The sequence below is a fragment of the Lepeophtheirus salmonis genome, chromosome 8, assembly GCF_016086655.4.
Source record: "Lepeophtheirus salmonis chromosome 8, UVic_Lsal_1.4, whole genome shotgun sequence".
Lineage (NCBI taxonomy): Eukaryota > Metazoa > Arthropoda > Copepoda > Siphonostomatoida > Caligidae > Lepeophtheirus > Lepeophtheirus salmonis.
Genome location: NC_052138.2, coordinates 9126758 through 9198846, shown reverse-complemented (window position 1 = coordinate 9198846; position 72089 = coordinate 9126758). Strand labels below are relative to the sequence as shown.

The window sequence follows — 72089 nt, the reverse complement described above, 5'->3', positions numbered from 1 at the left end:
CGATTAGTTCGAAATGGAAAAATTCGTCATTGAATTACTATTGAAGTGGTGGGAAAAGTTGACTCACTCCTATCAACTGATTTAATTCTTTTTTATTTAGACATTTTCGCAAAACAGGTTGCAAAATATAATAAAAATGATGGGGTAAAGGGGAAAAGATGTAAAAAAATCGACAGCTGAGAGTAAAATATAGTGATAATTTCTTTTTTTAATTTAAAAGAACTTATCATATTTGGGCAGAGGCGTCGCTAGGCCCTTTTTTAATCTCATACAAGGTAGGGCAGCAAAACTTGAAAGTTTGGAAAATAATATAAAAGAAGATCCCAGTAAGTCGATGAATAGCATCGCTAGCGACTTGTTTGTGGCTCCTAGGACCATCAGGAGGGTTAAAAAAGCCACAATTGGGATTATTATTTTTCACAACGACCCCACACTGCCTTCAGACAGAGAGGCTCGTGGAAACCAACAGGACCTCACACCCATATGTGGAATCACTGAAGTCCTCCATAGTGGCTACATCGGTCAACTTGTCAGATGAGTTTGGCATCAACTCCTGTATGGCCTTCAGGCGAGATCTAAAGGCTGTGATTGATAATGAAGGGGCCATATTGAGTGAAAAAGTAATGCAAAAACCTTGTCTACATGTTTTGTTTACATTATTTTTTTGCCTATTATTGAAATTATAAAATTATTAATGTATTTCTAAATTCCCTTCTGGAGGGCACGTTTTACTGCCATACCCTGTATATCCATAAATGATCAACCTATTTCTATAAATAATTTTATCAAAGTGTTAATAATTTTTGGGCTAAGCCTCCCATTCTTGAATGATGAAAGCTACAAATGGCCATATATTTGCCTTGCTCAAGGTTCATATGTAATAAAAATCACTTGGAACACTTATTCATATTGACATATCAAGCAATACTTTTTTGACCAATGGAGGTTGCGTTGATTGATACGACACTTTTTGTTGTCAACATGAAATAATTGTATTTTGCTGTTAGAAATGGATGCTTCTGCTTCTTCTCTCCTAATTCGTGTTCGGATGTTTGATTGGTTGAATTATAATGAACATTGTTGATGTAAACAAACACTGAAAGGTTGCGTGATATAATAAAAGTAAGGAGGTGATATACATACAGGGCATTTGATATCCTCTCTCTTTTTTACTGTATGTATTATTCTTTTGTATTGCTTACTAGCTGGACTCTCATTCCAGCAGCCCTTCATCATCCTCATCCCTGGTCATGACATGTTCCATTTATTGAAACCAACTTTGTTGAGGTTATTTAGAGTGTATATCCACAATCATAAAAGAAAGGAGAGAAGAGTACGACAATAAAAGAGAAAGAGAGGAGAGAGAGGGGGAATAAGTTGTTCCCTCCTTTCCTGTTCCCACTCTCTCTCTCTCTCTTTCCTATTCTATGAACATTTCCTTTGATACGATTAAGTCTGCTGCCTTTATAAATAATTCATAGAATAATAAAAGATCAAAACTCTATGAAAAGGAAAGAGAAAGGCAGAGAGAGAGAGAAAGGAAGGGAAAATCGTTTGGACATAAAAAATTTATATGAATGTATAAATAGGGTTCGATTAAGTGCTTTCAGAGAATTGACTATACATATATATATATATATGTACAATCTAACAAAGACATTATACATGTTCAGAAAATCAAACCTTTTCTAGGATAAGGGGAATACGTATAGTGTTCTCCTCCTCCTAGTGTTGTATGGATCCTTAATGGGGACAAATACCATTCAATCAAAGTGACTAGATACATTAGTTTACCAATGGGACATGAGTGTTGTTATCTTATATTACCTAGTAAACAAAACCACACCTATTGCCACCACCTTGCGGTAAAAAGATACAACTCCCTTAATGATAATCCTCATATGATTAATCAATTCCACCTAATAGCTTTTTGATTTATATAATATATAAAATACATCTTGAACCCGATCATTGTTTGAAAAATAGTATTAATCATAAAATAAAAATCATCATGACATCAAAAATTTTCTATTTATAAGAGTATATTTATCTCAATTTTTTAGATGTTCTGGAAGAAAAGGTTACAGGAGATTTTTGAAGAACCCACACGTCTAAGCACTTACTTAAAGCAAGCAATTGTTCTTTTACTTGAAATCATTTGCTTCTCCTTTAAAAAATGGTTATTAACTTATTATAACTTATTTTATCAAAAATAACTTTAAAGATGGGAAAGCTTTGGGGCCTGATGGTGTTAATGGCGGAATTTTCACTCGGTGCATTGACGATGTTGTTCCTTATCTGGTTAAGATAGGGAAGTCCATGGAAATGTATGGGCATCTTCCAAAGTCATTGACGAATGGCAGGACAGCCTTGATTCCCAAGAAAGGTTCGCCTACGGATGTCAATAACTGGTGACCAATTACTGTTCATAATGAAGGCTATAGAATCCTTTCTGGTATTCTTACAGACAAAATGGAGCCAATTTTAAATTATAAGCTTGGTCTGGAGCAGAAAGGATTCCTGAAGGGGAGGAGGATTTCCGACATACATATCAAGAAATATTCAAACTAGAATTGAGAGTGTACAAAATAAGGGAGATTTGGTATAATAAATGCAATTTACTTTTGTAAGCCATTTGATACAATTTTACATGGACATATTTTTAGAGCAATAAGTAAACTCCTTCCTAGAAGAAGATTTTTGAACCCAATTAGAGCTCTTCGATTGAATGATACGTCAACTATTGCATTAAGAGATTTGGAAAGTGATCCAATAGTTTTGAAGAAAAGTTGTCACCAGGGGTGTTCTTCAGCTCCTCTACTTTTCTCTCCAAAGTTTAAAGATCTTGGGGATTCATAAGAAATAAGTTTGGAAGTCTCGGAGTTGATTTTGGAAAGTCAAAACATATAATTGATATGTATGCTGATAATATCACTTTTATATTGGAGGCAAAGCAAGAAAAAAGTTTTAATGAACTACTTTAAGAAATATGAAAAGAGGTCTGGTAATAAGATTAACAAGAAAAATACAGTTATTCTCCACCTAAGTAAATGGGATCCCTTTCTAGGACTTAAAATAGCTGATTACTCTATCAAAAAGAGTGTCAATATTTTAAGAATTAAGTAGGAAAGTAAACAAACTGGACTGATCTAAACTTTTTTATTAATTCTTCGATTCACAAATGGAAGAAATTTAATCTCCAAAAAAAGAATTGACCTCTTTAATTTACCAAATTGTTCCTCCACTTTTTATAAAGAAACGTCTATTCCATGGTTAGCCGAAAAGGTCATTGACGAAGAAAATTGCTGGCTTAATAAACTTTTTCATTGAAGCTACATAAAACGACACATAAATCATTTAGGAGGAGGGTTGTCTTTGCTCTCTAGAATTATTCAGAAAATTTATCAAAAGATTATAATATATAATTATACTTTCTCTTCTGGGCAGTGCTTTTTTAGGATGTCCACCAAATTAAACATGGATCCATAAACAGAATATGGCTGGTTTAAGTGTGCCTCGATTTCTTATCTTTTCCGTCCCTAGTGTTTAAATAAAGAATTTTTTTAATGCCCATATTCGATTTAAAATAATTGGATAATTGCTCCAAATAAAAATCCGTGATTCTGCTCTGTTTTCGATTAAAAGAATATAAAGGCTCCAGATCTTTATTCATCATGATAAATTTAGAAATAAAACTTTGTTTGACTTGTGTTTGAGGGCATTATCTTATTTCAAATACAAGTAACAAAAGATGATAAACATACACAGATTTAATTTTGCTTTAGTACTCTTTTAATTCAATGCTTCATTTTAAAAATATAAAATGGGATAAAAGACAATAGGAGCGTTCTACCATCAACCAAGAAGCACCAGACTCAGAGCTCTTTGACTGTGTCTTCTCTCTTACAGGGGAAAGATCTGTATCCGGTTTACTTCTTTAACCCACAGAGGAAGCACGAATACGACGGTCCAGAATTGTATGGACGTCCAAATGAGACTTCAATTGTTTTTTGTTTTTTTTGGCTTTTTACCTTCTCCATCATTCTTCTTATCTCTTTTTAAAAGAAAACATTCGTTTCCTCTATCTAAATACTTGGTCTGTACTAGTTCTACATTGTCATTCCCCGGTTCATTGTTTAATCCAGAAGACTTGACTTCATCCTTTTCTTTCACAGTTTGGTTTGAGTGCTCTTTGATATTCCAATGTTTCAAGCCGTTTTTCCATTCTATAATGTTTCATATGTCCAAAATTAAAACATCTTTGAAATTAAAGTTTCACTCCAGAAAACTTCAGCTTCATTAAACTTCCTTGAACTGGTAAAATTTGCAGTATAGACGAAGGATCAGCCACAATTTCTACAATGTCTTGCCAAATTTCCTTATGACTCTTATATTTTCCCTCCGCTTTATCATTCATTGGTTGTTGTTGTTTTTTTTTTTTTTTTGGGGGAGGGGTTAGTGGTCTATAATTTCACCAAATTGCTTCAACCATTTAACCATATATCCCTGATTTACTCATTCGACAGTATTGATAAGCGGCACAATCAATTGTCTTCTTTGTATTAATATCAGCTTTGTCAATTCCATTCACTTTAAAAGTGACCTCCTCTAATGAACCGTCTCTATTATTTATTTTCATCTCCTTGTGTTTTTTCAAGTCATCAATTCCATCCCTAACGTCTATAGGGAATCTAGTGTAAAAACCAGCATGACTTAGGCTAAACCTAGGATCAGCTTCTGCAATTTCATGTTCATTTAAACCCTATTTTATTACATCCATCAATTAAGGGGTTTACAAACTACAATCCGCAGGATTACAGTTTGTACAATTTTTACAATAAAAAAGCAAAAATTTTTTTTGTAGATATCAATAAGCCGTCAAGTAGCCGTCAATAAATAAAGATCCCAATATTGTTTTTAAATTTTACACACGTTTCTGGAGATTAAATAGAGAGGTAGGAATATTACCCCGACTCGTATGTAATGGTACTTACTCGCATATAAATACTAGGTATGTTCTATGTTTCCCCTCAAGGTTAGATTGTTGATTATGATAAACAATTAAGTTGCGATGAAATTTGCGGGAGTCTGCGTTGTTGACTCTTCTCCTCTTTTCTACCTCCATGATATAATACATGTATTTACTATTTACCTTCAATGATGTAGTTTTATTGAGACCTGACAAAGTAGCTCGGTTAAAGCGTAGCAATGAGAGAGAGAAACAGGCTTCAACTACCTGGAATCACCGTCCTACCTAACTACATATGTGTACATATACAGTATTATAATACAGATTTGTGTACCCGTTAGAAATGTACACTTTTATAGGCTCAAATATATATAAAAAGATGGATTTGTAATATATTTGGCGTAAAAACTTAAATATATTATTTCACTTCACTTCGCTTCTCTACCTATTCACATAGTTACTTTATTATATTGAATTTTGCTGTTTATATATTGTATATGTACATTTGTATACATATATCTCTCATCACTCTGTAGGCTAAGAACATTAAATGAAATGTCTCTCAATGTTTAAAGACATAAATAAATAAAAAATATGATGAGTCAAGGTCTGTAAAGTTATCCTAGATTCCGAGGCTCCATTTCTCTCTTCTCGTGAGTTGCGAGCATATTGTTAAAATAGTAGTTTCAACACCAATTGCGTGAGACTCACACGCCCCACAATATCACAATCTGAATCCACAAATGGTGAGTCTCACGTATTTGCACTCTATCCTCAATCATTATAATATATGTAGCTGATTTTGAACCACAATAACTTAAAAGGGAGCCACCCAACCTCATCATAACAACCTCAAATAAGCCACAAGTAAGTTTAATGTTGGAGTAAATAAAACTTTATGTATTATTATATTATATTTGTCGGAACTTATATGAAAACTAGATATCCCAGTTATTTGACGTCATAACAATTATAAGGTCACATAAAAATATCAGGCTTAATTAATTTTAAACCTCGTGACTGCCTTGAGTAATAATTATCAATCATTTATGAAAAAATCTAAATACACATCCATTTTCTTTAATTCCCGTAAAAAAATATGTTTTTCTATACTAGAATCACATTTTAATCTTAAAGGGGTGTTGTTTCTTCGTTACTGTATTTTAATATTTTATGAGAGGTACAGAACCTGCTGTATTCTTCCAAAAGGCTTCATGTTCAGTTTAGAGCGGCCTAGTAAAACAAGATCTTCTTACTATTGTTAATATAATATTAGTTACTATTCACATCTATATAATCAATATAAAAGGTTTCTTCTAATAGGAAGGATTTTATTAAAGTGGAGCGAATTACTGCATGCAGTACATCTATTTATTCGCTAATATTTGTTTTAAAAGTACATGCTTTTATGATATTTTTTAAAGTTTCTCCGACCTTTGGATGAAATGAGTACGATATGATGTTTCGGATTACTTATAATGTCTACAGTCTCTTGGTAGACTTTGAATTATTTCCTTAATTGGTTTTTGTAAATTGAAGGTCAACTGTTCTGTATTCAACATAATTTTTAAGCCACTATTAGGAATGTATCGATCCTTAATATAAAATCCGTTTCACGCCTACCCCTGTCTAGCCCCGTCCCTGTTATCGACTTTTAACAAGGCTCAAACTCTAGAATACATTATTTTCATATATTTTTTGAGTAGTAAACGCCTCCCTCCTCTTTCAAGCTAGAGTCCTGGTCCAAAATGCTAAAGATGGGTTGATGATGACGTCACTGGCTGATATCCATGAAGACACCATTAAGCAAAAATCTCATTCCCAGCTATTACCAGCTACAACCTTGAACTCTACCTTTCTTTCTTTTTCCACTTCTCTATATATATTCTAGAGCAGGTCTCATTTAATTCAAACCCATAGATAGCAAAATTATGGTTTTATTAGTTCGGCTCCCGTGTGGTCCACTCACATCCAAACACAAGCACACACACTCAATTCCTTTTCCTTGAACCTCCGAAAAGATTTGGATCTATTTAAAAAATTGTTTGTCTTCCGTCTTCTCCTTTTTGAAGTAAGTGTACTAAAAAAGGACTACAACATGACTTTTTATAATGTAGCTGAGTTGACACTCATGATCCTTTTATGAACTCCTTTTCTCCCCAAAGATTCATTCAATGATAGATCAAAACAAGATAAACAAATAAAGTTTCTTCATGATATATTATTCTTCTTCAGTAAATCGTATTCAGTCCCATGCAGCCATAAAATAATAATAAAATGAAGAAGAAGAAGAAGACGAGTGGGAATGAAAAACAAACAGGAAGCCCTGTAAATTACGCACAATACATTAATATAATATACATACACATTTTGTTATACCATATATGTACAATGTATATTTAAAAAGTAAGAAAAACAAACAGTTCAACCTCAGGACAATAACCCCTACTGAGGCATGGATACTCTTGAATTTTACAACAACAACAAAAACAAAAAAATATCAGCATTAAAAAAATAAAAAACATTGCGTGTGGTCTTATTATTAGTACACGTATTTATATCATACGAGCAGAAGCTGTTGAGGAAAGAGAGTAGAAAGGAGAACTCTTTCTTTTAATAGCTATATAGTTAAAAATGTGATAGAAAGGTTGTATGGCATATTTATAGTTACATCTTTTAAAGGTTTGAAGACAGAAATCCTCAATATAAACAAAAATCTTTTTTTTTTTTTTTTTTGGTTAAAATAGTGTATTTATATTCAACAATACAAACAGTGTAAATAATGAATACACATAAAGATAAAACTAGGTAGATCATATAAATAAAAAGCCACAGGACAATTACGTTTAAAAAAAAAAAACATAAATGAACATTATAGTTCATATTTAATGTTCTGAAGTAAAATATCCTTATATAATATTGCAAAAAAAATTATAAACATCAGCTAAGATTAATAAAAACGACAATGTCTTCTTATTATTGACTTGATGAGATTAAAATATTGCACAGATCTCGAAGGAACTAATTTGATTATATTTCCGGCCCATGCACACGACGTAGATGATGACAGAGGGATTTTGATAGGAAGTGCTGCATATCGAGCAATTTCGCTTATCATTATAGCTCTTAATTCTTCCACATGGAATGGAGAGTTAATAGTTAATTTTTTAGCAATCAATGATTTAATATTTTAATAAAGCAAACTCCACGGCTTTGTGAACAGGAGAAGTATTTTTATTTCTCTTAAAAGCTCAAAATAATATATTTGCCTTTATTAACTTGAAAGAAATATCTTCTGTCACACAAACGTTGAATTGAATAAAATATTTGACTACTCTCAAAACCGGGCAATCAGCAAAAGCGTGTAGGTTAGAGTTGAACATAAAAACGCAGTCTTTGCACGGATAATAAAATTAGATATTGTCAGTGGAAATTTGAAATTGTGCCGTAAATTTGTTCCCGTCTGAAATTCCAAAAATTGATCGGAGAATTCTTCGTTCCCATGAAGGAGGAAGATCGAGTAGAACCATATAGTTATCTGACACAGACTTCACTTCCACCAATGAGTTTTGACAAAAGCTTATTTTTTAAAACCATGGTTTTGAAGGAGTAAAATATTTAAGAGTCCTCTCAAGAGGAAGACGGAATCTCCCACCCCAAAAGATAGATTCCTGTTTTAAGTCATGATAACTTAATTTTTTATGATGGAGAACAGTCTTCTCTAATAAAAACAGATTCCCAAACTTATTAACAAAAGGGATTTTAGTCCTATTTTATTGAATTATATCAATTGTTGAATCTGAATTATACTTAGGCCTTCTTTTCCATAAAATTCTCTGAATAGATGCTAGAAGTGGTGAAAAACTTTCAAACTTCGATTAGTTAATGGTGTTGCGATTTGGTAAATACTTCAACCTTTGAGGGTCTCTTTTTCTTCCAGAAATTGAGTCTCTCTCCGCCTAAAATCTCCGAGAACCTTTTATGGAAATATTGCAATACGTCAGAACGCTTATCAATTGTTCTATTGTTAACAATAATTTTTTGTATTGTAGTGGCTGTATAATTATGTTTGTAAGGTAAGTATTTGGTTCTAAGAATAGAATCGGTTCCGCAATCTACTTTTCTTCTCATTTCAGTTTCAGCAATGTCAAAGATTCTGTATGAATTCACCAAATCTGTGGTGGATTTAAAAAAAAAAAAAGAAGAGCTATTTAAAACTTTTTGAAGACTCATTTGGAACCTATTTGCTTTATTTTTGTGTTATTTAATAAATTTTTGCACTGTTTTAACAGCAATATGAGACAATAATTTATAAGCACACCGAGAAGGCAAAAAACTAAGACCTTTTAAAAGATTGGATTTTAAAAACTTTTCGAAATTACATTCCCTTAATATCCATTTTGGCACTTTAAATTGATGACTGCGGGAATAAAACGAAGAGTTATTTCAATAATTTTGTGATCGGTCGACGGATCTGGTCAATATGAAGCATTTTTAATCTGCTTAACAAAAATAGACGATATTAAGGCTAAATCAATTCTTGAAGATCTATCCCCACTACTCCAGGAAATATTATCCTCTGGACTGAACTTTTTCGTCAAATCCACTAAATTAAACTTTTTTATAAGTTCCCACAATATTGCAGCATTTGGATAAGAGCTCGCTGGCTTATCCAGATCTACATTGAAATCTCCAATCAAAAGTATTGGAGAATTGTCAGTAGTTTGAGAATCAATAATAGACTGAAAAAAGTCAACGACTTGGAATTTGGCCCATACGCATTGATGACTGAAAAGTACAGCCAGACACGGTAACAATAATTTGATGCCAATGACTGTCGATTATATATTCTTTTGCAAATATTAGCTTTGGAACTCTTTTGGAAACAAAAATTAGCACTCCTCTCTTATCTGAACCAGAAAATAAATTATGAAGTAAAGATGGTAGACACAGGGGACAATTTCTCGAGCAGGATGAGGACACCTGAGTCCCAACATCTTGCAGACATAGGATATTGGGTTTGAAATTCAATAGATGTTTCATAAGACCATGTCTAACTCGTCTATCTACTCCTCCCCTTATATTCAACGACAAAATAGTAGAGAGTCCCATATTGGCTATAGATCATTAGAGATTTTCGGAGGGAAAAAGTCAGTTATTTTGTGGTGGAGTTTATTAGTCAGATACATTTTGGGTTTCTTCATCCCGTTCGACGTTTGGCAATTAGAGTGCAATTTCTTTCTGTTGCGTTTGGTAAGTGATTGGGACCTAGTACGACTGAGTTCGACAACTTTATCGCTCAGACCAGGAAGACCAATTTGTGGTCAATTTTTACAAAAATAATATATATATAAATTAGGTCAGTTGCCCAATATTTCACTTTTTTTGAAAAAGTAAAAATATGGAGATTTAAATCATTTTTGATACAAAAAAAAATACAGTTCACAAAGTGTGAACCATTTCTATGAATGTTTAGAGGAAATTGGACGGCCTTAAAGTTTTACATATTTTGAAGCAACAAACGTCATTTTGTTTTTATATCCTCTATATACTACACATAACAGCTTTTGAGGGGAATTAACAAATTTAGTAAAATTAAATTCCAAGCAAATATTTTTATCTAAATTCTTATCATAAATCACTATTTAACTGTTTAAAAGAACTATAATTGTTTTTGAACGATATATGGATTTCTGATTGTCTGCCTGTTCGTTAAAGTATCACAGATTGCTAATTTATATTTGTTAAAGTTTTCTTCTCTGAGTTAGGATACAATCGTCGATCATCTTCAGCAACTTGGGATTCGTCATTCGTTATTAAACCACTATATTCTTGCATGGGCGCAACTCCCTTTTGGCAACATCAATTTGAGTAAATAATGGCCAAAAATGAGTCACTTGGTCAAACTGACAAAAATTTAAACACATTATGTGGATCAAATAATAGGAAAGTGAAGTTTCTAGGTCTAGGAAAGGAAGAATAACTTATGTATTTAAAAAAAAATTAAACTTAGGAATGTTCATTTCTTCTTTTTGTTTTTCATGGTTTCAAATCTAGAATGATATAGGTGAGTAACGGATGCTAACTCTCTTGTCTCGTCTCTCCCCGATCTCCAAACAATGTAGGTATACATATAATTATGTAATGTATATACCACTAATTAGATAGAGGGGCATGAAAAAGCCTATTATTTTAGGCTGTTGAGTGTAGAAAGAGACGATAATTACATAGTTTGGAGCCTTTTTTCATTTTATTAGTATAACAATATTACCAAGAACGTAAAAATAATTTCATTTCTTTGTCAAAAGTGAGGAACTATGCATTATACATAGCTCTAAAACGCAATTATTTGTAGATATATATACGAAATTGGCAAAAAAAAAGCAAAGCTAAAAACCAGAGGGTTTATTTCAACCCCATTTATTAAGCGTCAATCAATAAAGCAACGTACATGGGAATTAAATAAAGATAAACTAATAAAACTAATTAATTATACCAATATGTATACGTAATTTGATTGTTATTGTTATATAACTTATAAAAAAATTTACGTTGTACATCACGTGATGTGTTTTGTATCTCTCACCCATTCTTTTTTATAAAAAAAATAAAAAATTGGTAATTAGTTGCGTTGAAACTCGGTCAAAGAATGATTGTTTTTTTGTTTTTTTTTCAGTTTGATCTTAATTTTCGATACATAATATGCTGTTAACAATTCATCTATAGAATCGGTCTAGATCGAATTTTAAAGGTGATCTATCCAGACCGAATTTTTCATTGAGATCGGTTCCGACCGAATTTCTTTAAAGGACCAAATTTGTTCGTTCGGCTGATATCAGGCCGGTATAGGATTTTCAGACCCAACCCCAACACTTGTATTGAGTCAATACCTTCCAGCTGTAAAACGATTATTCAATAATAGTTGCAATTGTTCAAAAATTTACAAAATTTCATTCGAGTTCAATCAACCAGCAACGTTTAATACACTAACGATAAAGAAGAAGAGGCAGACAAAAATCGACAGCTTACTTTTAAAAAAAATATTATAATTTTTTATGTCAGAAGAATAAGGCAAAAAACAAAACAATTACAATTATCCTTGAAATATGGTGATGGTCTTATCTAGACAATAGAAGTGAAATTTTAGTGAAATTTTATACGTTCAATATTTTTATCTTTCTTGATTTATTCTTCTTAGAAATAGGAGTCTCTGAATAAAAACACAACCTTTTCAACTTTAAACAGAGATAACATCGAGAAAATATATTTTAAAAATGGTTTTGAAATCTTTTATCATCATTTTATTATTTACATTTTAAAGCGCTTGAAAAGTATTAAATCTTCAAAACTCAATAGTCCTTTTCTTAAGAATAAGATGTTGATATAGAGCAGCTAAGATCATATTTGGAATCAGGGCATTGTATTCCACAAAAATCAGTATAGATTTTGTTCTTAGTATAATAGTGTAATTCATTATATTTTAATTATTCAATTTTATGGTCTATTATAAATCATTCGATTAAAGAATGAAAAATCTCATAATTTGCCAATTTGATTTTCCAAATATCCTGATTATCAAATTATTTCCAGTATTGTGAAGATTTAGTGTAAAAGGGTAATTACTAACTAATTTAACCATCAATATTATTTCACATTATATAGATATATAGTAAAATTGAATTCATTTAAAAATCATTCATTTTCGATTTAGTATCTCTATTTATAATAGTAAATGCATATTATGGACACGTCTATTTAATATTCGTCTTTACATTTTTTTTTCTATACAATATAGATTATAAAAGCATTTTAGCTCTAAATTGTCATAGATTCATATAAAAATCAATCTTTATTGTATCTCAAAACACATTTTCAAAAGTCTTGGTATCAATACCAAGTATAGTTACCCATATAACTATACTAGAATTTTCATTTCCTCAGATAAACAAAATCATTTTTCCCTTTTGTTCTCAATCCCTCAAAGTTTTGATTTAGGTTTCCCCAATGATTGATCTTGGGTGGTCTGGAACACTATGGTTGTAGTTATTAAAATTTTATAAAAGTGCTATACTGTTATGTATTGTCTTTTATTTATATTTAAATCATGACGTAGGGATTTGTTTTAAATAGATAGGTAGGTACCTTGTGTTTTACGAGTTTGTATATTTTAATAGTCAAATGTATGTACATCCTTTTAAATGTAATCCCTTACAGAATATATGTTTTAGTGTATGATTGTACCCCCAACCCAAAGGTGTTCTTATTGACTTTACTCCGGTCTGTTGCTTCCGTCTGTACATTACATATACAATGTATATGAGGTAAAAGGTTTCTAGGTTTCTGATGTAGAAGACTGTTGCTTGAAATTATATGCATGTTATTGACTTATTTTCTATACTTTGTAGCATATAAAATTTTTAAGATTTACGAACGTGTGTATAATTATCATAAAAGAGTTTAAACGTTCCCCTTTGAATCAACAAATGTTATACGAATTATAATTTCTATATATTAAAAGATAGTATTCATTTTTTCGTTCCTTACATGATTGTCTGTGTCGTTTATACTCACTCAGGATCGTCACTAAAGTTTTACAAGTAGGGCTAAGAAAGTCCAAAAAATTGTTAAAAACCTATTTAGAACCATTAATGAAATTATATGGATGTAAGTATATGTAGACAGACAACCCATCAATGGTGTTACCTAACTAAATTTAAAAAATACAGTGGATGTTTTTGTCTGCTGTCAATTGTGATTCAAACGTTGATTATTGGTTTAATTCAAATTAGCTTTTGTTAATATTATATTAAATATTTTTATTTAAACACCCTTTATTTTAACCATGTACATTCGTAGTAATATTTATTGGTTTTAATCACCAAGGAAAAAATCATTTTTAGAAAAGATCATTTTGATTTTCGAACAAGAGGCCCGGTTGCACAAACTAGACTTAGGCTAAAACTAGGAACTTTTGACGTTATTATACATTGTAAATGTAACTTTATGAACTTTATAACTTGATGGAAAATATACATTTATGAATTATTTAAAAAAATTATATAACGAAATAAGTACTTAAATTAAATTGTTTATATTTATTATTCAGTTTATTAAAAGTTTTCAATGACACCTGAATAATTTATACAACTCCTTGGACATAACCCAAACGGATTTTCTCACGGTCTTTATACGTCCAAATAGTACTCCTTATTGACCCTTTGTCCTTTCGGAACGAATTCATGACGCACTTGACTGAAGATATTAAAGAAAACAATGAGCATCACTTTGACTTTTGAGTAACTTTGGTATGGGTTTTTCGACAATCTCACGGCCTTCCCTCTCATATGCACTGGTTTTTGATAAAACTGATTCACAAAAAGCTTTTTCTAATATTTTCTACGCGTTAGCACATGAAATTTGTTCAAAGCACAAAATTTAAGGCAATCTCTTGATTCAATAATTTTGTTCATTTTAAAAATCGTGAAGCACTCGTGAGGTAGACTAACTTGTTCAGCTGTAGACAAGCAAACTCGTCTACAGATCACGCTCAAACTTGCCATCAATGAGGTAAAGTCCTGCCCACCTAGAAAAAAATATTTAATTTCTCCAGTGCAGGTAATTTAAATTAAAAATTCCCCCTACTTTTTTTGAAAAAATGTATGAGCAATCAAGAGATATTTGCCTGAAATCTTTAGTAGAGACTCTAAAAACAATTTTCGATCATAGATAATTCTTCCTCCCTTTAATTGCTTTGCTTTGAGTTGGAGTTAAGTAACCTTAAATAATTGAATGAAGCAGGAATCTTAAGGAAACGAAGAGGAATAAATATTACTATTTTTTAAATTGTTTTCCAAATGATTAAATCCTTTTAGAATATCTGGACAAAAGAAAAAGAAGATTTTAATTGTAAATTATGTCGATTCATGATTTCATTCATTTGATAACATAATAAAATTATCCATTAGGCTCTTGAATTGTGGTGGACATAGTAAATATTTATTTGTTCAGTTTATGGAGGAGGAGGAGGAGGAGGGAGGTGGTGTTTCACTGGGAGTGGGCGTCCAGCTGATTTGTAGACACTTCAAATTGCTCCGTGGGATGAGGTTTTTCCTCATTTTTTTTATTTGGGGTTTTTGTTGTTATTGTCGTAGTTATTTTTTTGTAAGTTTGGAATGTTAATAACAAGTTCCTTCCTCAGAGAGAGAAAAAAGTAATGTAATATAATGAAAGTGGGTCCAGGTAGCAGGTGTCCGAATAGTATGGAACTACGATAGTCTTTTTTAAATTTATATATTATGTTTTGAAAGTATTTTCTATAAATTTATGTCCATTTTTAATTTAAAAAAAGGAAAATGAAAAAATTTATTATCTTTATTTCTACAAAACTGGGTTTTCATGAAAAGAAAGGAATTTTTTTAAATTAAATTAATGCTTTATTATAATTGTTGATCAAAGCAAGCTCTAGAATTCATTTTAACGCTTTCACACATAATACTTATTAATAGAATTATAAATTGTATATAATATTATATACAATTTTTAAAAACAAAAACAAAAATAGAGCAGAAAGGAGTGAGAGAAGAATATGTTTATTTTAGAAGAAGCGTCGCGCGGCGACGACGCATTTACCACTCCTCAGTAAGAAAGAAAGAAAGGCACCGCGAAAGTAGCGCGCCCGCTTCCCTAATAAAATGCTCGCCCGCTCATAGCTCTAACGACTTATTACCTACCATCAGTTCTGTCCATTCATAAGCGAAGTACTGCAACTCGCACTCTTTCCTTAGTTCTGACATCCTGGTTTTCTTCTTTGAATAAATTTCTAAATATTAAAAATATGTTGTCAAATAAATATTTATGTTTGTGTTGTATGTCGCAATAATAATAAGAATAAAATAATTCTGTTGCCTTTTTTGTGTGTATTATAAATAAAATGTAGAGGGGGTGGGCGATGAGGGGAAAAAAATTAGGAGATTAAATAGAGAATATAAATTGATTCCTTTAGTTGGTAGTTTAAGTAGGAAAGAAAGAGAGCGCTCATTCCGCTTGGAATATTTTATACTTGATGTTGCTCTGGTGTGATGAGTGAACGATAATAAGAAGAGCGTTCCTTCTATTTCTTTCCTCTTGTTATTATTGGATATACTGAGACTGACAGTCTGTTGTAGACGGAGAGGAAGAGCTCTGCTTTTGTTCAGACATCCGAATTTATAGTTTTTTATTTTCTCGAATATTTAACAAAATATTTTTATAAATACTCTGTGTCTAGTTATGTTTGCCTGTTGGTTAGGCTTTATTTAAATCGCTACTAAATAATAATTGTAAGATCACTTCAGGGTTGGAAGGCTCAATCAAGCACTGTTTAAACTTTTTTCGTACTTTTATATATTGTTTATATTGCGTAAAACAAGGAGTGCGCGTTTGATATTTCTGTTGAATTAAAAACAAAATAATGTAAAAAGAGCGCGCTCTTTTTATATTATTTTTTTAAAAGTAAAGGAAAAAACAAAATTACTTATTTTCTTTCTTCTTCTTTTTCCCCCTTTCTACAACAACTACAATGAAAAAATAAAAGAGATTTAAAAAATGTTAAATCCTCCCCTTTCTTCTCCCCCCTGTCACTTCACTACTGGCAACACGATACATTTTTAAATATTCTTTCCTTCTATCTACAATGCTTACAATATAATAATTTAAACTATTAATTATTCCCAGATACATAGAGACGCTATTTTCGTAAAAACTTCATTAATAAACACGCACAAATCTATCACGTAATATATCAATCTTAGAAGGATTTATAGATTAATCCTCTATAGTATTTCTGCGTGGCAAAGGTCACTCAATGATTTCATCAAATTATCCCTTATAGGTAGAAGTTTAATTAATTTGTATTTTAAACTACTATATTTTATCCTTGAAACATCAGGGTGTATTTGCGCAGTAGATGAATTGAGTTATTATATCATTTTATGTCATGGTTTTTATTCTAAAAAGGTGTGTGGTACAAAAATATTCACCTAATAGGTCAATCAAGGCCTTGATGCTTTGGACGAAAAAAATATAACCCTATGATGTGTCAAACAATAGATTAAACAGTTTTTCTTAAAGATAGAACTAGTTGATTTAGTCAAGTTTAGTCCTAGACCGGTCCTATTAGTTATTGGAACTGGTCTTTTAGACTGTTAGTAATAGAACTGATTTAAAAAAGAAGAAATAAAGTTGAGTGACGGTTTTCAAGGATCGAACTTTATCATTTTTAGGACTGGGCTGAACTGAGCTGAGTCTGAACTGAAAGGTACTTCAGTTTTCATTTCTAATTAAGGATTAACACAATAATACGTAGAACCACTCTGTTTTGCCAATAATCTTTGTCTAAAAAGGCAAAAGTTTATAGTCTCATTTGTTAGCTAGACATTTCAAATTTTAAGCAAGGGTTTAATGCTTCCTTACCAACATTTTAGTGGAAAAAGTATGTTTACAAAAATACTTAAGTTGAAATTTTGTTTATTTAAAGACACTTGGAGCAGAAAAAATGTAATTTTTCTCCAATCCGGTGTTCTAAAGGACTCGCATGACGACAGTCAACTTAATCCAACCATCTGTTTTTGAATGAATGATGGAATTCAAAACGGAGGATTTCTAGGGGAGTTATTCTGGTTGAACTTTGAGAAAAATCAACATTGAAGTATGTACTGGCTTGATACTAAGTGTGTATGGCAACTACAAAAAATATTTGTTCCCAGTCTACTTTTCTATATCTCACCTCCTTATGAACATGGATTGGTTGAATTGGCTATTGTTAAGATCCTGTGAGGAATTCCCAAAAGTTATAATTGAATAATGATTCCATCGTTAGGAAGAATTTGTAACTTCTACCAACTTATTTTAATATACATTTTTCTTTTAGAATAAGAGGTTGCGAGCTACAATAAGGGTAACGACGTGTGTAATTTGAATTGATTGCCCTCCGTTTGATGTTTTATCAGATAACTTGGTTTTCTCCTCAAATAATGCATTTAAAAGTCAAGATAAATGTAAGAATGAATTATTATAGTTAATTCATTGATAATACAACACTTTTATAGCGTCTAATGTAACGTCATGAAAACAAGGCTGTTCCTTTGCAAAATGTTCTTCAAAAGATTACCATGATCTCTTTTCTTTACATTGTGAAATAGAATTTAAAATTATAAATACATAATTGGTCAATTTTAGGTGGAGCTCCGGGCAAAGTAGAATGATGCACCCTTCCCAATTGCCAGTATCGGTTGTCGTTGAGGATTTTAATATGTAAAATCATCTTAATAACTAGTTGTTCATGCAAGATTGATAGTTTATTATTTATGGGGACACTTATCTCATGATACGTCATAGGACAGGACTTTTAAACTATTATGGCTTATGAGCTAGACATGGGTAAAAAAAATTAATCATCGGTCTGTAAATCTATCACCAAACCGTCAGTTGAGTAACTTTGTAATAGGTAATTATTAAGGGATAAGATCTACGTATATATGAGATACAAACCATTCTAGGATTCATTATTCGTACATGGGCTTGATGTGCAACACCAAAAACAAAACTATGAAGCACTTTCTTTGTTGTAAATTTACCAGAGATCGGGACTTTGAGTTGATCTAACAATTAAAAGTTCTTAACTTGATTTCGACTCTAAATCTATAACTTTATTGGATTTTCTACCATATTTTAACAATTTTGTCTCACAATCGTTCCGATAATTTTTTAAGAAGTATATGAGATTACTGAAGTTGAAATATGTTAAAGTATCTTTTATAGGGTTTTTAATTGTTAAGAACTCCTACTGGAGAGCAAGGATTTGAGACGTAACTTGATCTCACAGTATCATAAGGACTTTTCCACCTCAGAGATTTACTAGCCTTTGATGATAGGGACAAATTAAATGACTAATTACAGCATGATATTCCCAGGTAAATTCATTTTTGGAGTGCCTGAATGAGTCAAAATATATACAAATCACTTCGTACATCATTTTCGTAGTCTATATAAATAAAAATTGAATATGAGTACTCCTAATCTAGTAACCAGGACTGCATCCAATGATGGGCACTCTAAATTCTAGAGATGACAGCTGGCCTTTTTATTCTCTTCTTCAGATTTTTGTTCATAATATTTTTTAGAAATAGAATTTTAATTATATTTATACTTCAGTTTGAAAGGGTAGGGCCTCCTTGTGCTTCATTCCCTATAATAACGGTGCTGAGCATCCAATCAAATCTACTCATGAGTCCTTTTTTTTTTTGTATATAATTTGAAGTTTAATGAGACTTCGGTGTGACTCCCTTGGATTGCTCCAAGTGACTAGTCCATAATCAAATGTCTCAACCAATTTTATTCATGAATAAGTACGTACTAGGGATTAGAGGCCACTTCAATGTATGAAAAGTAGCTTTTGGGATATTTTTTTAACCTTCCCTCCTTAGAAAAAAACTTGTGTTCATAATTATAAAAAACTTTTCCCTTTGTGTACGCAATTAAGATATAGTAAGGCATGTTGTAAATCCTGAATATTTTTTAGTGCGCGAGTTATTTTGTAGTTGTTGGGAACCTGAACAGTGTTTTTTGATTATTTTAAATCTGTTATCATTATTCTTTAATTCTCGAGGAGAGAACATCTAAGTATAAAGTGTAGCCATAAGGGTGTGTTCTCATGAATGACGGAGGGTTACCCTGAGGACCTTTTGGGAGTTATAAGTACGGATGAAAATTGGCTGTATTTGTAAGGTAGCCTTTTTTGGAATTGGTAATTTGACAAATGAATTTTCTTCAGGAGATGTTGTCATTATTATTTAACTCTTAACGAATGAACTTCCTTTCCTAATACATTCAGTTATATTCAAAACCTTATGGAACTTTTGTGTGTGCTCATAAAAGACAGAGAATAACCTTGAGAATTTGTTTTAGAATTAGGATAAACAGTCCTAGACATAGTAGAGGTTGCGTTATTTCTAAGGGGATGATATTATTTTCTTGAAAGTGGGGCCAAGTTCATTTCATTTATAATAATATGTAGAGCAAAAGTTATTAATTAATTGATTGTGATCTCATTAAAAGAAGGAAAGATGATATCAATTAGGGTGCGTGAGAGGAGGGGAGAGGGGCATTGTCGCCTGCAGTGTCAAGTTTTTCTTCTTCTTATGATTATTTTCTTTAATATGTCTCAAGAGTGTTTTTTCCCTCTCTCTCTCTCTCTTTCTTCCTGCTCTTTTTTTCATTTTCTTATTCATTCTCCCCTTCCCCAACATAAGAAAAGAAACACTTACGGACGACTGACGACTGATGTATGTATAAAAAGCGTTGTCTTCTGACTCCTTGCGTTTAGTGTTGTATCAACTTAAGTTCCTTTGCCCATCTATTAATTTCCATCTTACCTGATATGGGAGATTGTACAAATCTCGGACTCTGATATCAAAATAACCACATTAGAGATGGTGATTGATTAGAAAATCACAAAGTAACTGTTCAAGTTGACACAACACTATTTTCTTTATCATTCATACAATAGAAAAATTAAAAAAATTCAACTTTGCTCAACTGATGTGTAACTTTTTTATCCTCTTGGGACTTGGTAAACTTTTTTTTTCAACCCAATATTCTTCTAAGATATGTAAAGTGAAAATAAAATAAAGTTAGCCTAATTTCCTCTCTGAATCTCCAAACAAAGTCGGGGACTCCCAATTATTCTACCAACACCTTAAGCAGGGAGGGGGGATTTGAAGAAAACACACATCCCAGTAGCAAGAACATATGTAGGCAATGTCGATCCTCAATTCTACTAATAGCACTCCAGTATCACAATAGTTCCATTATACCGAACAGCACTATCTGGAAATAATCACCAATCAAAACACTAACAAGAGGGAAACGTTTTTTCAACAATTGCAGTAGGCGATGATTCAGGATCCCAAATGTGGATAAATGAATTGTTTCATTTTATTTCTAGAGGTATACTTCAAAGATTGGGTGATTCCAAGAACCCCCTTTCGTCCTCTTTCCTCTGTCATTCCAATAAATAAATATACGAGAGCACCGGGCCGGAATTTATTTTCCAGGGGGGAGGGGGCAGGATATGCAAAAGTGACGTCATCAGGGGTGCCCACAGAATTTTGTGGAGGGACTTACAAAATGTTTTTTTATTTATTTTCTCAGCCTGTCATCATTATTCTTTCATTCTTGAGGATATAAAAAAGTGGAACCCCGAGTTTGTGTGTGCTCATAAATGACGGAGAGTAATACGGAAGAAATGTTGATGAATTCCAAGTGTAATTCCTGCCTAACGGCTTCCTTGATACGGAGTGGGGCTTTTGTTTTTATTTCCTTCCTCTCATAAATAATTGCGATTGATCTATTGTAACGTCATCACAGCTAATCATATTTCAAATTGTCAGGATTACCAATTCATTTTCGGTTTCCTTTATTTTACATATCGACAGGACATGTTGCAACCTGAAGAGGATTTCTTATTTTCAAAAGTATTTTTCATTAGTATTTAATTCTTGAAGAGAAAACATCTATTTATAAAGTGCGTGAGATCAGGGATTATAGGAAGTAACACGTAGGATGGGTTGTAAGTCTTTGTTGACTCAGAGAAGAATTGAAGATTGACATCGAGTGAGACTTGAGTTTACTTTCTTCATCCCACAGCTACTCACAGTTAAGCTAAGCTGCTCTCCCATATTCTTCAAATTATTTTTTACATGCCAAAAAAGCATGCGATTTACAACACTAACCATTAACTATATTTTGTTTTGCCTTTGACGTTTTTTTTCTTTTGATATTATATGTATTTGTAAAGATAGTTTTCAAGGAGGGAGTTAAAAGTTTTTTTTTTCTTTGAAGGGTCTCATCTGTATACTTGTAGAAATGAGGACCAACACCGGCTGTTACCCCTTACTCCCCCCTAATTCCTTTCTAATCCTTTTATAGGATATATATTAAACAGAAATACTTTTAATATATCTTCCTTCTAATGAGACAACTCTACACTTTTCAGAAAAAGACAACTCTCCCTGTCTCATTTCGAATGCATTAAACTCATTTCTTGAATTAGTAACAGAAAAGAAAAACAAGTCTGTGAGTTGAAATCTCAAATAAAGCAATTCAACGTCGACATACATTGTATATATATAGGTATGTATAGAAGAAATATACACAAGAAAATTGGATTATCATTTTGTTCTAAGAGTTTTTCTGATGTTATAGACTCACAAATAGAATAAGAAGTGGGGAAACAAAACATCAAAAAAATAAATAAATGAATTTACTCATATACGTAATACTTCGAGCAGAGTATCATTGAGCATATTAGATCTTTATAAATGTTGTTTGTCTGTGTATTAGAGCGAGAAATTAAGCCTCCATGATGTGGATGGTTAAATGATAAAGAGTTCTCTTGTGACAAATTTCCATATCTATCTAGGGTTGTAGTAATTTATGATATGGGACTTAAAATTGCCCACATATCCCTGTTATTCGCCCTTGAAAAGCATCCCAATTTTTAAAGTGCCCTCTAGAATGTTTTATTTGCACTAATATTATAGTTAAGTACCTCCGTTTACCGTTGTTTACTTATGATTAGTTTGTTCACATGGACAGAGATAGTGACGTCACCTTGTGTTTATTAATAGTTTGTTTATTAATTGCCATCTGGTGGAAATTGATATTCCTTTAGTTTTAATTCATTCAGGACACTATAATTACAATCCTTAAATAAAAGTATTCATTTATCTTATGTGTAAACATTATAAATTAAATAATGTTTGGCGAAAAATTCTGGATTAGCTTTTATTTTACAAAAGGCTTATTTTTTGTGTGATTTTTTTAAAAGATTTGGTTCTTATTTAAAATTCATTTCCTTTTAAAAATGTATTTCTAATTTTGTCATCAAAATTTTAGGTACACTTCCAAGACTCAATGAATTGTAATTAATCCCTATTCCGGAAAAAAGTTACAAAGTTCTGAATTTTATTTGATGTTCCTGTCATTTCACTGATAGAACCATTGAATCTCGTAAAACCTGGGGTTCGACGGTAGAACTTGATGAACTCCATAATTAAGTAGAGGTGTCTGTACTTATTATGAAATAAGTCATATTTAAAAAAGTATGTTCTCTCTATACATATCACTTGAGAGGAAGCCTTTAGGAGATAAATAAATAGGTTAAGAAAACTCGAAGTTTGCATAAAATTACATTCAAGAAGCCCTCCAGATCCCCTTTTAATCCTATTAAAAATAAAACATAACAATATATTCATGAAATGAATACAATGAATCTAATATTCAATTTATAGGATCGATCTAACTACGAAGATTGAAGAAACTTATTTATATAGATAGAGGATTTTATAGACTTATTAAGAATATATGATTCATTCCTGGAGGCAAAGTATCTCATTACACAGAAAATGGTGAAGGTAGCGTCATTCCAGTAAGCTAATGCTTAAATTCCGGGATCCCACAAAATTCCAGACTCAGATATTAAATAATAAATACTGTAAAATTCAAGAAATTTATTTTATATTTTAAAAAGAAAACATATATTTTGATCCAAGTTAATTTATGTTAAATTCTGTGGCGTAGGAACCTCTAGGACTAAAAGAGTGGAAATGAAAATAAAGATATACTTCCATACTCAATGCATTGTATCTTGCAACCTTTCCTTCTCCAAAGAAGGGAAATAAATTGCCTCTAACCTATTTACTATTAGTTTATTCTCTCCAACTATGAGACAACTTTCTGAATCCGACCATACACATAACTGCGAGGTGTACCACTTTTCCAATCAAGAAAATTGTCACATAATTGGTACTCAAGTGGTTTTAAATAACACTTTTTTAAAGGTTCAAAGAATACATATTGTTCAATATTTTAATAGAAAACATGTTTGAACATATCAAGACGACTGATAAAAAGATTCGAACAATAAGAAATAAATACATGGAGACGACAAAGAGATTTCGATTGACAGTTCAGCATAGTAAGGCTATAGTAGATTCAAAACTTCACTCTGTAGAAATTAAGGTCAGTTATGGTAAAGGGTAAAAACAAAGCCCTTGAGATAAATTTGTGCTACGACATACAAATTCATAAGAGATACGAGCTGCTCAAGAGTTGGAAACGGAGCTCGAGATCATTTGTTTTGGAATCAATAGCTTCAACTTACAAACAATGGTCTGGAAACGAATTAAGCTTGTAGTCAAGGTATAACTGTATATATTTGTATCTCTTGTATCATAGTTTCAATATTAGCTAATAGAAATAACTTGATTGGTTACCTTTTTGTTATACCAAACAGTATAGTCAGTCAGAGTTAAGCCGAAAAGGACAACGCACTCGGGAAAAATTATTCTCTAAAAACTAAATATGCATATGTTTGAACCCAGGTGATTCCTAGAGAATGAAATATACTATTTATATATACTTCCAACAGCTGATTATATTTACATGATCGATCATTTCTCTAGTGGAATCATGAAAGAAATGCTACCAAATGTGACGCCATATGTCACCTGATACCCTTGCTCAATCATTTGTCCATCTTATCCCATATATGTATTTCTTTCTCATTGGGCTCGAGTTATACACTAAGTGAATCAATTTGACCGAAATTAAAAAGCAATCAAATTAGATTCGAAGTTACAAGCATTTTAAGATATTTCTTTAACTGAAATTTGTCACCTCCTGTTCTAGTCATGCAGGTTATTTCAACATTAATCTACAAAGTCTAGGGCCAATTTTTTTTGCATAATCTCGGACTACAGAAGATCGAGGATATGGTAATGACCAGGAAATAAAGAAAACATGTTTCATCCTGATTGGTTCTCACACAGGTTGAGAAGAGAAATAAAATGACCTCAAGAATAAGAATAATAAGAAAGACTCCCCTATTCCTTCAGAAAATTCTGAAAGTAACAAGTTTAATTATAGTGTAAATATATATTTTTTTGAAGGGAAAGGATGATGGAATATAAAACAAGGTCTCCTCTCCTCATTCCTGCAACTCTCTCTCTCTCTCTCCAGTAAAGGAAATATCCAATATCCTTTATACATTACATAATATAAATTATAATGCATAAAAGTAATGATGGAGCGAAATACGTAGTACAATGTACATGGAGAAAGAATTCTCTGGGGTGACAACCAAGGAGGAAAAATTCCCCCTTTTTTCTTGTCCTAAGTAAAAGAGAGGAAGGAAGGAATATTACAAAAGGAGAAAGAAGAAGAATTGTCTTTAGGCTTTTTCTTCCTTCCTTCCCCTCTCTTTCTCTCTCTCTCTTTTCTATCCCTTTCATATTATTATTACTTCTTATATATACTGGGTGCGATGGGGAAAATACATTAACCAAAAAATGAATGAGGAAAAAAAGTTCAATCAAATTAAATATTAGTGTTGTTCGATAAATTGATACATTCGTGGCACTGGTATTATAGGCAAACTTCATTAATTTAAGGCCAAAATAACATTCAAACTTGATTATCTGCCCCCCTTTTGGAGGTTGGTGAGACCTAGTGATCAAAAAAATATGAAGAAGGGCTGAATCAAAAGAAAAGTGGAATCGGTAAAAAAATCTTTTGATTTACTGGCTATTGACCCCATTCGAGTTACTATTTGAATGTGTTGACCACCAATGTATATCTTCGAAGTAACCTAGTTACACATTTAGCAAGATTCAAGCCTTCCTTCAGAACAACATTGACTTGTGAGATAAGGAGATGTAAACCCCGTAGAGCCTTAATGCTAACACATTAGAATGTGTCATAGACTGCACAACTATTCCTGTTGTTTACATCAATGACCTACAAAAACTATGTCAGCAAATTCTCGAATCAATTGTTTTCTCTCTAAATAGTGTAAACGTGTTCCACTTTCAGCTTTAAATAATAAATATAATTTCTGAGACGTCCTCAGGATGATATTTTTGGACACCCCTGAATCTCTACTAATATCCTTTGTAAATTATTTTTAGATTTGTAAAAAAATGCGATGGTTCGAATCTGTGAAGTTTTATATTGTGTCAAGAGTAGAAAATATTTTCCCTCTGCACCCCGTAAATATACATCTATTATAAAAAGGGAATGAGGATGTTTATAAAAAAAGACACTTTTTTCAAGATAATTATTGAATTAATGTTTGTTGATTTTTGAGGTAATGCTTCACCTCATAATGTGCGCGTTGATGGTAGAATTGACTAATGGATAGATTTAAGGGGGAAGAAAGGCTGATCTTTAGCCATATGGGGGGATGAAGGTGATTTAGGAGGGGATCAAAGGTAGGCGGGGTTGATTGTGTGTGTGTATGGTTAGAATAATATCAATGGATTGTATATTGCATAAATTAGTGATGTATCGAATCAAAGTTATATTCACGGATTAGCATCTACATTTCAGGTAATATATATCATTCACATCTTTAAATGTCTAGATTTTGATTTATTCTTTTATGCATGTTGTAACTTTTCAAACTTTTCAAAGAAAATGTTACAAGAACGTATTTGAAATATTGTGAGATATTATTATTCCATTGATATGTCAGGTACCTATAGTTTTTTATTCGTATTTACAGGTAGCCGGACTTTATGGAGATAGTGGACTATATGGAGACAACCAATCAAATTACACTGCCTCAGGTGTCCACAAGGTTTCCCAAAATTTCCCTGTGAGATTAAATTCCCAAAGTTTCATCGTCGAAGTGACTTCAGACTATGATATTTCTAATTAGTTTATAGTCTGTTTTTTTGTTAAAATTGATTTACCTTTTTATTATTACGAATTATGTATATATATTAAATCAAATAGTAACACAATATAAATTCTAAAGTAAATAAATATATATATTTCATACGTTCATGGATCCTTTCTTCCCAGTCGTGAACTCTATAGGCGTAGTATTATCATGAAGATCAGGAGCTGTAGGTGCTTCTAGGAGAGGAGAGTCACGAAATTGTGGTTTTAATATGAGTTTTATATATTATATACGAGTGTTTTTCGTACTTATAATTAAAGAATTATTTCAACAGCTAAAGTAGTTGTTGTTATTGTATCCATAAAATTATTCCATGTAGGAGAATTTGCCATGAACATTTTTGTTAATATAGATGATAAATACAACTTCTTTTAAAAGAGAAGTTAATCTTAAATATGCCATAATTTATTATATTATACAAAGGAAAAAAGGTTGTATATTCATTGTGAGTCTTAGATTGACTTCAACTTTTTTCCAAGGGATTTCTGCATTATATACATAAAAAAACTGAAGGATTCTTCACAATAAAATATTTTTCTCAGAATAACTGACAAAAAAAAAAGTTGACATTGGAAGGAACAGGATTCAAGAGTTTCAACGAAGGGGCTGTGGATGAGAAATGAAAATCTTTCTTCCTTTGTTCATTCGGGAACTATTTCTTATTGTGGAACTCTTCCGTTCTAAATAACTATTTATATGTAATATCAGAATAGAATATGCATTGTAGACCAAAATAGCAAGACACATTATCTTTCCGAGCCTAGAATCCTCTTGCACTTGTTTTCCAATGACAAAAGAGACTCCGATAATAAAGAAGTATACAATGATTCCGTAGAGGATCTGGAGGAATTTATGTATAGGCCAATGATTAATGAGATCAGAAGTCACTATCACAGACCTTGAAATGAAGAGGCACTTGCACAATCAACGATCCTTCCGTTAAAGGATACAAGATCCGCCGACCGAGTGAAGCACTTGTTGTTCAAGGGATCTCACCTTAAGAGTCGATATCCTTGAATAGAGCATCAGAAGACGTGTGAATAGATATTCATAGGAACGGTAAGGATGGATGGATGCAGATCCAACTCCTCTCACCTCCCTCCTTCTGCTTTAAGTCCCCCTTCATATAGTCTGAGGGTAAACATGTTCCATAAATTCATCTAGCAAGCTAATATGACGATGAGTTCGAACTAGTTGTTCTATTTAAATAATCTGCTGTCTCCGTATGGTCAAAGAAAACGGACTCCATAAAGTCCGGGAACCGTATTCAAATACACGCGTTTTTACATAGAAAATTGTCTCCATATAGTCCGCTCGTCTCCATAAAGTCCTGGAACTTTGAAAAAATGCCAAGTTAAATTTATTTACGTATATCAGAAGGAACAATTAAGTTTTAAATCACAGAACCTCTTTATTTTGAGAGGAAAAGGGGTTGGCAAATTATAATATGCAAAAGTTCATAGAAATAAATAGCGTGTATTTTACAATACATTAATGACAATATAGCATTGTAGAGGGTGCTTTAAAATTTGGCACTTTTTTCATAGACTGATAACAGGGGCAGGACGATTTTAAGTCCCACATTAAGGATCTATACGGCCCTAATATTTAGTCCCATTCTTAAATAAATATTTAATTGAATAAATTGTATAGTCAAAGATATCCTTTGATCTCTTATGAGAGAGAGAGAGAAAGCCCTTGATGAATATTGTTCATTGAACATATTATCTACCTTTTTCATTCCCATTATGTACATTGTAATCAAATGTTTTTTGGAGTTTATTCTCATAACCAAATTATATAGTGACAATTTCACAATAAAGTTTTTTTTTTTTCAAATGCCAAATTTGACAAACAATTTTTTTTAGAAGAGATAACAATGTTGTTGTTTTTTTAAATTTTAGAGTTAAATTTTTTCAGAAGAGACTAAACTAGAACGAATAACAACTTCTTTTTAAATGAGGAATTTGATTTTTTTTTTCTCTCAAATTGAAATTTTTTAAAATTCATAGAGGAATTTTTATTTTCTGACAACTATAAGAATTTTGCATAAGAGGGACCCCTATGGTTTTAGTGACACTGATCGGCACTATAAAAGACTCTACGCACCCTTTATGAAAGTGGAGGAAGAATAATTTTAATTCAATTCAAAAAAAAAGTCCTCTTTTTACAGCCTGATCAGAGTGTCCGGGGGACTTACATAAATTCATGAAATTTTCCATTTTATATGGATTAAGTTGATTTTCAGGATATAAAAAGAGAACAGCATATCTCCATTATTTAATTTACAACAGGGATTTTCTATTATAATAAAAAACATAAATAAAAGCTAATTTATAAATTAAGAATGAATAAAATCTTAGTTGGGCATTTACAACAGCACTTTACTAAATTAGTATAAATAATTTGTACTATATTGTACACCTAGTTGCTCCAACATTGCCTAATTTAGAAAATTGCCCAGCCCATGATATAATATCCATAATTTATGGCTAAAAATTGGTTATTAATAAAACATTGTGAAAATGAGTGAAAATATCGGGAAAGAAGAAAAGGAAAAGAGAAAAGTCATATTATTTGGCGTTCTGATTTTTTTTCTTCAAAAATAGAATTATAAGGATGTTTTGCTTTAAATTTGTGTATAAGTGAGACCCTAGATATATATTGTATAGATAGATAGATGAGGAAAAAGTGATTTTGTAGTTTTCGCATGTCATTTTTAGATTCTTATTGATATCGATTACGTGTTAAGAGGTTGCACGTATTTTTTATCACTTCATAGAAGAAAAAGTTCCGAGATATTTACGTTTTTTAATAATGAACGAATCATCTAAGTGGGGGAATCCCACGGCATCATAACCATTTAAATGCATTGAAAAAAGATTTGGCCTCAAAAGCAATTAGAAGGAAAATAATAATTGATATTACAAGGTTTGATGGAAGAGGCATTCCTAAACGAAGTTGACAACTTAATTTTTGGAACTCTCAAGATAGACATAGTCCTTCTTCAAGGAATTCATAACTATGTCCTGGATCTCGACATATGGTTGTTTTAGTACTTGAAAAAAAAATGGATATCAGTATTGCCTTTTTCTCACGTAGGGGATACCTTATCGATAAAGGAGTAAATGAAAGGGATAAAAGAATTAAAGGAGTTGTACATGAGGTAAGATCCCAACGTAAATACAAGTGTGGAAATCATATTGTATTTGAAAAACAAAAAAAATAATAATTTCACTCTCCCCATGAAGATGTTAGGCCCTGCAGATAGATGATGTATTAAAATATTTTGTCGAAATTGTAAAACTTACAAAAGAGAGTACTTTTATTAATGAAAGATTAAAGGGCCTTAATAAAGATTTTGTTTGTTCGTCGATTGATATCAAAGCGTGATATTCCAGGATTTACAGGTTTAAAGACTTTGATTAGTTAAGCAGGTCAGTTAATAACATGTGCAAAGTGTTACAAAACAGGTCACTTTGCAAAAAAAAAAAAAAAAAATTTTAATATCAATCAGTTTGTGAAATGGGGAAATAATCTTAAGTAAGTTATAGAAATCTAAATAATAAAACCAGTAAAAACATTGGTTCCATCATTTTTGACAAGACTAAGGATAACACATATATAGTGTTCTGGATTCAGATGGGAAGAGAAATACAACTAGTGAATAAAATATTCCTGAAAATGACAGAGTAAACACTTGTACTGTCCAGGAGGAGGTTACAATAAGCGAAAATACAACTCCGATCCAGACAAATTGTAATAAAAAAAAACATTTTAATATCGAATATTTGTGAAGGAATTAGTTCAATATGATGATATTAGCAGCTCTAAGACCCAAATGCAAAGATACGGATAAATAAACCCCCAAAGCATCTTATTGATATTAATAAACAGGAAATTTTGTCTCAGTGTTTTGTTTCCCAATCAGTTGGGAAACAAAATAGGCCGTGTACATGTCCATAACCAAATAAGAAGGAATAAGTAGCTGGTGTTCTTCTTGTTGATTTTATTTGTCTATTTTAAAATACTTATAAAACATCTTGGTGGTAGATTGGTACTCTTGAGCAGAGTTTTACCCAAAAATGTAATTGATTTGTCCAATAAACTCGATCTTGAATGGAGATCAACTGTGTGTAATTCGAGTAAATATTTTTGGTTTATGCTTAGCTCTGACCAATGAGATAGTTTTTTAGAGTCCATCTTGGTAGATTTGGCAAAGCTGTACAAAAAATTTGGTGGTGGATATGGCACCCAAAAATGGGATCCTAAATCCGATCTTTGATTCTACGTCAACAGTGGATATCGTGAGATAAAATACATGCAAAATATATTTTTTCAAGGGTATAGAAAATTCTAGGGACTTAAAAATGGAAGCAATAACTGATAATATAATTACTGTTCATGACTTGAACCCTACCACAGACTCCCTATTAAATAATGGAAAAAATCGGTTTCACCAAACAAAATCTGCAAGACATCATTTACATCCTGGGCTCTGGCATTTAAAGATGATGATTTTGTCTTCATGTGCTGATATATTGAACAAAATATATCAAAATTTCATCAGAAAACCTAAAACTGTCAGATTATTGGGATAACACGATAGGGAATTATCTTTGTGGAGTTGTGAAAGCAAACAAAATTATGTCTCAATTCCAGCTTTCTGCAGGCTGTGCTGTTCACTACGATCCCTGTAAAGAATGTGAAAAAAATTTTAATGCTACTTTGCATGCGTTTGTTGATAGCCTTTAGTGGCTTTTTTAATTGAATTTGTTTTTCTAAATATGGAGGGGAGAAACATTAATACCTTAAAGGCAACAATTTGGTTCAGCTTGCCTACAAGGCAAATACGAAAAAGTGTAGAAAATCGGGCAATGAATTTCTCTCTTTTGAGCACCAAAGCTCTTGTTGGCAATAAATTGGTAGGTGGAGAACCAATTCATAGAGAAAATCCAAGAGCAATAGTTTTGTCCTCTGCAGCAAGATCTGATGCTTCTGCATTGAAAATATATATATGATATGAATAAAGATAAAAAAAATGTATTTAATAGCGTCATCAAATTTATAAGATCCCCAAACAAAAATCCTGTAGATGCAGCTGTACAGTATAGATAGTCCATGTTCTTCATACCTACCTACAGACTGGAGTTTAATCCCTGGAAGTCATGCATGCATCAAAATCCCGTTTCCCGTCGTAAAAAAATGACATGGTTATTTATTCTGAGATTTAATTTGGTAGTTCATTTATATCTTTTTGAAAAGGAGTTGATAAAGAAAAGAAATACACTAATCACATCTGCATTTTATCCATTTAATTTTTTGCCAGCAGGAGTTCCCGGTATTGCTCGGAGTTATTAGAGATCGACAACAGACAGACAAACTTTGATTTTACATTGTACTCCCCTTTTTTTAATAGGAGGCACAAGTTGTTGTTTTGCTGTTTCTTACATTAAGTTATCACTCAGTTTTTAAGTTATTAAAATCTTTTACTAAGATTATATGAAATACATAAATAATAATATTGTACATGATTTAGTCTTTATGAAAAATCATTTTCTTTCTTTGAAAGAAGTAAATAAAATATGTATTAAAGATACTAATAACTTTACATAAAACATTGTCTCGTTTTCCGGGGTTTGAAACAATCTGGGGAAACAAAAAACTCTACTACTTACCTTAGAGACAAAGAGAAATACCCAGAGAGGAAGAAATAACACTCAATACAAATTATTTTAATGGGTTTTGTTCATATTACTATTTCTTTTTCGTAGGAGAGAGTGAGAAAGAAAGAGAAGGGTGATTTACGAGCCCATCAACAAGAGGACCTATCCCCATAAATATAATACGTAGGTACTTTTAGCTTGCTAGAAATAGTAACAGGGTAATGGACTAGCACTAAAAAACTATAAATAATGATTTCACAGCACAACTTTTTATAACCAATAATATTACGTTGCACCAATTTCTTTTTTGACAATGAAAATAAATATTTAAGGTTATCTTTGTTTTTGATTTGAATGATGACAAGGCCCTTAACAGCTAGGACCACCACTGAGCATCCTACCATACTCTTCCCCCCTTCTCTACTTACGGGCTTAATTGTTGTAAGATGATAACTTACCTCTTTCTTGTGAAAAACATGAAAACATTACAAATTGAATCATAAACCGAAAATGACGCCATGGTGGAGGGCAATCATTCCCCAAATATCTTAAGGAAACTCCATGAAATACTTAATGCCAAAGAAAAGTTCCGTGATGTTTACAATAAATTAAATATCTACTGAAATCCTCTATTAACTGATAAGATTGTTATTTTTAATTTTGTGTGGACTAGTGATACGCAGATGACGTTTATTCTGTATTACACGTTCATTACTTAATAGCTAAGTTTGTTTTAACCCTTTCTCTTACCAGACAAAAGTGTCCCCATTCCAGGGCTCTCAATTCTTACATAATAGGCTAGAAACGAGAAAGATCGGAGAATCCACTTCCTCTTTTAAAGATCCTACTCCTAGAGGACCCATCGATCGAAGTGTTTGAATATCATCCCACTCGATATGTTTTGAAAATTCATCCCTCCACATAAGCTTACGGAGTTGAGACGAAATCCGATAAGAGCCTCAGTTGCTCCTTCAAGACTTCTACCATTTGATTTGGAACACAACTCTGGTGGGTGATGAGTGAGGAAGTCTAATAATGACCTAATTTATTTCATAATATTTACTATAAGAAAATGTCGCTGAAATTATCACTTCTCAAATGAAGCTTGCCCAAATGAATACTAGCTCAAATGAATGTTGCTAAGATGACCTTCAATGGAATAAATGTTGCTCAAATGAATGCACGCCGTTTATGTTATACAAATCAATATAGATCTCATTTAACAAAAAAAAATTTAAAATATCCAAATTTACTATTTAGTACGCGTTAGTCAGATTTTTTTCTTTTCCTCTCAGCAAAAGAAAAATGTTTTTTTCTCATAATTTATTCGTCAAATCAGCTAAGGGTAGTAAAATCAATTTGAATCATTGCCATGAGTGATTATATTACGGATGATAATAAATGTATCATTAAGAACCGGGGGAAAGGTAATATTTGTTCGAACCAAGGTAATTACTAGTGTAGGATTTCAGTCTGGATATCCTAGACCGGTCTCGACTGGTCTTATATAAAATTCGGTCCTGATCGGTCCAAAGGAAAAATTCGGTCTAGTTCGGTCGAAAAAAAACTGGAACAGTTGCAGTACTTTTTGTTTTTGGCTCTGACACACCCAAAACTTAATACAACAAAATATATTTGCTATTCCTTACATCTATATAGAGATATTATCCGACAGCTATTTGTCCACAAATTCCATTTGTATATGATTGAAACTATTTTTTAAAAAATGAATGTGAAATTAAGAAAATTAGACTTTATAATAATTTAGATTAATTATCATTTTTCTCATTTCTTTTTGGTTTAATTCAGTAAATTTTGTGGTTGTAGATTATCTGATGTTTGGAAAAAAATGAATCTTTGAATTTTACCCGGTCTTGCCTATTATTTAGATATCTTTGTTTTCACTGTATTACTATAGATTTTTGTTGATGGTCCTTGAAAAATACCAACTGTATCGTCATGTTGTTCATTCGAATCATACGCCTCTATTATTCAAACAAGGTAAATGATATCTATAATATGTATACTTAGGTTCTCCTCACGCATCCCTGATCCTTGAAAAAGAAAGTATTTTATGTAATAGGTATAATACTATCACGGTTAAATTACTGTTGATATGATATCAGATCGGCAAAAATGTATACAAACTCTAAAGAATTGCATGAGACAAAAAAGGATGACCAACTATGAAAATCCAGATTTTGGTTTATGATAATATAAATAGAAGTCAAAAACCTTTTTAACGTACATAAACATGTATTCAATAAGAATAGAGCGTCGGTAAAATATTTGCACTATCCATATGAAGGATACTAGAAATTTGACTTATCATCATTATTCGAATGTTTTCGAATTTTGATTAAATAACTATTTGAGTTCAAAGTTAAATTTTCAATAAATATTTATAGATAAATAATTAATAAATTAATTTACTTTAATTAAATTTTCAACTCTAATAAAGTCGAGAATTTTGTACCCCAATCCAACAATAGTTACATTTATTGTCCATAGGATGAGTTGATATCAAAATACAAATAATCTACTATACATATATACCACAGTATATGATATGGATCACAGTATTTGGCATGGACCCCAGTCTTAAATATCTTAAAAATACTATGTAGTGTAGCTAACATGCACAGTATCTGTAGCTCTCATATGCTGATCCATGCTGACTCATGAGACAGTATTGTGATTACTTTCCCCCCACACAAAACTAGACACAAATTTGGGGTCAAAATTTGATGCTCCCTAAAAAAAGAGCCTGGGAACTGCGGAGTGATGAAAAGGTTGGTAATCACTGCCCCAGAGATGCAATAAAGTCTAGGGGGTTTCAATCAAAAAAGCTCAAAATAGAACACAGGCTACAAATAGGAAATTTTAGTAGTACGAGTGGGTGTTTCGTCCGGTTCGGAGTTCCTGATTACTCCTCCTAGGTTCCATGGAAGTATCTTAGTCTTTAAAAAGTCCAAGTGGTTGTGTATTTCATGATCTTAACTCCATCAGTAATACAAAAAATGTGATTTTATTTTTATTTGGGGCCACTGTGTTCATATCTTAAATAGCTTGATGGAGGCCAGTTTCAAATACTCTGGGAAAAGAGGCATCACGACAGGGGTAACAATACGGAAACAAAAAAAAAATACTTATACCTAAGTTAATTTCACCCCTTCCCCCATCCGAAATCAAAATAGGAAAACCGTCACAAGTGAAGAAATATCAAAGGTTGCGTTACAATAAATGAGAAATGTTGCGGGAGATACCGCATTGTATTCTAAATAAAGAGTAGATAATAGTTTTATCTCTTATATATAGACATTATGTACTTTTTAATATTTGTAAGTGTATCTGTTTTAATTAGTTTAATTATTGTTATGTCATTTTATATTTATTGTTTAGCAAAATACATCTTATTCAATTAGGGACGTACTTTTGCAGAATGTGAGAAGAATAAAACTGTGATTTTTCTCTACAAAAATCACATTGTCCAACTCTAAAAATAGCAAGAGACAAAATATTATCTTTAAACAATTTTAAACCCATCATAAATCAAAGAAATCATTCCCATTTTTCATTGCTGTGCTTGTCTCAACTTGGACGAGGAGACACATTTGAGTTTCATAACAAAACCTCAAGAATGCCTTGGTATCAAGAGGGAAAAGACCGACAAATTGATGGGACAGTAGTTTATAGCAACTCTGTATGAGGGGTTAAAATACACTTCATAGATAAGCCAATATAATATATATCAAAGATATGAACTTACTTAACTCAGAAGCAGGTAAATCATTTTTCAATCTTATAAACTTGGTAGCTACAATAATAATATTACCTATTTTTTTCTTATATAAAGTATGGAGATAAAGGGGTATATAATATGAGTGCCATGTGTGTATTCTATACTTGGTGTTAGAGATAGACCGAAGGAACGTCAACCGGAGTCGAGGCGAAGGTCGAAGTTCAGACTTACCTTCGACCGAAGCATAAGGTGACATAATATAAATTCAGCCTGCAATAAATTAGAAATACATATATATATATATAAAGTCCCATGCCAAAAATACTATAAAAAAGTTCCATATTAATAGTCCTTAATAGTCGTAGTTGAAGAATGGGAGATTCTTAGAAAGAAAAATTTGGTCTTCCGCATTTTCTGGGATAAGACGAGTGCGCCTAACGTTTTTATTATTACGTTGCCTGAAGTGGAAAATCAACTGACCCAGAGGGACAACCAGATACTATTTTAGCAACTTCAAAAACTTCAGGGGGAGCCTTGCTAATGTCCTTCCAGTACAAAAGGGTGCACAAATCCTTGCAGCAACGTCGTGCTTCCCAATACAAGGCAAGAGTTTCATAAACCTTTCTTTGGGTCCCAAAATCTGATTATCTTCCTCTTTCGAATGAAAAAATTTGTCCCAAAGTTTCCTCTTCCTATTTTTCGGGATTTCTGCCCTATCTGTTGCTGCTTGAATCAAATGTTATTTTTAATATTTTTTATTGATTGAAAGAGAAACTGAATAATTTGTTTTATGATATGATATACAGATTTGATAATCGACTTCGGTGCACTGGAGGAGGTGCTGAAAAAAACAACAACTTCAGATTCAGAAGAACCTCGTTTTTATTCGGCAATTCCGAAGCTTAATCCAAAGCTTCATCTATCTCTACTTGTTCTATACATTGTTAAATCATCACTGAAGAAGAAGAAAAGTTTAATTATATTATGATTTACTTATTTATTTTCTAGGATTGTTGTGTCGATAAAATAAGGTATATCCCATGATGCCTCTAAATGAATAGAAGTTGATGGTATCTACAGTGAACATTTTTCTTATGGGACCCTATCCCCGATACGACACATTAAATAAATCTCACTTAGTTTTCATGCCTCCATTGGGTCTCATTATATGTACGAAAATCGTAATTGACGAGAAGAAGAGAAAGAATACCAAGTGTATAATAGTATAAAAAGCTTATCCATTTAATACTGAATAAATTGATTCCTTACACCTGGTTGTACTTCAACAACACTCCATCCATGGAAATCCTTTCTTCAGACACCCGACTTATGATGACTATGAATTATGATGGAAGGAGGAATGATTCCTTCTCTCGATGGAAAAATAATGACAATTAGAAGTCCCTTTTTTAGACTGAGTGGAATAGTTATATAATCAAATTGTAAGGTTGCGTGACAATGACAATACGATTATTTATAATCAAAGGTATAAATCCAGTCTGGAATTGGCATGTTAAAAAAAAGCGAAAATCATGATGGTAACCCTATCAATTTGAAGAATGTTTCGGTGGAGAGATAGAATAATGCTCATGACGTTTCATTAGATCAGCTACAATCAGCTGTAACAAGGGAGGAAGGAAAAAAGGATATGATCAATGACATTTCCTAGTATTACTCCAATGTTGATCCCAAATTCTACTCTGAGTCCAACAAGGACTTACAATTATATCTCCGCAACAAATCCTCAGGGTTACACTCCGTTTTTTATGAGCACACGCGAACGTTCAAACAGGTTTTGAATATAATTGAATGTATTTAGGAAAGGATGTTCACAGCTCAGGAATTAAATAATAATGACAACTGATCAGGAAAATACAATTCCCGTTACTACCAATTACAAATTAACGGGCCCACTAAAAAACACACCGGATTTAAATTTATGTTTATGCTATTATTTACTGTGTATCCCCACTTGCAAATCTTTTCGGTGTCACTGCTAATTTGAATACATACCTATGAGAGATTAAAAAGGTAGTGTGAATGATTAACGAGCTGGTATACAGTTACATAGTATACTAAACTGCACAAGTTCCCGTCATTACCTTAATTGTATCTTCCAACTTTTCTTCCAAAAGAAGAAATGCCCGAAATCAATTGTTAATAGTTTTGGATCAGTCGAAAAAAAAGCTAAAGAGAGTATATTCCTCTCAGTCCGTTCCTAATTAATTTTGTCAGTCCTAGTAAAAGTCCTTATCGGTCTTTTGTGGTAACTACAACAGCTGAAATGACATAGTTATTAACTACATCATTTTAGCAGCTGATGTTTTCTCATAATCTCTTTCAAAGAGACGAGATACCTGCAGTTTAAAGTTGAAGGTGAGTGGCTAGAATGTTTAATACTTCACTCTTATACGTTCTAGTCATCATACATTATCTTCTTGGTTTTTATTTTCTTCAGTCCTAGCCAAGAGTGAAGAAAATAAAAATATAGCACGAATCGTAGGACTGAAGGACTGACGTATCAGTCCTTACTACTGATGAATATCTAAAAAGACTATCTCGGTTTTACTGGAGGTATTTACATCCAATATTTAGAAGAAGGATACATACTATTATTAAATCCTAATTATGTAAGAAGAGTGAGTGTGAAACCATTATCGTGCATAAAAGATTCTTGGGTTTTTGAAAATCGATTTCAATTGGTGAATTGAAGAACGGAGGTATTTAAATTTGATGTTGAGGATACTGATCCCATATAGTGAGTGTTTTAAAATTTGGAAAGTTTTTCAAGACCTAATTTTAAGTTTCTTATTATAGACGGACACAACACTCTAATCCTCAATATACATAAATACAAAAGACCCAGAAGAGTGGACTTACTGATGTGACTACCTACCTCTGAGGTGAGCAAACTGTTTAATTTGTTCACAGCTCAACAACAGTTAATTCTAGTTTAGAACATTAACAAAAGGTAGACAATTGACTGCTGACCAAAAGTTGTAGAAGTTGTTGATGATTTGGAGATACTATTTTGCGAAAATACAGATTTTTCATATACATATTCAAATTTTTCCTTTTTTGCATAAATTGAATATTTTAATTAATAAATCATTTTAAAGAAAAAGGGTTACGAGACGATAGAATACAGATCAGACCGTGGAGAATGCACTTAAGGTGTTAATATAAGAGGTCAAAATAAGTTCATTGCTTAATTGAATATAATTGACACAGCGTCAAATATTATTTTTGTAATTTTTTTTTATTAATTAGTGAAGGGAAAGAAATGTTTAAAACTATCAAACTAATGTTATCAACATATGTGTTAAGAAAAAATAGAAGCATTATATAATATATTGAATTCGTACATTCTATAATTGTCATTTGTTAACGTAAATTCAACATTATATGTATGTGATTAACACAAAAATAATCTTGAATAAATATACTATTAAATGGGATAGTCGAGGGTGAACAGGCCCGGGGGGAGGGGTGATATATGCAAATGTTTGACACATTATGCTTTAACCAAGTAAATAATTGATGACCCCTTTGACCTGGTTGTCGTCCTTGATGTCAAAAGAAGTTGCCAATATCACTATACATAAGAGGCCTTCGCAAATGCTTCACATTCCTGCTCACAGGTCAATCACTTACATTGAGAGCATTGCATTGTTGCTTCATCAATTTGGCCGGAATTCTGATGATGATCGCAGTGTCCACGTCCTCCATGATCAAAAAAAAAAAAAAAAAAAAGTCGGTGTCTATCGCTACCAGGGGACATCACAAGGCTCTGACCTAAAGCCATCATGCTTTTAATTATGTAAACAACCCTCTGGGAGCAACCTACGGCCTTCATTATTTACTCGACATTCAATTGGGTGTGGATCAAATCAAATTGTTTTTTCGTTGACAAATGTTGATTTTTGAAAGTTTGTTTTTTATTATTTATTAAACGGAATAGTCCTTACTTTTAATCATGCAAACTAGTATTTTAAAATAGTCCCTCTGAACTAGTCCCTATGGATTTAAAGTCAAGTCCACGATTTGACTTCGCATACTATAGACCTTGTGTTCCAATTTCTGGGATAAATCAGATAATTAAAAAGAATATGAACAAAATCAATTTGTGACGTCACTAAAGGATTAACCTGCGTAATTTGAAGGTAAAATTGAGGATGATTCGTATACGAATACAAATGTAATCCACACAGGTCACGTATTTATATACATATTTTTATGGGGTACGGTCTAGAATCTCCCCATACTTTATAATTTATCCTTCAATCCAGATATTGTGAACCAAGGTATATAGAATAGAAAGTATGTTCTTCTGGAACAATACATGATTTGTTATTGAAAAACGTAGCTGACGTGGTACGTAGTTGTAAATAAATGAAAACATATGAATATCTTTGAGAGGTGGGAGCATTGTTGTCTTTTCAAAATTGAATATCGTAAAAAAAAGTTAAATACTTGTGCCACATGTATATCTTCTCAACAAACTCCCTTGACACGCCTAGACAGTTCTGAAGAACATATCTTCTATTCTATATACCTTGTTGCGAACAGCGTTGAGGTTTCAATATGGAATATGGAAATTGAATCATCCTTTTCAACTAGAAAAAAAGAAACAGAGATTGAGCTAAATTAGTTGCAGCTATAAAAAATATATGATCAAAGCCGATTTTAGGAGGCACTTACCATTCGCTTGACAATTACAAAATATCATATTTAATGGAATAGAATGCACATATACCATTTAGCTCACTACAGTATAATCATTTTATTGTAGGAAATAAACCTTTACATTCTTTAACTTTTAGCTCAATAATTTTAAAACCACCGAAGACCATTATCTGCAATTTTGTATCTGAAAAATTCCAATCCAATCAAAAACTTATATAATTCAAATTTTTATATTGAAAAGTGGGCTTGTACAAATAGTAATTAATGATTTGATTTAAAGTGTTGGGAGTGGAGAAAGGTGACATAACTAGAGATGAATAAAATATGAACAGCCAGTATTTAAGAAATAAAAGAAACAGAAAATGAACTTGATAACTTGGAAATTTGAATTTGAAGTGAGCAACTTAGAGGCATGACGTTTTTTTAGTATTTCCTTGACGAATGAGTCTTTTCCCTCCCTCTCAATTTATTTTACTATTATAAGCCTTTTTGGAAATAATTAGTGTACTTTGTATTCACATATAAATATCCTGGCAGGAGAGTGACTGTCAGGTAGAGTTGTGTCGGCCCTTATTTATTTGGTCCAGTCCAATTAGCCTTAGGACTGGTGTTTGGAATTTTTCATAAGAATATTAATGGTTTATGAAGCCAAATAAGATATATGAAATATGTATCAAGATTATTACTCATATTTTGAAAAAAAAATTATTTTCATTATAATCCTCCGCTTTGGGCTGAGGGGGTCCAAGTTCCAGTAGCAACACAAAGAACTAAGTTTTGGAGCATGGGTTGCAATTTCAAGTATTAATTGTGGGTGGGAAGGGAGGGGGACGTGACTATCAAATAGGAATTCTAGGTTAGGTTAAAGAGCAATGTCCTAACTCATTTCTTATTTTTATTGCTAAATAGTTAATTAAAATCTGGATTTCATTCAAAATGTGATGGTGAATATGTAGTAAAACCAATCAAATTCAAGGAGATGCTTGCTAACATGTAAGGTAGCAATTTCTTAGGGCCTACAGTGAATGTCCTCAGATTTTGTATCACAAGTGTAGTGATTTTAGAACCAAGGAAGAGTTAATAAAAGTTGTTTTAACATTTTTCAGCAATGTCCTTGTTTACATCCTTTTTTCCTTCCTATTTTGTTACAGCTGATTGTAGTTGATCTAATGTGCATTATTATTTCGCTCCTTCAAAACATTCTTTAAATTGTCAGGGTCACCATGTTGATTTTCGGTTTCTTTTTTTTAACATGCCCCATATGTATTCTATTCATTAATTATAGTCATTATCCATTCACTGTTCATAAACCACTATTTTGTATAGATTAATTCAATATTAATTTTATTATTATCGTAAGATTCATAGCTGGTATTTTGGTCTTGACTTAACCTTTAGAACAAATCTTTAAAAATTTGTTCTAAAGGTCTTGTGGTGGCACATTTTATCCCATTGATTTTGTAGCTGATTTGGTAAGTGACTATGACAATCATAAATTATTGATAGTATGCTTTGAAAGTTTTTCTCGTTTTTTGATGTGCTTAGATAGTCTTTGCAATGCTTCACTCCTTCCTCTGTTCCATCATTCACAACAAATTGGTTCTCCATAAATTATTTTATATTAATATAGCTACATTTTGATTTCCATGTAGATACAGGTGTCTTTAAAAAATCAGAGCTGATATTCAATATACAAAATAACACCCAACTATCTTGCCCAAGGAATTCTGACACACCAAACGTATTTTTTAGGTACATTTGAAAAATTGTATTTGTTCCCAATCCAGTACATTGTCTATTTAAGTATTTAAAGGGTTTTCTATTTTTAGAATTCTGGCCCTAATCCACATTTTCCTGCTTTATCGATATACTCACTAAACAATGCTAATGGAACCCATTCTTCTGTCAAGCACAACATATACAACTTCATTACATTGATAGCCGCTCCTGATACTTTTATATTAGTATAGGACAGTATAATTTAGATAAAAAATCATTTACCGGAGCAGGAGTTGAGGATTGGACAGTTACACACAATGGAATATAACAATTTACAAATTGTTTCCAATTACACAGGGTAAAACACTATTTCTTGAGGCAATTAATTTATTTGATATGATAGTAGTATCATTTTAATTAAGTATTCATTTTTTGCTATCATCGGAGCATTGCAAAGAGCTCCAGGTGTTTTTTTTTAATTTCAGAGTTACTTCACAAAGATAAATGTGTGTGTGAGCTGGATTAATTCTTTATTGTCCCCTCATGAAAATTCAAACTCCAAAACTTGTATAAAGAGTGAAATTATATATTTTTTTTTTTGTGGTTGTGTCTTTCCATGTCTCTTCTTATTCTAGATATTGAAAGCCAATCCATATTTTGTATTTTAATATTTCAAACAAAATTTCAAAATAAAGAAACTTTAGGACTTTTTAATTCTTCAATTTTTAGTACATCCCAAGAATGTGTAAGTAATCTTCCTCCAATATGATGTATACAAGCAATGCACAATATTTCTCTCCTTTATAAATATTGAATATATATGCAAGTCTCAGATAGTTTGTCAGTGTTTGATGCTGTTGTGTCCAAAACCAATGCCTAATATTTTTTATGTACATTCCTAAACACTAATAAATTAACTGTAGTCTTTGCAATTCTCTGTCCGAGTAGATCGATTATTTAGTGTGATAGTGTAGGAACACCAAGTAATTGTACTCTTTAGCACCCGAAACTAGTATGTCTTCCAATCAATTAGGATTTTCAAGATTTCATGAGTTTTCAATCTCAGTACATTTCCATAATGAATGGGAGTTTCTAGGAACTTTAATATCTTTTGCAGTACTAACAACTGTTTCAATACAATATTTGTAGGCTTGAGCATGACTTGAATGTCATCTTTAAGCCAGCATTGTTTGATTTGATCAATGCTGCCATTACTTTCGTCTAAGATGGGACTAAAACATTATTCCTGACAGCAATTTTTTTTACAAATTTTGTCTTTTGATCCGACAGTAAATATTCTTTTTGTCTTAATATCTTAATTACTATTACTATTATTTACTTCAGACTATTCAATATAATTTTCTTGCCATTCCTATGGAAAAATGGCATGCTTTCTTTTAGTTTTTCCTGAACACGTAAAACCACTTTAGGAAATTTTGATCCCATAAGATAAACATGTTGTACTAGGACACTCTAATAAAAAAAATTGTGGCTTTACACTTCGCATTTCCTTTCTGCCTTAACAAATTAGTAGATCACTTATGCAAATATTCCTTTGTCATTTAAAAAAATATGAAAAAGAGAAAACTTAGAACAAAGAATTTTTTGGCGGGATAATACTGATCGAAAATAAGAATGGACTAACACGAAATATTTTTCAATTTCTATGAAATTCCAGATTTCGGCTCAGTATATCAAACCTCAAGACTATGCAAATGACCAGCAAGATCATAAGAGGTTGGGGAAGAGTGATCAACTACTGTATACAGTGCTCCCTAATGTATAATGCTACGTAGTCGGAGTCGGTGCCATTTTTGGTGGAGTCGGAGAATTTGAACGAACTCCGACTCTGGCAACCAAAATTATTAACATTTATGTAAAACAAACTTATTTATAATGTAACACTTATATTGAGTATTCAAAAGTTATTTTCCAAATGGTTATTAAGTACTATTAGTTTATTAAACTTATTAATTAAATAATTTATAAGTTTACTACACAAATTTTAAACGTGTTCTCTAGTCCATACAATCACAATTCCCAAACGCTTCTAAAGTCTAAATTGTTATATGGGGTGGAGCATAGCATCTAGCCGTGCTAGATCATTAATTAGACTTGTGAATAGTCAATGTCATCAGAGATAAGTGTAACATTGTCCAGGGTTCAAGGTGAGTTACGAGTATATAAATTATTTTCCAAAACTTATGATTGTATTAGCAATAGATAGATTTGGATCCATTCCATTTCTTGTGCATCTAGCAAAATATTTTATATTCCAAATATATTTTAGATATAAGAAACAATAATAAAGTCGTACTAATGAAATATTGTAGGTGTGTGGGTATGACGTCGAATATGCAGCACTGATCTGTTTCTTATTGCTCTCCAATGCTTATCATTCATAATTCATATGCATTTTCAGTATATATTAAGATGTGACTAAAATATAAACACGAGTTTGTAAAAATGTGTTAAATCTTGGAGTCGTTTTGTATTTAGCATAGACGGAACATGGGTTTGTTAGTTTATGTTAGTGAGCGCTCGAAAGACTAAAGTAAAAAGAGTAGCAAAAAGTAGGCTGAATTATTTAAAAAGTTAAAATTACAACGAAGTTTCACCTCAAGTAATTTTCATTATTTGTATTGATAGAAGTACCCTCTCATCAGGTGAATTAAAACAATTTCTGTACACACACTATATCCATTTTTTACTGTCAATTCTTACAAATTACGACCAAGGCCCTCCCCTGCAGAGGGCCCAGAACGCATCAATATGTATTAAGTGGTCAGGTGAGGGACGCTGAAAAAGCGACCGCTTAGTTTAGAAGATCTCTTAAATCACACTGGATCTACCCATTTTCTGCAGTGACACGCTTAAACAGGTGGTCATTAGAACAGATATGACTTATAAACTATGTTTTATGAAATAACTTGGCTTCATTATAGAAAAATTTAATACAATATTCAAATACGTTTATTTTGATAAACTCCATATTTACTAGATTGGTTGTCATGTAGCCGCGGGAACACTCATATTTAGTTTTCCATAATTTTTCCCCACATTTCAATGACGATTTGAGATATTTCAGAAAATGAACAAAAGAACGGAAAAACGTGCCCAAGCCTGATAATGATATACTGTCCTTCACTTGAGATGTTCGACTTATCACACAAAAAAGCCTTTATGTTTGTAGCATCCTGTGTAAAATATAATTGGGAATGTGTGATTACAGGGAAAGTGAATCACTCCTAAACGGCATGTTATTTATATAAGTCTCTCGTTAAAGATGTCTAAAAAAAGTGGAGTTATTTTTATAAGTTTTTTCGTGATCCTGGCTTTCATAGCTGGGATTGTAGGGGTTGTACTATTGGTGAAAAGCCGGCATGGTAAGATGGAAAGTTACTTACCATCATGTGTTTTGTTAGAATCGAACTAAAAATAGACTTTTGTACATTATCTTGCAGGAAATACGGAGCCTCATCCAGATAACTTGAAATGTGAGGAGCCCTATACTTTAGATCCGAGTTCCAATAAGTGTTTTAAATTGATGTCCGCTGTGATTACTCGAAGTAAAGAATTTGGACTGGAGCTATGTCATCAAATAAATGGAAATATAATTGAAATTCTAGATGAAAAGACGCAGGAGGGAGTCATTAACTTTATGAAGCATGAAGAGGTGGATATTTGGCTAGGGGTCACTTTTAATCCTAGAGTAAGTCAATTAGAATCTTTTATAGCCACTGTATCCTTTAATTCTTACTATCTAACATTAATTTCAGAGTGGGCAATGGTATTGGCCCATTGCAAATCAGATCGCCAAATATAAAAATTGGGATAGTCAACAAAAGGATGAGGGTATTCCCATGAGTTGTGCAATTGCAAAGCATGAGAATAACTATGCATGGACTGACTCGGATTGCGTGATAAAAGATGAAATATATGTACTATGTGAAGACGAGGCTATTATTATCTAAATAAAACATTAAAAAAAAAAGATGATTAATCAATCAAATGATTATGTACTCATTCTATCACTATTTTCCGCTTTGGCAAAGGCTAAAAGAGAAGGAAAAAGAAAAAATTTACATAACCCATATTAAAAACATAGGGGAGACTGTGAATGGTTGAAAAAAGCCTTTATTCTTAAACATCTATCACTTCCTTTACCTCATAATTTCATAATATAAAGCAGTCTGTTTTACTTTGTTTTTCTAGTAACTGATATCAATAGAATCATATGTTATTCAGCTATCAGTTGATATAATTTTATGAAAATTACCTTATTTTGGAGAAATTAAAAAAATATATATATTGCTTAAATACTAGGAAAACCAACAAGTAATGTAATTGACATTTGTATAATGTGTTCATACATTTACATTATCCATTATCGTTTTGATTAATTTATCCTGGAATTGTTTCTACTAGAGTTTTTTTGTTTAAATATTTCCTCCTCTACTAGCAAAGGAGACAGTCTGCAGCATTCAAATGGAATTAGTGTAACAAATATTGACTAGCATAATGTCTAAATAGATCAAAATAATAAAGGTATCTTGTGTTCAAATTTAAACCAGCTTCATGTAATTGGGTCAAAAATAAAAGGTGATGCAACTCCTCTACGGTCTCCCCTAATATAGCTAGAGAGATTAAAAAATAAAACGAATGCTGAAGCAGAAGAGAGAGAGAGAAAGAAAAAAAATAGAAGAAGAGCTGACTTGGAGACACACAGATAGAAAAGTAAAGAAATACAGAGAGAGAAACTAAGTGAAAAGAGACATCAGAGACTGCGAAAGGATGCTTGTCTCAAGGATTAGAGGACTATTTCGGAATCCCGGTGTGGTTTCAACATGTGTCCGACATCAAAGTACCTATGTAGAGGGTGGACAAACATTTATGCTCGTTGACAAACGGCCAAAACTCTTTCGTGAACAGCCTCTCACGTTCCTTAAAGTTCTCATTGTGACTTTGGGAGGGATTTACTCCGGAGCCATTGCTGCCAAGAAAATGGCTAATTTCCTTGAAGACAATGATATTTTCGCACCGGAGGACGACGATGACGATGATTAGTTGATCAAAATCTTCCGACAACTTTTATAACTAACATTTATTTTAATTTCTCTTCGTTAGTTCCATATTTACCTGTCTCCTATATAATTAATAGCAATAATGAATCCAACACTCACCCGTGACTAGTCAATTTTTTCATTATTGTTTATTACTCCTTTCTTTTTTATTAAGTTGTATCATATTTTAACTTGAATATTCTTATTGCAAAAATCGAGAAACGTCCTCGCTTATAAAAGTTGTTATTTTAATTCAGGGTTCAATTTGATTTGTGAATAATAAACATAGGATATGTATTGTTAAATACATCCAGTGAAAAGTCCACCATTTGTTATTAATCATTAAAATAATTAGCAATTAATTAATTAAAGGGATCTCTCCTCTGGGTCTTTGTAGTCAAAGCTGATGTAGTCGAATATATCTTCCTCTGAACTAACGGGAAGTGGATCGAGGGGAAGCTGAGCCTCATCTATGGGTCTGAGACTATGTTCATTCAGAGTGAATCCCTTTTCCAAGGCATGGGCTCTCATCTTCTTATTGAACATGTCACTCCCTGTAAAATATAGCACTCCGCAATAGTATTGATCCTTTGGGAGTAATAAAATGTCAAGTCGACGATATTTCGAATCTGATGTGAGACGACAAACGCCCATAAATTTTGTAGGACCATGCGAAAGGGTATCTGTTATAAACTTGGCTTTTTGAAGGGAACTAACGACTTTGGCTAGGTGATGTCCTTTCTTTTGAGAATCGTTAGTGGAAGATGAAGTAAATGAATCGTGTGTGAGGAGAACGTCGACGTCTCCACTCGTGGGGAGGCCTCTTCGATAGGATCCGCAGATGGTCATTGTATATGTCTTTAAAAAATTAAAGTATAATTATGTATATTTATTAATACATAAAATATGCAATATAATATTAACATGGGAATCAGACCCGTAACCAGATCTATATCCAAAGAAGGGCACTCCAAATTCTATTAGGAGTAAGGGGTGTGACTAGTACTTTTCTTCAGCTTTACAAGCTAGGGATTACATTTTTATTTATATATTTTAATGGCCTTTTTTATATAAAAGACCAAAAAGCTGAATGAAAAGAAAAGACACTTAATCTAACATTTATGTTAATAGTACACCCCTCACTGGTCATGATTCTGGATGACAAATTAAAAAATAAATACTTGTTAAAGTTTAAATTATGTGTAAATTTCAGTTGGGGGAGCGCTCACATCTTTTTGGGTTGGCACGGCTCACTATTGCTCTCTCTCGTAGTTACGGTTCTAGAGAGAATTGAGTATTTATTGTGTTGTCAAAGTAATGTACCCATTGTAAAAAAATAAGTTCAACATTCTTCAGGAGATAGTTAGTTTAAAAAAATCTTGAGTTTTTTAACAATAGATGGCGACTCTGATGATATTATTAAAAAAGCGTTAAATTGGTCAAATTGCTAATCTTAGAACATAAAACATGATAAATGCACTTTTGAGTTCATTTAAGTAATCTAAAATTTTGATGTTATCTTTGGAAACTATGAGACGAGATCCCGACTTTCGAACGAAAACATATCGTTATTACATGTATCCTCAATACAAGAGTAAATTCAATAAATGTATTAATAGTATTGGTTTGCATATAAGCGGATTACTCATATTACAAGCTTAAAGTATTCTCTTAACATTGTCTCCTGCAGAGTTCTTCGTGAGCTCACACATACACATTTATTCATTACACTACACTTTTTAATTACCTTGTCAAGATCTCCTATAAGCTCTCTTAATTAAAGAAGTATGGAATCAACTTCGTTCCTTGGAATTCTTTCTTCAAAATCGTCGAAATGTTTTAAACCTACCTTCTGTGCATTAGTCAACTTTTCTTCTATTTTACGAAGATCTTCAACTGTACGAATACCTTCATTTTCCACCAATTCCCTGGCTTTGACAGGACCAATCCCAATTACACGAGTCAATAGATTGATTGCATTAGCTTTGTCATCTGTAAAAGACATTTCGGAAATGAGTATTTTACATATAACCTAATTATTTAGTTAGTATAATTATAATTATCTGTCAATTTGTTATAAACTCAAAGGAATTTAATACCTGTACGGATATTATCCAACTTTCTCAAGTTACCAGTTTCAATAAATTCGTCAATTTTTAACGCAATCTTAGCTCCGATACCATCCAACTTCCTTGCCTCATCTCCAGAGGTGATCCGAGTTGAATGTTTTGACAATACATTCGCTGCTTTACGATAGGCATTCGATTTAAATTTGTTTCCATTAACATTTTGCTCAAAAGTTGCTAATTCATTTAGCAATTCACAAAAATCTGCATTTAAATTATTAATAGAAGATTTAGTTGGAGATACTTTACGTTTGCTCATGTTGAATTTGAATGAGTTGAATTATGAATAACTAAAAAGACCCATTTGCTATTGCCTTCTTTTTATGTGAGTGAAGCACGTCATTGGTCCATATATAATAGCTCAGCTGTAGATGACTTTTTACCGAATTATTGTTTGAATTGGTCTATAGTGGTCTAACACTATATTCATATATATTCCTTGACAATGGTGTATTACTCATGCAATTTATAAAGAAATAATATTACGACCGATTTATTGATTAATATTTTTATTATGTAAAGAGTACGAAAGAGATGGAGGGCTATTTTTTTTTCCTTGAAGATGTAGTCGCATATCATCAATCATCATTAGAGTATTGACATTTGACGTCATCATTGTTGATGTCGGTCATTTTGGGAACCTAAACAGCCAAGATTTATAACAATAAAAACCCTGTTTTATTCATATTAAGGAAAACAGTGAACTGTTGGATGTCAAATTGAGACCAACATTTGAAAGGACATAAACCTTACACCCTATCCAAAATGAATCCCTTTATTGCCTAGCTGTATTATAAATCTGACCTTAAAATGTATTAAAATATGTTATTACATCGTTATAAAATCTTATTTCCATATTGTAGATAAAAAATTAACTATTATAATGTAAAGAATAAGATGTTTTTCTCTTATTATCTTACTTTTCTCGTCCTAACTCAATCAAAAAAACAAAATGTACAATTTTATCCATTTTAGAGGGATTTTGAGAAGATATTACTTTCGTCTCATTCAAATATCACTGTCTATCATTGGCATCAAATAATCTTCGATTCTTTTGTTAAGTATTGACTTATTCTTAAAGCTATTTGTTGGGAGTTTCAACAAGATTTATTGGAAGTTTGTCCAATTTATGTAGAAAAAATATCAACTTTAAGTCGCCAAAAGGGCGTCTTCTAATAATGATGCAATGTATGACGTCTATGAAAGCATAAACAGTAAATTTACACTGTTTATAATCTCAGTTATTCCAATGTTAATAATAGAACAAGTAACATCGAGTTATTCTTGGTATAACGGATTCATCGTAATTGTGGATAACTGATTCCTCATGCAATTCTAAGCGTAGGATTTCATCAATTCGTATTTAAGAAATTAAAGTAATTAGTAATGAGTTCTCATACTATCCGGAGGAGCAAGAACTCAAATAATGCAACCATTTATGGTGGAAACAATCATTTTTGATGATAAATTCAACTTGGTGAACTCATATGAACTTTGTACAATTATAAACATATAATATTTGTCGTAGTTGTAATTTTAAATAAGTATCACGTGGTCTTCTAAGCAGCTCTTCCATTTTGGGGTAATATTTGAAATCCCAATAAATTGTTCTTGAGGCAAAAGTGATATTTACTGGATATTTACGACTAAAAGTCAAAGTAAATATATGTTAAATAGTTTTCTAGGATAAATATTAAAAAAAATATTGACTGATGAATTTGCCCTTCAAAAATAACGTTTCAACTTCAAAACGTGCTTGTAGTAGATTATGTAGTAAGTTATATTCAAATAATATGAAATATTATATCCTCCATTGATCTTTAAATAGTACTAATGCCATTAGTTCATAATGATGTTTATGTATTCATATGTTGGTTACCCAGCGGAACCATATATAATAATTACATACCTTATCAATTGCCCATATCCCCAATTAATGAGCTTAAAAGAAAAACAATAATGTAGTAATTTTATGTAATAATATTTAATTGAGCGGGAGAGTCAATGAAATCGGATGGAGTTAAATGAATTTGGTAATTTCATATTATTATTCTAATAAAATGAAATAATCCCCATTAATGTTGCATTAATAATGTAATTAATTCATTGGGATGAACAAGATTCTTAGGAATATTTATTATTTGGTGCCCAATTGGAAACATCAGTCAGACTATATCGATTTCCTATATCACCAATCTTGAGCTTAAAAGGAACAAAATAATTTATTTTTCTCATGAAGTAATAAGCATGCCTGATAAGTGAGCCGGGAGTCAGCAAAATCAAATTTGACATGTACTTAAACACGGAGTATAATTTGGAACATAAATAATATTTATCTATAGTTTAAGAGTAGCAAATTTTCAAATAGTTTCATTCGGAGCCAGGATCTCTGAATATTATAAATCCAACCTCAAGAGACAATACAAAATAAACATTTAGAAAATATATTTAAATTTTAATCCCAAAAATAATCAATCAACATAAACAGTCTCATTTAAATTAGAAACATTCAAGCATAAATTATTCTTAACTTATAGTTGGAATAATATTTGTGATCCTGGCTCTAATTCCAATATTTGACTTTACGATTTCAAATCCATTCGACTTTGTGTCCAAATAAATTGGACTCTACCAACATTATGAATTAATCACATTAATATTCCAAGATCAGGAGATGAATAATATTTTATGTTAATTAACTATTTGGTCGAATGAAACACATCCTGAAGTTGATACTTTTTTTCATGGCCAAATTCATCAGTTTCAAGCATTAATTCAATCTTTTTTGCGTTATTTGATTTTAAGTTGTAAATATGCAGTGAGTCCATCACTGTTGCTTGCCTCAAGAACAATTTTTTGGAATGTTAAATATTAGCCAGAAATGGAAGATTTGCTTATGACAATAATACTACGACAAATATAATAGCTCTGTAATTGTACAAAGTCCATACAAGTTAGGCAACAGAAATTGCTTATCAAAAATAATGTTATTCACCACAAAAAGGTTGTGTGATTGGAGCTTGTGCTCCTCCAGATAGTATAAAAACCCATTGTTCTAAGTTAATTCGAGATACTTTGGAGGAAATCTGTCTCTGGATATAATTTATATTTATGTGAAGTGTAATTATTAATAAAATTGAAATTGTGTACCTTCTCACTATTATGGATAGATTTGTTACAATTTTTTCAACACAAAAAAGAAGAATTTTTCACCCCATGTCACAGATTTGGATGTAATTAGAACCAAAGCTAGATATAATCTAATTAGTTTGGTTTTAAATTTTAAAATTTAAATTGATCCATACCACGGGTATTAAATTCTGATCTAATTTTCTACCAAACATTTACCTCAAAGATCGTTCTGATTTTACAAGTACTTTACTCTAAACTATAAGATGAAATATAATAATAATTGTTTTATATAATGAATCAAAATATATATGAATTAATATTTTTTTATTTTCAACTAGTATTTCTGAGAATAATGTATTGAGTAATAAAGTGAAGCTGATGTGGATGTACAGCCCCTTTATTTAAACGTTTATACTAATAGTCTCCCATTGTGCAAAAATTGGTTTGAGGCTTAATTGGATTGTATAGTTTATAAACTTTCATACATGACATTTTCATTCTAGTAATTTTTTTTAAATGAAGATATTTAAAATTGATTAATGATTCAATGTTGCCATATTTTTCGGAAGTTTTAAAATAACACTCAGCAACCTCTCTAATACTCGTTAATAAATTACTATAAATACTTAATCAAATTTAATTTTAGCCATAATTTTGAGATGCAAAAGTATATTTATTCTAAGCACTCAATAAAAAAAAAAATTTAAATTTGCAAAAATGCTTCCAAGATATGTGGCTATAAGAAAATTTGGCTTAAGTCATACCTCCCCCACCTCATATTATGAAGTAAATTAGGTACCATTCGGTGACCGTTAATTTTGCCTTAAATCCATTTGCTTCATGGATAATGTATAAATAAATGAAGTTTATACGTTGTTCTTATTGATTTTCTGTTGTAAACAAAATATTATGTCCTATTTATCAACATAAAATACTATAAATGTTTTTTTTTTTCTATTGGAATAATGATACCTCATATTATGCTTGTTTGTCAATCCATGAGTCCTTTCTAGTATGAATAATCCATCATCTCTAATATTAATGAAAAAGGATTAGCAATTCTTCTTTTCGAATCGTTTACTGGTTTATTTATTTTTGTTTTTCTTATTATAGTAATTTTATTAACTATTACATGGTTCGAATTAATTACATAGATTTTGTTGGTGTATGCATTGAAATTTTGGGACATGATTCCATAATTTTTCCAACAGATAACAGTCACTCAATGCGTTTTATTGAAATACATATTACTTATTTTGATTAAAAAATTCAAAAAAAGCATTCATTTTAACTCAAAATAAAAATCGACGTATAAATAAATAAAATTATGACACATCATATTGATTAAAATAATTTAACTATTTATTTTCTATGTAAAAAAAAACCAACAGTTTTACGAAAATTTATAAGAATAATATTTGACGGGGGTATTTATAATTCCATTGATTTCATTGTAATGAGCTTCGAGCCTTCTCTTTTCTGAGTATTTTCTCCCTCTTTTCGTTTCTGAAAGATTTTTATTATTTTAGCACAAAAGTATATCAAAAAATAATTTGTCAAACATACTTTAAAGATAACATATATTTTATTGCTGAAAAGGAAGATGATCACAAATGTGGCGCAAAGGGAAGTCACCAAAGTCGAGATGCCAATGTTTTTCTGGAAATAAAAGATGTGAAGGGTTTGAAGTGATGATTCTTAATATGGTTAATCAAATAACCTCTGGATGAAATCCTCTTTGATGTATGTTGTCCGAGGAAATATTCCTCAAAAATGATTTGGATAGAAATTCAATTGGCCAACCAATGCAAATGGAGTACATAGTTATATTAATGAATCTAGATTCATTGAACTTTTGAGGTACGTTTCGAGACAAAAAAGAATATGCTGTTGTTACAACACAGATCCCTATGTTATATAATTGGGCAAGACTTGTTGAGCCAGCTCCTGTTATGCAAAGTTTAACATGACGCTCTCCAGGATAGACTGAAAAGGGTCGTGGTGGCTCTATTCCGAGCCAAATGCACACAATTATAAATTGAATTAAAATGAGGCAAAAGGCAGTGATGATCTAAAAAAAATATATGTTCATATTTTAAATAAAAGATTAGAATATGAAAAGGATTTAATATTAGAGATACTTGGTATTTAGGCTTGATCCAACGGAGATTAGAGTCAATATCTTGAAATTGACCGATGAAAATCTTGAATATTCTATGCGTTTTAAGTAAAAGAGCTGAGAGAAAAACTGTGTAGCCAATAGTTCTTGTGAATCTAAAAAGACAAACAATATAATAAATTTGAATATTAGACCTTAATCACAGTCATATAAAAAACCTTTCAATAGAGCAGGAAAGAGTTCCAGAAGGGACAAGGATAATAAAAAAGGTATTTAAATGACAAATCAATACACCAGCCCAGATAAAGTAGGCCATTTCCATAGAAGCACTCTTGAAGACAGGATGCTTCCTGAATTGGACTCCTATACAAATGACCGAAGAAGTAATGCATATTCCTATTGAGGCTAAAAAAAGAGATACAATGACCCATGGGTCTGATAGGTTAAGTCCAGCATCAATTAAAGGGTAACATGAACGATAATGATCCGTTGCGTTGGGCCATTCTCCAACGTTACATTCCTCTTGTTGTCCAAGAGAGGGGCGAAAATGTCTATAGGATAGATACGCACATGAATAACAACAGTCAGAGACGGAATGAAAGTCTTCATATTGTCCATCAGCAAGATCACACTCCGGTCTACATTGCATCCGAGCAAATGTTGCAGGAAATGTGTCGAGCATACCTACTTGATCTAAATCATGGTGTGTGCTTCCAATTTTCTATTTGAAAAAGCAACAATAAAAAAATGACATTAGAATGTTTCATACAATTAATCCTCTTTGACAGACCTATGACTTCGGGGTGTGCTTGGAGGAAGTTATAACCCCTCTAACAAATTATTTTTTGTCAAATTTCAAAGTATTTAGTGTAAAAGAATAGATTCGTTGACAAAATTTTAAACAGCTTGTCAGAAATTTCTGAGCTAAGCACTCCCCCCTGCCCAGGTCAAGGTCACCCTACTATTGAAAATGAGTTACCTCATACTCTCCAAATTTATTGAGCCTGTAGACTGAGTAGGAAACAATGCGATCCCCCGTACAAGGCTCGAATTGAAAGTTCATCTTGGAGATATCTAAAAATTTGCAAAAGTAAAAATTTAATGAATTATACAGGTTATATATTTATATGTATATATTATTACCATCATAGTCATCTACCATGACGTAGTCCCAAAAAAAGGATCTTTTTGTGAAGTCTTCGTTTTTGCCCCTTTCAAAGGCATTGGAATAAACAAGGATTGTGTCTGCAGCAAAGTCTATTTTCGTATCTAATTTTAAACTATTAAATTGTTTTTTCATACAATCTCTATCTTCTTTACAGGGTTTCGTATAAAAATCATCATAAAATGCATTCATCCAATTATTTCCATTGGCTTCTACTATTGGAACATTGTCATAGTGAAATTCCTTACGAATTCTTTTCCCAAGAGGTACCTTCAAAGCAGAATTCGGAGACTCCGGAAGAACGACATAGCTGTTCTCAAATATTTGTGACAATTTCTTAGATGGATTAAAGGATATGTCCCATGAATCCGTTCCAATGAAACGAATATTTGCATAATGATCGATATTCATCACATTCAAATGATCAAAAATTGCCTGCTTTGTATCAGCAGTCACAAATCCAATGAATCCATCAACCTTTGATTGAAGAATACGATGAATTATATCATCAAAATGGATCTTATCTTCAAAGTTATCAATTGACTTCGGGAAACTATTTATTCATTCATGTAAGATTTTAAAAAGTTGGTATTAAAATGTGACTAAATAATTAAAATTTGATCATTACTTTTCTACTGAACAAATGTGCATTTTTTTAGTGCTCAATTTATTGGCCTCATAAAATGCATCCCTTAAAGATTCCGAATATTTACTCCTCTCTGACACAAGGATTGTCACAGAAGTCCATCCTAACTCTTGAGTCAAATCAAATACTACTCTTGCCTGGGCCGAATCTGAGGGTAGTGTTCGGCCAAAAAGGGGATGGTTGAACTTATTGGAGAGATCCTTGGACGTTGCTGCATATGAAATCATAGAAATGTTATATGCCTGAAGAATTTTTGAGACTTCCACTGAAGTTGAACTATAGGAGCATCCAACAAATCCACCAATTTGACCTATTGGAAAGGTGTTGATAAAATGAGCCGTTGTTCCTACCGACGAGATTTGATTTGAACAAGTGGAATAGATGATCTATATGTGAATATCATATTATGTGATTTTTAAGTAGGACTGACATTGACACGCATTATTTCATGAACTATGTACTCACAGCATCTATAGCTACACTTCGATTTCCAGATGCAACCCTTTCATTCACTTTCTCCAAAGCATAGAGCATTGCCCTTGCTCTTTGAAGTCCATTATAGTTTTTGACGCTCAGGATTTTCTTACATCCAATCTCATGAATTGGAAACATGGAAAGAAGTGTGATGGTCTTCTGTGCTGTGACACCACTTTTGTAGATGAAGGGGGGGTCGTCATATTTGGGAACACCCTCTATATCTGGACATCTACTTTGTCCTAGTGTCAATGAATTGGCTTGAACGAAGACAAGAATGTATAACAAGTATTGGATCATCCTTTCTACTGTAACAACTTTTAACAAATCATTTAATTCATACTTACTTTACGAAGGAAATGCACCTTATCACGATTCATTTTATGTTATTGTATGAATTTTCATTTTTTTTTTTAAATCCATGTTGCGTCGAGTCTCTTATCATATCCTGAATGGTATGATGAATTGAATTAAACTAAATATCATGTTCTTTTTCCAATCAGAGCCATAATTATTAATTAATAATTTATCCAACCACCTCCTGCTTATAGATAAATTATGTGATATGGATCATACTGTGATATTTCAATTATTCATCCACGAAATATTCAAGGGAGTCGAGTAATTAATATTTGATAGATATATTACGAGTATTACAAGGTAGTCAATCGTGAGCATTCCATACAATATGTAGCCCTTCTTTCTCTTAATTATATGTTGTATAACCAAATCAGTATACTCGACATTATCAACAAAAGGTGATGTAATATTTATTCCAAAGGACTACTACAAGTCACAACCTCCACCCAGTGCTACTACTTCTGTGAGCCTCAGCTTTGATGTTTCAGAATTCCTCGACATTGACGACTACAAGCAGATGATTACATTAAAAATCAAAGTTATAATTCGATAGACTGATTCTAGACTCCTCTTTAACGTGAGTTCCCAAGGGAGGATTAAAGTGGGCACTCATTAATTTAGAAGCCTAATATGGTTTCCCCAATTAGTTGTGTATAACTTGGACATGTTTGAGCCCGTGTTTGGGACTTTTTATAAAGATGAAATGCTCATGATTTTAAATGATGAGGAACTTTGCCATGAGGCTCGAATTTATACTAGGATTTCGTGTCCAATGAACTTTGATAAATTTCCTTTTGACTCCCAGGAGTGTTATTTTCAAGTAATTCACGTATAAATTGAGATATATTCTATTATAAGTACCACGTTTTATATCAATTTCATTTTAGATTGGATCTAAAATACCAAATACTCACATTTCCTTTAACTTGGAGTACTTAAATGGATTCAAGAATGGGAGTACGTTTTCAGAGTATTCCATGAAATTATCCCCACTCCCAAAATTGTAAAAAGCAAATAACAGAAATTAATTCGAGTTTTCAATTTCATGATGTTACTGGATTTATCCTATTATTATCAAGGAATCCCAAATCTTATGTCATCAATTATTTTTTCCCATCCGGACTATTTGTCGTTGTGAGTTGGATAAGCCTTGTAATTCCACCAGATAGTATTCCTGCAAGAATAGCTCTTATATTCACTACATTTATTGTTCTTGTGAACATTTCGATAACCATCTCTGCTACCTCCCCACTCAGCTCTAAAATGAATTCAATACAAGTCTGGATCCTCGTTTGTCTCGTATTTGTTGCTGCAACGGTTATCGAATATAGTATTATTTTGATTTTTCAAAGAGTAGTCAAAAAAGAAGAATTGGATACAAAGTTGAAGATATTGAAAAGTAATGTTTGATGATGAAATCCAGAAATGCTCTTGTTGGTGCAACGGAAAATGCTTTGAATATAATACTCACTTATGCGGATTTCATCGGGTTTATTATTTTATTAGTATCTTTTTTACTTTTTAATGCATTTTATTGGTCGATGTCGGTAAGTTGATCTTTCTAGTTCTCCATATTATTCTAAATTTGATTATTTCATGCGAAATAAAATTTCTATAATATTATTAAAGAAACTCATCCTTTGATTTATGTAAAGTTACGGATAAATGATAATATACTAATATTTATTTTAAATCAAATTTTGGTTAACCCATTAAATTAAACATGGACGGAAATATTAATTTCAAAATGAAGTCACTCAACTTCTTCCTTTGTTATTATTTACATTACAACCGCTACATTAAATTTAATGTGAATTACATAAACATCTTTCTGCCGCTCATTAAATGCATTCGAGAGGATTCCTACGTCCTCAAGATGATGAGGATGTATTCTCTTCATGGAAAGTGGACCGGTCAGACTTGGATCCACTTAAAGAAACCTCCTTCATATACAACGCAACTCCATCTACTTCAATTCAAGCCCAAAGAGCCAAACTTCCGATTTCCAAATATAGGGATCACATTCATTACCTCTTGTCCCAGAATCAGGTGAGTGAATGAGTCTCCTCTATAGTTGATAGATCTATCACTTAATTAATGTATGTGTATTTATACTGTTTTTTAGACTCTGGTTGTGGTTGGCGAGACGGGGAGTGGAAAGTCCACTCAATTGCCTCAGTTTCTCTATGAGTCCGTTGAAGGAATTGTGGGAATCACAGAGCCTCGTCGAGTGGCTGCTACGACTCTTGCTGATCGTGTTGCGTCTGAGGTTGGAAAACCAGAGATTGTTGGGTATTCTGTTCGCTTTGATGATCGCTCCAGGAATGCAAAAATCAAGTACATGACAGAAGGGAATTGATTCGAGAAATGATGGGGGATCCTCTGTTGAGTGACTATTCCATTCTCATTGTTGATGAAGCACACGAAAGAACGGTTCATGTAGACATTTTAATGGGACTTCTTAAAAAAATTTTAAACAAGAGGAAGGACTTGAAATTGATCGTTTCTTCTGCGACAGTGGATGCAGAATTTATTAGAGATTTCTTTGATAATTCTGCCATTTTGACTGTTGAAGGATCCAGCTACTCTGTGGATGTATTTTACTTGACAAATCCTTGTCCAGACTATGTTAAAGAATGTGCTGAAACGGCGGTGAAGGTTCATGCGATTGAAACGCCTGGAGACATTCTTATATTTTTAACAGGGATGGAGGAAGTGGAGAGATGTACAAGTTTCTTGAAAGAGTATGAAGTTTCTATTGGAAAGTCCAAGCATGGTCTAAACATGTCTATCCTTCCAATGCACGGGTCACTCCCATACATGGACCAATTGAAAGTATTTAGACCTAGTCAAAGGGGTCTTCGAAAAATAATTGTTGCAACAAACATTGCTGAAACCAGTATCACAATAGAAGGGATCGTTTATGTTATCGATTCCTGTTTCGTTAAGCTAAAGTGGTATAATCCGGAAACTAACATTGATTCACTTATTGTTACTGAAGTCTCTCAAGCCTCTGCTGAGCAGAGATCCGGGCGAGCGGGTAGAACAAGGCCAGGGAAATGTTATCGTCTTTGTACAGAAAGTGACTTTATGAAACTTCGAATTAACACTCCCCCTGAAATGCAAAGAACGGACCTTGCATCTACTGTTCTTCAGTTAAAGGCTCTTGGAATCGATAATATCGTTAAATTTGAATTTCCATCTGCTCCTCCATCTAAGAACTTGATATCCGGCTTAGAACTTTTATTTGCTCTTGGAGCAATCGATGAGAAGGGATCTCTTACATCTCCCCTAGGCGAAAGAATGTCAGAATTTCCAATCCATCCTAATTTATCAAAAATGTTGCTTACTTCAGAGGATTTTGATTGCTCTCAAGAAATATGTGCTATCGTTGCAATGCTTCAAGTAGAAGAAGTATTTATCAAAAAATCAAGCAATGCCAACGACTGGCGGATTGCTAAAAGGAACTTTGAGGTCTCTGAGGGAGATTTGCTCACCCTCCTTAACGTATTCAACGCATTTAAAAAGGAAAATGAATCCCGGGGATGGTGCCAAAGTCACTTTCTAAAATATAAAGTCCTTAGACGAGCGAGTGAGCTCTACGATCGTCTCATCAAAACACTTAAACGCTACAAGATCCCAATCAAGTTAACAACAGATACACAAACGCTATTAAAATGTATTGTCTCTGGATTGTTTCCAAACGCTGCATATCTTCATGTATCTGGATCTTATCGCACTGTACGAGGAAATATAGAGTTGTCCATTCACCCAACTTCCGTCCTGTATACAGTTGGGTTGTTTTTACAGAGTTGACAGAAACAAATAAGACTTACATGAAGGATATCACGGTAATTGAGCCAGGATTGTTGGAGACTCTAGCACCTCATTACTACGAAAAAACAACACTACCACCAAGCAATTAAGCTTAATTATCATTTATTGTAATATATACTACACAACATACATTCAGTTTATATATCCTTTTTCGATGTGTTGTTATTCTACTTTTTTGATGTGCACCTGAGGAATGTTTGTACAGCAATTCTATGAAATTGACGTCTATATTTGTTAATATGATATAGCTACGTTGTGACTATGCTCAATCAAGAAGTTTGGGCGTGGGACTTGTCTTCATAATATATAATTCCATATATTTTTGAATAATTAACTAAACAATATGTTTACAATTTAAAAAAACAAAAACTCTGCATTGATTTCTATTGATATTTCAGAATCCATTGACTGTTTGCTCTTTGAGTTTGAAAGAACATTGTTCTACATACAATACAAAATGATCAAAAATATAATTAAATATGAATAATGAGAATGATAAATAATTTTTGTAGGTATTTATACATATGAAACCATAGGATATTTTAGCATAATCTATAATATTATGTAGCAACGTTTTATTATAACAGAAAATTTTATATATTTTTCGAAAGTACTTTCAGGAGCTGAATAATCTCTGGGAAATACAAACCTTATGCCTTCAAAGATCATTTGTTCAAATAATGAAAATATATATACAACACGTTTTAATAAATGCTCTTCACACCAAAATAAATATATCTAAGTTACATATTATGTAGTAGAAAATCTATATATTCACAATATATTATTATTTAAGTAATATAATGAATCATTTGAATTTACAAATGTCATAAATGTGCCCCGTTAGCACAAAAGCAAGCTGGAAGGATTTTTCTTTCAAAATTGAGTTTGGATTATATTTGTATTATTCGACGAATAAATAATTATCCTCATCTTCTATCAAAAATTTATTCGGATTTCGTCTTAATATGCTCACAATAAAAGATTTAGAAAATTGGTAGATCATATTTGAAAGCCCAAATGATAGGATCCAAATTAAGTCTCATGAAATAAATTATGATTATAAACAATAGTCAACACTGCAGTCATGGATCGTAGTTTCGTCTAAGACAAGAAGATTATCATTTCCTACAGGTTCTTTCTTAATCTTTGACAACACTATTTTACCTAGGGACTCCATTGATTTTGTGATGGTGTAGCGAGAAAGAATGGCTTTGCTAGAATAAAGTTCCATTAATTTTACAAGGTTTGTATGACTATGAATATGTTGTGGGGCATTACAGGAGACATGTAGTTTGTTCATATCCGATATAAAATTCATATTTATATATAATAATTATACAATGAAATTGAATGTTAAGAAGGAAACATAATTGTTCATGCATAATACTTTTTTTTTAAAGTTAGTATTACCGATAAGAAATAAAAGCAATACTGGAATTGTAGGTACAATTAATCTTAGCCCTATATGGACCAGTGTCCTTTGAAAAGTACGCCAACAAAATCGTTCATATAACTCTTACCTATATTCTAATTTCTATTTATCTTTGCAAACTTGGTCAAAAGATACTATACCACAATTACGAATATAATTTGGTATCATAATATAGTTAGAAGTACAACTTATAATAAAAAATCATAATACTTGGGGAACTATGCACTTTGTGTATAAGGTAGCTGTGTCCCTGTTTGTATCTAATAACATTTCCTGGGCCCAAATTTTCTAGCAACCCCCCTTGTTTTAAGTGCCTGTTACCAAACTGAACCTGTATAAAAAAGAAGAGTGACTGGAACCATGACCGATAAAGCTAAACCGAAAACGTTAAAATGAAACAACCGGGACCGATATAACCGCTGAGCCTGAACTGGGTACAACCTTGGATACCAATGTTCTAGACGGCGAATAACATTGAGGCTTTATTGTGGAGTTACAATAGTAACTCTTCGTTAGACTCAGAGTAGTAGAATTGAGGATCAACATCGAAGTAATTCTTGCCACTATCTTTGATTACTTCCTTCTACTTTTCCCCCTCCATGTCATAGCTGCATGTTACCGACTAACCGATGTTCAGTCTTTCCAATAATAATAAAAAAAGGATACTTTTAGAACGTTTTTCAAAATTTTCTAAAAAATTAAAGGTTGATAAGAATCCAACGCATGTAATTAATCAATACTTTTTTTTAAAATTCATACATTTTTCAACATGTTTCATGTGCAATCAGGTAAAATACCGGATTTGTTTTGACGTATGGGCAAAATCATATTTTTCTTATACCAAAAATTTGTCAAAATCTAATAAAATATATATTTGATAGTGGTTCGGATTGTAGTTTAAACCTCTGCATCACTAATACCATATACCTATCACCTATGTATGTCTCAATGAATTACTATACAGGTACTGGATTATCTGATATAATTATATTTAACTGGTATGGAGTAGGGATACAATAATTTGAAATGTTGAGTCGTAGATAAATAATTTAAAGTGATTTGAATAGAGTTATTAAAATTTGAAAAATCAGATTTTGAATCGTTTAAATATTACCCGACTTCACATTTTTGAAAAAAATAACATAACTGATCCGTTTATATTGTTATTTCAGCGAAGTATTTGAACGCTAAACTGAAACAAATACTTTGAAGTGGTGTTAAAATTATTTTTTACTGGAGTTTGACTAAGACCAAATGTACATAAATCGTAACATATGAAATTAGCTTATTTCATTTTCAAATATTTATTATGAACCAAATGTATCAAAGCTAATTTATTAGTTGACTTGATAAAATTCTAGAAAATTGTATTTGTTTAAATAGTTCCAAATTCGTTCCAAACTATGACTATTGCTAGAATAAAAACTTTATATCAGATTTATCATTATTTTTACTAAGCTTTTATAACAGAGTATACCTCAATATACCAAAATAGCCTTAAATATAGCTTATATCCCCAATGTATTTTTTCTACTTTATGAATTGAACGCTGAACAGAACACTTACAAGCCTGCAACCATATCATAGACTTTATTCAAAGCTGTTAGTACCAGATGTGCCTATTATTCTCTTGACCATCCATAGATCATAAAGTTTCCAAAGAGAACCTTTCAGCTCCCAATAATAACAACTAGGATTTCAGTGGCAGAAAGCATTGAATCATCTGATCCAATGTTTAAGTAACTGTGATACTGTCTAACATTAAATTCCATTAACTTTCTTATGTTTCTGTTCGGCTCGAATTCTAAAAGCATCAAATGACTACTTTTAAACCAGGAATTTCAACAATGGTACTATACAAACTTCTAATGACTAAAGAATTAGGAAAATCAGTCTCAAATGTCTTGTACACGTAGTCATTACCTTTCTTAAAATATAAAGTAATTACGAATTTTTTAAACTCTTTTGGATATTATTTCATTCCTTTTTTTTTTTTGTTCATGACCATACAACGGGAAAGTTTTATGGGAATGCTGGATGTGTCTGAAGAAACCACTTCCTCATCTAAATCATAAATAATTATTTCAAATGATGACATAAATCTTTAGCTTTTTTTATCTGCTTTCCAAATCTGCAGTTTTTCTGGTTGATGGGTTTTTTCCTTGTTTAAAACACCGATCCTTTTTAAAAGTAGCTTATTTTTTCTGCAATAGATATAACATCAAGCTTCGCCCTTTTGTTATTTTCACCCTAAACCTCCATTGTACTCGGAAATGCATATGAATGATCTTATGAGTTTTTAATGTTACTTTAATTGTTCAGATGGAGTTGCAGTGATAAGTAAAAAATTATAGTATCACAATTACTCCATCTGACTAAGAATTGTCTTTGAAGTATATTTTCTTCTCTAGGAACGTCTGAGTTTCGAACATAGAGAAATAAATATCTCTTTCTCTATGGTATCAATCCTACTCACAGTGAGTTCAAGATAATAATTTGACCCGAACGCGTTGTTATTGAGCTACGTCGTTCCACATATCCTTAATATTATACTTATCCTCTTCATCCTATTTTTTTACTATCTTATTCAGGAAAATATCGTTTCAAAACTCTATGTTAATGTTTTGAACAATCGAATATTGTTGTTAACCTTGCGTTTTATGATTTCAGACTCTTTATAATGCTTTGAGCAAAGCTTAGATGGTGTCCTATTTTGTCTATGGTAGTTTAATATCCAATGTTTGAGAAGCTCAAGGTTTTTTGGAAATCTAAAAGTTGGTAATTAAATTTACTTTAACGGAAAAACATAAAAAAATATTTAAAAAAAAATTATAATGGGGAATTAAATAACTCTTTATTAGACTAAGGAGACAAAAACGCGGAATCCAGATCTTTATTTACTTTTTAGCTAAAACAAAAAGTAAGATTAGGAAAGATGAATGCATTTACAGTAATTATTATAACAAACTAACTGTGAGTCAGTCTATCTACAGAGTCATTTACTCATCTCTATTCTGGGACTATATAAAAAGAGACTGACATTTGATTTTCATACTATACCTTAATAGGTATATAAGAAAAACAAGAAGTTTGATTGGTATTATGTAATTAAATCATTTATGAATATTTTTAAATACATTTATTTTAATTAAGAGAACATTATGTCAATATTATGTATATATTTTTAATAAATAAAGAAATGAATTTATACTAGAAAATTAAGAATATTGAATGAAAATAAAATAGAAAAAAAATATCTATAGTTTTCTAATTTTACTATGGAAGAATCTCTAGTCAATTTTTGTTTTATATATCAGGATATATTGCTTAGTTAAGTTTTTCAAAATTAAAGATTGCGAACCTTTTTGATTTCTGAGAAATCAAAAACTCATGATGTGTGAATTTCTAGCAAAGATCGAGATCTCATCGAAACTTTTCAAGATAGTGGTAATAGGTGTGGTCTTAACAGGGATTCAGATTTATTATATATAACTACATTACACTCTAGTCAACTTTACAATATGACATTCTCAGCGACCAAAACTCGACAAATTTTATTTACATCGACAAATCAAATACGGTGCTTTACAAAACTATTTGTCAATTCATTAGAAACGAGAGATTCATATCTTCCTATTGGTTTTAAGTCTAGAAAACAACATCATTTTACTAATTATATTGTCATGCTGGATTTGAATATTTCTATATATCTATCAACAACCTCATAAATAGACCAATAGTAGCATACACTAGGTTAAAAAAAGGTAGAATTCCCGTGTTGTAAGTTCCTGAAAAATTACGAAGTTGTATTCTAAATCTTAAATTTTCACTTTGTTTTGTTTAATAAAGGATTAACTCTAAAAAAAGTGTTTTATTCATATCTTTAAATAATAATACATTTTCATTATATATTTATATATATATAGGTATAAATCAAAGAAAAAACAGGATAAAATATAAATAGTTAACTTTTAATTTTAAACATCTCTATCTATGTCATGAATGAGTATTTTAAAAATACCTAATAATTAAATAGAAGAACTATTATAGGAGTTAATAACTATGTATTAATAATCTTTATTAGTGTGGAGATCCTACATCTTCATGTGGGCAATATTCCAATATGGTGATAAGCAATTAATTTTTTTAGAAGATGTTTAAGACTAACTAAGTTTCGAAATTGTGATTATATTAAGGTTTTCCAATAGAAGTCTACAGAAGTTAAGAGGTCACTTATAATTTGTTATCACATAATCACTTAGCACTCAACAAAATCTATTTATGCAGATAACAACAAAATATAATATGAATTGCAGACAAATGTATCGAGAAAAAAGGCTGCATATTCATTAAGAGTCTAATACTGACTTCTACTTTTTTCCAATGTATTTCAATGTATAAATCAAAGAAACTGAAGAATTCTTAAGAATGAAATATTTTCCTCAAAATAAGAGACGAAAAAAAGTCAACTATGGAAGGTACAGGCTTCAAAAGTTTCAACGAATGAGCTGTGGATGAGAAATGAGAATTCTTTGTTCCTCACTGAGTAATTCATTCGGGAATTATTTCTTTTCGTGGAATTCTCCAGTTCCAAATAACTATTTGTATGTAATATCAGAATAAAATATGCAAATTAAACAATGATACCATATGTATTTTTTCCCCCTTCTCCTTGCACGCGTTTTTCTCTACAATATTATCAACTATACTAATCAGTTATATTTCTATACTTATGCTCCGTTTTCAAAAGAACATGAATATAATTTCCTGTTGATCCCTCGTCGTTTATATAATATATATATTTTCTATTATTTCTATAAAGAAATTTTGGCTATTTCTTCATAGAAATAATATAATAGCTACTCTTTTAATCAAATATTACGAAGCAATATTATAATAAAGTATATAATATATAAATAGCGGTTGGTATGATTTAATTATTTGGCTAACTACCAGATGATTTTGGGTCTTTCTTATGTTTCCCCTTAACAGGAAAGGTTTCGTGATAATATAAAAATAACGACGCGCAGTAAATATATTTGTAATGCTGTGGTCAGTGTCACGCAACCATACAATTAGATGATATAAATATTCCACTCAGTCTAAAAAAGTAAGTTCCAATTGTCCCTATAGTTCCGGCGAGAGAAGGAATCATTCCTCTTACCATCATAATTCAAAATCATCGTATATAGTAGGTGTCAAAAGAAAGGATTTCCACCCAAAAAAACTGAGAGCAGCCAGGTATAAGGAGCCCTATCCGGATCAATTCATTCAATATTAAATGGCAAGCTTTTTAAACGTATATCCTTGGTATTCTTTCTCTTCTTCTCGTCAATTACGATTTTCGTACATATAATGAGACACAATGGAGGCATGAAAACTAAGTGAGATTTATTTAATGTGTCGTCTTGGGAATAGGGTCCCATAAGAAGAACATTCACTCTACATACCATATTATCAACGTCTATTCATTTAGAGAAGACATTGTCTATACCTTACCTTATCTACACAACAATCATGGAAAATAAATAAGTAAATTACACTATAATTAAACTTTTCCTTTTTCTTCAGCGATGATTTAACAATGTGTAGAACAAGTATATATAGAATATACGTAGCTAGATGGTACTCATATTATATACTCACTTCAAAGCCATTTATCTCCATACCTTAAATAAGAAAAATAATAGTATTATTGTAACGGTCAATTTGAATAAGATTGAAGAATGATTCACCTGCTTTTGAGTTAAGGAAGTTCATAACTTAAATACATATTATATTGGCTTTTCTGTGAAGCGTATTTTAAACACTCATACCGAGTTACTATAAACCACTGTCCCATCAACTTTTCGGTCTTTTACATCTTGATTCTGAGGCATTCTTGAGGTTTCGTACAAGTTGAGACAAACCACGGAATTCTATATACACTTTAAGAATGACCACTTTTCCGAAAAAATAATAAATATATAGTTATGATCCCCATTTATGTAATATGTAAAATATTTAATTATTTCTCATGAATTTCAATGATTAATAATTGTTTCGTTTCATTATGAGGATGCTATAAAAGTTGGCTCAAAACCTCTCTTAGAGCAAAAATCATGACAACTGCCAATAATTAATTAAACAAATAAAGTAAAAAGATAAAAAATGATTAAAGAAGAGAATAAGTCAATAAATCAATCAATGATTCAGATTTAATTGAGTATACCAATAAATCAATCGTTTATATCAAATGTATTGGAGCTCTTATGTACCTGATCAAGTCTTGATTCCCGCCGTTGCCTCTGACCCTATAATTATCAAAATGTGTTTGTTATTGGAGTAGTCTTATAGATAATTACTAGGGTTGCGTGGTGGTCTGGAAATCCTAGACCAGTCTGAGACCTTTATATTTGGGGTCGGACTGAAGTAATTCGGCCCAACAAAAAAGCTTGGTCTAGATCAGCCTCATCGAAAAATTCGTTCTGGGTCGGTCCAAAGGAAAAGCTCGGTCTACATCAATCTAAAAGAAAAAATCGGTTTAGTTCGCTCCCAAAAAAATTGGGCTTGACCGATTTTACAGATAAATAGTTTATAACATGACATCAGATATATTTTCAAGTACCTTGACCTTATACGAATTTTAAACAGAGATAGCTTGGATGAATTTTAATCTGCCGTCTCATGTGGAATACAAAAATTCTGAATTGGAGCAACTCTCGAGATAGATGATCAAGTTAGAAGTATCTTCCTTCGATTCCTTCTATTTTCATTAGGTCCTACCTCTTGGAGAACATAGCAGTCTTAATTAATTAAGAATTATCTTTGGCCTTAGCAATCCTATACATATATCGTTAGGGCATGTCGTACAAAAAAAATCAATGAAATTAAACGGCCCATCACTTTTTAATACATTTAAGTATGTAAAGGACAAAAATAATTATAATTTTTACAAATCTTTATATTTACTTAGATAATGTTTTAACCATCATTATTCAGCAGATACAAAATATTATACAGATTATATTCATAAAGTAAAAGTACTTGCTCTTGAAATTACTATGATTTTGAAAGAAAATTTGGGGTTCATACTTGCAATAATAGTTGTTTAAGTGTTATTTTCTTGTTGATCAGAGAAAAAAGACCAAAAATTGGACTACCAATGGTTATACAGGAAATCCCTTTATACTCTGACTAAAAGAGGGAAGTATTTCGATAAGATACAGGTATCTATTCCGTTTTTTTTCGTTATTAATGTGTATTATTAATCAAATAATTGTGAGGCCGTAGGATAACGAAGGAAAAATATATTTAAGAAGTTTAGTGTAATCATAGCTTCTGTCAAAACAAGAAATCAGTGTTCAACCTATCTTAGGACTAGAAGAGAACTTTTCAAGTGAGAGCCTACTTACATTGAGATATTTATTAATGTACGAAATTTAGATTCGGCAAACTTGTGAACAAAATTAAAGAAATTAAAACAACGAAGATATAGCCAACCATATAACTGAAGCAGTATTAGCTCATTATAAGCAGGCTAATTCTCAATCCCACCCTCTTGGGATCATAAGTCAAAAGAAGATATACAAAAAACTCCTATCAATCTGAGAAAACCCTTATGCCATATCACTTGGTAGGGGAAAACTCGTAGTTAAGGACGCCTTTGCTGAAAAGCTTGACAAATTGTTTGACATCATATCCTGCAATTGCTCTAGAGTTATTTGAACTGATGTTGGCTTAATTGTAGAGTGAAGATTCATATCGATTGCAAACTTGAAGCAAAAATTCTGGAAATAGAATTGGTATTCATTAAAGCTCAGCGAGAGTAATCGATCATAAAAAAATAAAACGAGCACAAGAAAAAATATCTTACCAGCTCGATGAACAATTTGATGAGAAAATAAAAAGTCAAGAAATAAGTTGTTTGTTTTTTGATTGAAGAAGAGATGATACAAAGGTTCAAATGAAATTCGAAAACTCAGAAAATTTGTTCCCAGCCATTGGGAAAGAAGAAAATTACACTTGTTGTTGTGAGCCAGGTGGAAAGTACTTGTTTAAATTTTTCACCTGAAAAGCATGAAACAAAGAAGCCAGCAGAAGTGATAGCCGATAACATATTCGATTGGTAAAAGGGAAGAAACCTCGATGGTCCTCGGTCTGGACCGAAAAATCGGTCCAATTATTGTAGATTAAATCATCAAATATATTTAGTTTATTTTCCGGCAAGGTGGTTTTTTTCTATGCTTTTTTCTATTATATTTTATTATAATTAACAACAAAATTTATTATTGCTTTGTTATTTGTATTGAATCCTTGATTATGCGCTCTATATCACGGAATATTCTAATAATCGTGAAACCAATATTGTCAAGACTGAAATTTAGGAAGTGTGTCAGAAAATGGATATAATTTGATTAAACTGACTCCATAACTATTTTTTTCAACGATTATTAATGATAATAGTTAATTGAAAAAGACAAATATTTGGTGGTTGTAATTATATATTATTTTATACCTCATGAATTTGAAATCATGTTTTAGATCTTGTTTTACTAGACCAGCCTGCTGTTGTGTACTAAATTGTGCAAGTGGATACAAAAGATGTGTCTCTAGACTCGTTCCATCATGATAAATGCTTAAAATGTGCTTGGCTTAGAGCGATTCCTAGGCAAGCTGGCGAAGTCTAGCCCCCTTCTAAGAACTCACGAGTTTGCTCTCTTCACATTCAGGACGATTTTTTTTTTTCCAAATATATTTTTTTATAATTCACACCTATATCAATGCCCTATGGTTATTGGAGAGTAATAAAAAATATACAGTCAATAATGTATACACATAAAATAATTAAATTCCGTTAAAACAAAATAAAAATCACAGTAGGAATAATGTAGTATTTTATACTATATTGCATAGATTTGAGGTTTCGTCGATTTATAGAAATGTTCCGAGTAAATTAATCAGTAAAAATAATAATTGTATAATGAAACAATATCATATCACACTAGTGACGAGTGAACACATTCATTACTTTTCCCAGCTAAGGACTCCTTTGAACTGAAATTAACCCCCGCAACCTGGGCCACTCTTCTAGAGAATACCTTTTTCGCCACCATTCTCTGAAATTTTGTAACTGCTTTGGACGCTATCATCAAAGCCACATTTTGGCTGTCGGACAAAAAGCCGTATA

General features: G+C 31.7%; 4 protein-coding genes and 1 long non-coding RNA gene across 5 annotated transcripts; 3 read left to right on the top strand and 2 right to left on the bottom strand.

Annotated features, from left to right (window-relative positions):
• Positions 1-45790: 45790 nt before the first annotated feature.
• Positions 45791-46575, top strand: LOC121122660 (C-type mannose receptor 2). Its single transcript, XM_040717690.2, has 3 exons — positions 45791-45949; positions 46028-46275; positions 46343-46575. Exons 1-3 carry the CDS (start codon positions 45850-45852, stop codon positions 46535-46537), a joined length of 543 nt encoding a protein of 180 aa, XP_040573624.1. The 5' UTR covers positions 45791-45849; the 3' UTR covers positions 46538-46575.
• A 1181-nt stretch (positions 46576-47756) lies between these two features.
• On the bottom strand, positions 47757-50137 carry LOC121122659 (DNA polymerase beta). Its single transcript, XM_040717688.2, has 3 exons — positions 49726-50137; positions 49476-49618; positions 47757-48484 (listed from the first exon to the last, which is right to left on the bottom strand). Exons 1-3 carry the CDS (start codon positions 50009-50011, stop codon positions 47993-47995), a joined length of 921 nt encoding a protein of 306 aa, XP_040573622.1. The 5' UTR covers positions 50012-50137; the 3' UTR covers positions 47757-47992.
• A 4087-nt stretch (positions 50138-54224) lies between these two features.
• On the bottom strand, positions 54225-57588 carry LOC121123054 (metabotropic glutamate receptor 4). The gene is made up of 9 exons (XM_040718135.1): positions 57280-57588; positions 56797-57200; positions 56147-56721; positions 55983-56077; positions 55222-55724; positions 55026-55158; positions 54605-54955; positions 54451-54543; positions 54225-54390 (listed from the first exon to the last, which is right to left on the bottom strand). The coding sequence occupies exons 1-9, from the start codon at positions 57586-57588 to the stop codon at positions 54316-54318; spliced, it is 2538 nt and encodes an 845-aa protein (XP_040574069.1). The 3' UTR covers positions 54225-54315.
• LOC121123211 (uncharacterized) lies at positions 56597-58657 on the top strand. The gene is made up of 4 exons (XR_005865943.2): positions 56597-56737; positions 56828-57206; positions 57282-58468; positions 58536-58657. It is a non-coding gene; the product is annotated as an uncharacterized lncRNA (long non-coding RNA).
• A 765-nt stretch (positions 58658-59422) lies between these two features.
• LOC121123248 (probable ATP-dependent RNA helicase DHX35) lies at positions 59423-62218 on the top strand. The gene is given in 3 exon segments (XM_040718377.2): positions 59423-59697; positions 59774-59999; positions 60002-62218. Coding segments are annotated over 3 exon segments (1893 nt in total). The 5' UTR covers positions 59423-59493; the 3' UTR covers positions 61465-62218.
• The last annotated feature ends 9871 nt before the right edge of the window (positions 62219-72089 follow it).

Coding starts and splice junctions, on each gene's coding strand:
- LOC121122660 (XM_040717690.2), top strand. CDS start 45,850: ATGTCTAAAAAAAGTGGAGTTATTTTTATAAGTTTTTTCGTGATCCTG. Junction 45,950..46,027: donor ATTGGTGAAAAGCCGGCATG/GTAAGATGGAAA, acceptor ATTATCTTGCAG/GAAATACGGAGCCTCATCCA. Junction 46,276..46,342: donor GGGTCACTTTTAATCCTAGA/GTAAGTCAATTA, acceptor CATTAATTTCAG/AGTGGGCAATGGTATTGGCC.
- LOC121122659 (XM_040717688.2), bottom strand. CDS start 50,011: ATGAGCAAACGTAAAGTATCTCCAACTAAATCTTCTATTAATAATTTA. Junction 49,619..49,725: donor GTTGGATAATATCCGTACAG/GTATTAAATTCC, acceptor TGTCTTTTACAG/ATGACAAAGCTAATGCAATC. Junction 48,485..49,475: donor AGTTGACTAATGCACAGAAG/GTAGGTTTAAAA, acceptor AATTTTTTAAAG/ACATATACAATGACCATCTG.
- LOC121123054 (XM_040718135.1), bottom strand. CDS start 57,588: ATGATCCAATACTTGTTATACATTCTTGTCTTCGTTCAAGCCAATTCA. Junction 56,722..56,796: donor CACATTTGTTCAGTAGAAAA/GTAATGATCAAA, acceptor ATGAATAAATAG/TTTCCCGAAGTCAATTGATA. Junction 55,725..55,982: donor ATAAATTTGGAGAGTATGAG/GTAACTCATTTT, acceptor TTTTTCAAATAG/AAAATTGGAAGCACACACCA.